The sequence below is a fragment of the Staurois parvus genome, unplaced genomic scaffold (genome assembly GCF_062004578.1).
Source record: "Staurois parvus isolate SC_StPar_1 unplaced genomic scaffold, SC_StPar_1.0 ptg000198l, whole genome shotgun sequence".
Lineage (NCBI taxonomy): Eukaryota > Metazoa > Chordata > Amphibia > Anura > Ranidae > Staurois > Staurois parvus.
In genome coordinates, this window is record NW_028317994.1 from 15,733,555 (window position 1) to 15,794,502 (window position 60,948).

Here is a 60,948-nt window from a genome sequence, read left to right on the forward strand (position 1 = left end):
CCATTTCCTAATTACATTCCGAACAGAGGATATTGACATCTGAAAACGCTTTGCTATCTTCTTATAGCCTTCTCCAGCTTTGTGAGCGTCAACTATTTTCAGTTTCAGTTTTCTAGACAACTGCTTAGAAGAATCCATGGCGCTGATTGTTGGGGCAAGGTCAGATGAGTCTGGGCATTTAAAACCTTTGAGATTGACATCATCTGGTCTTCCCAGACGATGATTGAGAACAATCCATGACACTGGCAGGTCTCAGCTTTGCAAAGGGGGCAGTACAAGATATTAACTCTGCAGGGTGCCCAAACTTTTGCAGACGCCATTTTTTTGTTTTCTGTTATTTTGAAAGTGTAAATGATGGAAATAAAATCTAACTTTTGTTGACATATTATAAGAATGTCTAATCTGTAATTTGATGCCTTTTGGAGATTTTTCCATCTTTCCTTGGCTTCTTTATGCACATTAATACAAATTTTTAGCTGGGGTGCCCAAACTTTCGATCCCCACTGTACCTGTCCCTTGGTCCAGCATTGTCCTCACCACTGCTGGTTTCAGCGGCCGTCTTCTCTCCCAGGTGCCGGCACCTTCAGTGTGGACACCCGGCTGTGACAGCTTGCAGCTTCACAACCGGCACGAGAAGCGCTGCAAATTGTGAATGGCCCCGTAGTCTTCTGGGACCTGTCATGTGTTCCAGCAGACTATGGGGAGGGAAGACATCTCCCGCTACCGATTACCTTAGGCGAACACAGTGGAAGTGGGAGAGGGTACCTGTCAAATTTGGGTACCCGCTCCCCAAAGGTGCCATTCCTTAATGGGGAGCGGAGGACAAAGCATTAAGGAGGAACTTGCCCCTTTGGGTGGAACTCCGCTTTAAGTTTGAGCTTTTTTTGGAGCTTCAGCCTGGGTTCACATATATGCGGTGCGGTAAATTGCATGTGATTCGCACAGGAAACCCACCGCATTCCTGTGCAAATCACATTCGATTTGTGTGTGGTGCAATTAGAACCATACATTTTATATGGCTCTAATCACACAGCACCCGCACCAAAAATGTGCAGGACCCTTTTTTCGGTCCGCACTAGAATCGGATTGCATGGGTATTCACACCTATGCGATCTGATTCTGCACATCTCACAGCATTTTCTGGACCACTTTCAGGGTGTAACTTAACATACACACCCGCAGCGGTTCACATGAACGGGGTCCGATCCTGATGCAGTGCGGAATTCGCACTGAAAACGCTGCAAATTCCGCACCGCATCAGTGTAAACCAGGGCTCAAGCTACAAAATGCTCACGTGTGAATGAAGCCTAATGCTGGCCATACATGGGTCAAAATTTGTCCGATTTTTAAGAATAATTGCTCGATTTTTGCTCTGTTAGTGGGTCAATGGCACCGGCCGATTTTCGTGGTTCCTCCCCTTTTATGGTGATCGAGCACGTTGGAAAATTCATGAAAAACTACTGATTTTCGACTCGATGGTCAAATCGTACGATTGTTTTTCTGAAAAGAATATGCGCATGAGCCATGACCTAAAAGGAACAGACGTTTCGCCTGTTATATGGGGTGAACGTTATGACTTGGTCGGCCGATTTTCGAAATCATTGATGGCACCATCGCATTACCGAGCAAATGACGTTTTCGAACGAAAAATTGTTGGGAATTTGACCCATGTATGGCCTGCATAAGGAGGATGAATCTTGCAGCAGCATTCATAGGTAAGCCAACGAGGAGGGAGGAGTTGTTTTGACATTACATATTGTAACACCATTTTATTCTCTAGGGCCTCTGCTTAAAAATATATCATGTTTGGGGGTCCTATGCAGGGTCGGACTGACAACTCATGGGGCCCCCGGGCAATAGGGGACCATGGGGCCCCTGTGTCCTGGCCCAAACTCAAAAAAGCCTATGAAAAAGGTACCAGGAGTATCTCATGGGGCCCCCTACTGACCCCGGGCCCTCAGGCAGTGCCCGAGTTTCAAAATGGTCAGTCTGCCCCTGGTCCCATGTAATGTTCTAGCAAACAATAAGAAAGCCCTGATTTTTCCATGTAGGAGAGAAGTGTCAGAACCGGCTTGGTCTTGAAGTGGCTCGTTTTGTAGCTCCACATTACAGAGGTGAATGGGTCCTATTGTAGGCTAGCCCCTGTGGTCCCACCACAGCCTGTAGGCACCGGCGGTTATGTATTGTACACACTCCATGTACACCACAGCCAATGAATGAACCCTCTAGTAATATCTTAGTGTGACCCGCTAAGCAACCTGTCATTCGCCGGCAAGGACAACCTGACCATTCTCTGCCTGTCAGCGGCCCCCTCACGGCTTCCGCATTGGCCAGATCAACGGCGGGCGCTGTAGGATTGGCTGGCGGTTGTCATGGTAGGCAGAGGCGGGGCTTGTGTATTCCAGGCATGGAGCGGCAGGCAGGGTCGGGGTTGGCTGTTCGGAGGTCCCGGCACAATGTGGTGGCTTCGGGTCACGGGAACCGGCGGGAGGAGAACAGTGGTAATGAGCGGAAGACGCGGAGCCGGGGGTTGGTGTTCGGAGCGGGGGTGCCTGTCGTGCTCTTCCTCTATGTGCTCGGGATAAGAGGACTGGTGCACCTCTCACTGCGACAACTGGTCACCCCGGGCGCCCGCACCGGGCACTTCAACGGTACCACTGCCAGGTGAGGGGAGCTCCGGGGTCAGTCACCTCTGTGGGGAGTGACAGGGCCAGCCTGTGCATTATGGAGGACTTCCTCTGGGTTTCCTGTAGGCAGGGACGCTTCACATTGATTTCCTGCTAGTCCTGGGCTCCATTCATTACACGGCTGACCTTCCACATATATTCAGCACCGTAAAGCGGCCTGACCGGGGAGGGCTGTGTACACTATGGTAGGATCATGAATGGAGAAGGAAGCAGCTTCACTGTCACCTGGCAGCCCTTTACATAGCATTTTGTATCTCTTTTCAGCTTGTAACAACTTTGTAATAACTGTAACCATTTACCACTGACAGGGTTTCTTTTTTATGTGCACTGGGTGACAACCCTTCACTCGTTTGTAGCCTGATCCAAAAGACAGGTGGATCCAATTTATACTTCATTCACAAGGCTGTAAGAAAACGCATATACGTGTCATTACGGATCGGAACGCAGCTGCATTCGTTTCAATGGAGACATTCACACAGGTGTATAAACATGCGCTGCGTTCAGATCCACAAGGTTTCATTCACACATCTGTAAAACAAAACTGCATATACGTGTGTTTTTTCATTAGGGATCAGGACATAGATGCATTGTTTTCAGTGGAGACATTCACGCAGGCGCATAAACGTACGCTGCATTCAGATCTGTAAGGTTTCATTCACAGGGCTGTAAAAAAAAACGCATATACAAGATTTTTTCATTACGGATCGAAACAAAGCTGCATTCTTTTTAATGGAGACATTCACACAGGTGCGTAAACATACACTGTGTTCAGATCTGTAAGGTTTCATTCACACAGCTTTAAAAAAACGCACATACAAGTGTATTTTTCATTACGTATCAGAACGAAGCTGCATTCTTTTTAGTGGAGCCATTCACACAGGTGCGTAAACATGCGCTGTGTTCGGATCCTTAAGGTTTTGCATGGCCTTAAAAAAACACGTGTGTTTTCATATCGGATCGCAAATGCATTGTTTTCAATGGAGACATTCACACAGGTGCATAAACTTGCACTGCATTCAGATCTGTAAGGTTTCATTCACAGGGCTGTAGAAAAAAACGCATGTACGAGTGTTTTTTTTTCATTACGGATCGGAACGCAGCTGCATTCTTTTCAATGGAGACATTCACACAGGTGCATAAACGTGCGCTGTGTTCAGATCCACAAGGTTTAATTCACACAGCTGTAAAAAAAAAACGCATATACGTGTGTTTTTTCTTTACGGATTGGAACATAGATGCATTGTTTTCAGTGCAGACATTCACACAGGTGCATAAACTTGCGCTGCATTCAGATCTGTAAGGTTTCATTCACAGGGCCGTAGAAAAAACCGCATGTGCGAGTGTTTTTTTTTCATTACGGATCGGAATGCAGCTGCATTCTTTTCAATGGAGACATTCACACAGGTGCATAAACATGCGCTGCGTTCAGATCCACAAGGTTTCATTCACACAGCTTTAAAAAAAACGCATATACGTGTGTGTTTTCATTACGGATCAGAACATAGATGTATTGTTTTCAGTGCAGACATTCACACAGGTGTATAAACTTGCGTTGTGTTCAGATCCACAAGGTTTCATTCAAACAGCTGTAACAAAAACATATACCTGTTTTTGTTCTTTACAGATCAGAACGCAGCTGCATTCCTTTCAATGCAGACATTCACACAGGTGCATGAACGTGCGCTGTGTTCAGATCCACAAGGTTTCATTCACACAGCTTTAAAAAAAATGCATATACAAATGTTTTTTTCATAACGTATAAGAATGCAGCTGCATTCTTTTCAGTGGAGCCATTCACACTGGTGCGTAAACATGCACTGTGTTCAGATCCATAAGGTTTTGCATGGCCATAAAAAAAACGCATATATGTGTGTTGTTTTAATTACGGATCAGATCGCAGATGCATTGTTTTCAATGAAGACATTCACACAGGTGCATAAACATGCGCTGTGTTCAGATTCACAAGGTTTCATTCACACAGCTGTAAAAAAAAAAAACCCGCATATACGTCCGTTTTTTCATTACGGATCGGAACATAGATGCATTGTTTTCAGTGCAGACATTCACACAAGTGCATAAACTTGCGCTGCATTCAGATCTGTAAGGTTTCATTCACATGGCTGTAGAAAAAAACGCATATACGTGTGTGTTTTCATTATGGATTGGAACGCAGCTGCATTCTTTTCAATGGAGACATTCAGACAGGTGCTTAAACATGCGCTGTGTTCAGATTCACAAGGATTCATTCACACAGCTGTAAAAGAAACCCGCATATACAAATGTTTTTTTCATTACGTATAAGTGTTTCTCAACTCCAGTCCTCATGGACCCCCAGCAGGTCATGTTTTCAGGATTTCCCTCAGATGAAACAGCTGTGGTAATTACTAAGGCAGTGAAACTGATCAAATCACCTGTGCAAAATAATGGAAATCCTGAAAACATGACCTGTTGGGGGTCCATGAGGACTGGAGTTGAGAAACACTGACGTATAAGAACGCATCTGCATTCTTTTCAGTGGAGCCATTCACACTGGTGCGTAAGCATGCGCTGTGTTTAGATCCATAAGGTTTTGCATGGCCATAAAAAAAACGCATATATGTGTGTTGTTTTAATTACGGATCGGATCACAGATGCATTGTTTTCAATGAAGACATTGACACAGGTGCATAAACATGCTCTGTGTTCAGATCTGTAAGGTGTCATTCGTACTTTATGTGGGTTTTAATGCTCTATGTGGCTGAATGTAAACATCTTCCTGCACTCCCTGCATGCTTCAAGCACAGTTACCAATGGGTACCTGGAAGCTTTTGATGCATACTTGCAATCGGGAGCTTTTTGCCTATGTGACTGCCAGTCACAGCGGTTACATGATTGAAATGCCTGCTTCTGCCTCCCTGCATTTAGAACCTCTTAAGGACTTGTTCACAGTTGACTCAAAATGATAGCTTTTAACAAACACACATATAGAATGCGTGTTAATAGGTGCGTTTGACTCACATTTAACGCATGCTAAAAACACTTCCCAAACGCCTGTATTTATTTTTGGCGCACTTCACATGCGTTAATGGCATGTGACAACCGTACCACAAACGCCTATAATACACTGTAATGTTATTCACGCGCCACAACTGCACCACAAACTCCTGCCAAGCCTGTTTGCGGAATGTTTTCATAGACTTTAAGGGTAGACGTTCAGTGAGGGTTCACATATATGCGGTGCAGTATATCACATGTGATTCGCACAGGAACCTTCCTGTACAAATCACATGCGATTTGTGTGCGGTGCGATTGGAGCCATACATTTTGTATGGCTCTAATCGCACCGCACCCGCACCAAAAACGTGCAGGACCCTTTTTTGGGTCCGCACTAGAATCGGATCGAATGGGTATTCACACCTATGCGATCCGATTCTGCACATCACACTGCGTTTTGTGGACTGCTTTTGGGGTGTTGTTAACATACACACCCGCAGCAGTTTGCATGAACAGGGTGCGATTCCGATGCTGTGCAGAATTCGCACAGAAACCACTGCAAATTCCACACTGCATCAGTGGGAGCCAGGGCTCAGACTCAACATGAAGCTTCAGTTTTGAAGCGAAGCAACACTAAAGCTTCATGTTTTGATAATGTGAACAGCACTGTGTGCTCTCCATGTTCTCATTTGCATAGGCATTTGAGGAGTGTTAAAAACACCCCTGACATGCCTGCTTTCAATGCCAGTGTGAACTAGGCCTAAAGACCCAAAAGGCTGCAATGGGAAGGGGTTATTTACAGATCTGAACATAGCTGCATTGTTTTCAATGGAGTCATTCACACAGGTGCATAAACCTGAGCTGCTTTCAGATCCATAACAGAGTATCCAAACATTTGTGTCTAGGAAAAGGGACCCTCCGCATATAAATGCCTGTATATGCATTTGTAAATGAGTAAATTAAAGCAGTTGTAAATTTTAGTGATCGTAAAAGCATTTTCAAAGTGTTACTAAAATCAGTCTGTATATGCTGTAAAGCATGCTTGTTATACTCACTGGGGAACCTAAGGGGTTAATCATCTGCATTGTGTAAACAGGATATTTGATCCTGTCTTCTCTGATCCTCCCCTTCTACTGTCCCCAGTCCATCTCCTGATAGAACAGAGCCTTGGGGGCAGGCTGCACATGTGTATTCTTGGGAGGGTGCACGTGATCAGCACAGGGACAATCAGTGCTGTCATGACAGAGGGTCAGGGGTTATGCAGCCTCAAAGGACAATCGGGAGAATGAGAACTCCTCCTACAAGCTTTAACCAGTACTCAGCTGGACACTGATAGAAGTTACAAGACTGTTGCATACTGCTGATGAGATAAGGTATTTAGCAGTTTATATTTACTAAAATAATTGCATTTCCACGTTTTGTGTACTGTGGGAGACCAGATATAGTGAATGCAGGGTCCTGGGTTAAATAACACTTTATTTAGCTAAATATACCCCTTTATTCTTCCCAAGGATACATTTTTAAAAACGCTTGCCTTTAATATATTTTTTGTCTTATAAAGTGCAGGTCCCTTGATCGTTGCTGATTCCTGAGCGATTTATGGACCTACTGGTGGGTGTATAGAGCAGCTCCAGACATTCCTCCTCTCTGCAATGTCAGACATGTCTGCCCCACTCTTTACACAGCTGTGAATCAACAGTGATCACATGACCTGCCAGTGGGTGTGTATAGAGCGGGGAACACATGCCTGACATGTCTGGGAGGCAGCTTCACAAAGTGGAGAGGAGGAGGAGGAGCAGCTGTAGGGCAATGCCAGAGGGATGGACGGGGGGGGGGGGGGAATGTTTTGCCCTGACTCCGAAAAGATACAGGCATGCTGTATGATTACACAGCATGCCTGTATCTAAGTGCGGAATGACACAGGACATAAACTGACCACACTAGAATGGATAGTCTGCCATGTTTAATGTGGTCAGTTTGCTATCAGAAGGACCACAGGCAGGACCAACCAGGTAATGCAGAAGAACAGTGGCACTAATGAAATAGTAATCAAAAACTTTAAAGATACAGTGCCAGGGATTTTTATTTTTAGGTTTACAAACACTTTTAAGTCGAAACAAAGGGGAAAAAAGAAATTGTTATACACACATATTCATCTTTACGCTTTTAAAAGATCAGTAAAATGTTTACTGCCATGTGAGTGAAGCCTAAACAAATGGAAAAATAAATGATCATTATCTGTGCATACACATCTTTACATGTCTAATTGCATCTATACAGAAGTATTTTACTGATCATTACACAGAAACTTTTAGTAATAACAGTAACATTTTTACAACCATGTGAATGAAGACTAGGTTACATTCACATGGGCATAAGGCTTCATTCACATGGCCATTAAAAAAAACCCACACACATAAACATGAGCTGCTTGCAGATCCATAACACGGAATAAATGACTCTGCATCTAAGAACGAGCTTTACATGCATACACATGCATATGCATTTGCGCACACGTAAATTAATGCTAAAAGGGAAATTCATCATAAAAACAAGTTATGTACACATACGCATCTTTACGCGTTTAAACACATCTATACGCAAGTATTTTACTGATTCATATGCAGGAGCTTTTCTCCTGGAAAACACCTGCATTATAACATCAGTACAATTTTTACAACCCTGTGAATGAAGCCTGTTACTGATCTTATTACGCATGGTTTTTTTTTTTCTAGCACAAATGTTCTTGTGTAATGATCAGTAAATACTTGCGTAAAATTGTCCTGTTTTTTTTTTTATTTTTTTTTTCCCCAATACCTGCATCTGGCATAGGTGTATACGTATATCCGCAGACGCAGATATTGGGATTTTGTTTTATGAATCTGCATGTAGTACATATACACACTGAGCCAATCATCTGCAGAGGCATTTTGCTGCCTGGCAGTCGCATATGTACACGCTTGTTGTAAGAAGGGACTGACTGCAGGGTGGGGGAGGACCAAGTCACAGATGATTGGTCCAGTACAGTGTCCGCTTCCTGGTGGGTGCGGTCACATGGGTTTAGACTAGCATCCAAACACGCCTGAGCTCATCCCTATTAGGCCCCATTCATGCTAGAAATAGTGGGAAGTAATTTTTGTGCACATTTTTTACGTATAGGACAGCCCAGTTGTGCCAATGAGGTCCCTGCACCTTTTAGAGAGGCGAGCTACCTGCATTTTTTACTGTTTGTTTTACCACACCTTTTGTCTTGACAAAATGCATATCTGCTAGCCGCGTTTGGGATGCCATAAAGAATTAATGACACTGCAATCGCGTTTTTCACACATCCTGGGAATGTGTGTAGAAACTAGAGTTTTTGCACATGTTGCCAGAGTACGCAGGTGTGAATGGGGTCTTAGGCAGGTTCTCCACATAGTTGTTGGAAGGTCTAATGATGGCCATTAGAGGTGAGCTCAGGCGTCCTCTGAAATTCATCTCTACCTCAACTTTGAACTTGTACTCCTTCTTTTTTTATTTTTTTTTATTTATTTATTTTTTTTTATTGCAATGACCTGCAGGCCGGGTGATTACTGCCTTTGCAGCTCATGTTAACAAGGAAGCAGGATTAGAATGACTCGGCTCATTGGATTCTAAAAAGAGTTTGAGTTTGAGTAGAGAACTGAGTTCAGGGAACACCTGAGCTTAACTCTAGTGGCCATTCACATTTTGATAAATGATCAATTCTTTTTCCGATCAATAGGAATCATCGGTCAGTAGTACAACCTATTCAATTGATTTGCCACCCATGGGGAATTGGATATCAATTGATAGTTGGAAGATAGGATTGCAAGTTATCAATTATATCTCTGATTTCACCATGCAAACCTATAATCTTATTGACAGGACAGGAAGTCTCTCCAAAGTGAGGGGTAATCCACTCTTAATCAGTTGTCAGAAGAAAAAGTGTCCCCAACAAAAGATTTCTCCTCTGTTCAAGTTATTTTAGATTTTTCCTCACTGTCTAAGTGAGCAGGACAATTTTAGAGGGTATAAAAATCTAACAGGAGTTTCCACACTTCCACACTCTATCCAAAACAAAAACAAACATTTTGGCTTAAGATATTACAGTCACCTTTTAGTTTTTCCAACAGACCTGATTGGAAGTTCCATATATGTTTATGGGCAGGTGGATGTTAATAGGTATGCACCTGTTTTCATCCGGCTACTTTCAAATTTGCCCAGGACTGGGGGAAAAATGGAAAAGGTTTACAGACCTAACCAAAGGGGAGATAGTCAGAGGTAATATGATGTATGGGTCAGTGCACATAAGAACGCAGTGTGGGAAACCCGTGTTTTGTGTGGGTTTCCCAAACCCTGTTCAAAAAAATTTCCAGGTGTTCTGCTTTGACCACTAGCCCAACTCCCTATAGCAGAAATAATGCTGTAGGGCTGCACAAAATCACGTATATATGTGTGATTTGCATTTCAGGATAGGGGGCACGTGTGCACCACCCTACCTGCGCTGCCATTGGTGGCTAGGGATGTCAATCACTGGGTCCCAGCCGGCGAGTCCCCACCAACACCCACAATCATTGGGGAAAGCTGAAAGTGGAGAGACCTGTGTGTAAACAACACGTCTGTGTCCTGTTAGTATGGACATGCTGTTTTGTATCTCTCTGCACAGCAGCATGTCTCCAAAGTAAAACGCACACAGTTAACCCGTTGATCACTCCAGATGTTAACCCCTTCCTGCCCAGTGTCATTAGTACAGTGTCAGTGCTTTTTATTAGCATTGATCACTGTATTAGTGTCACTGGGGATGTCAGTGGCAGTTAGTTCCCACCCACTATCAGAATGCCCACCGCAGTCCCGCTATCGCTGGTCACCATCATTACTAGTATCGCAAAAAATGGCCTGCTCTGGAAGGGGGGTAAATCCTCTGGAGGGCAAGTGGTTAAACGTGAACTCTATTCAGATATAAAAAAGCACAAATTAATGCTTTAGTATTTTACTATATTTTTTATTTGAATTTTTAATGCAGCATGAGTGTTTGTTTGGATTGTTGTCAGTTTCTTACAGTCTATTGTACAGTAGAACTCAGAGAGAGGAAGAGATAAGCAGCACAAGCTAACAGTAAAAGAGACAGAGATTTGAGCTCATCAGTCTTCTTTTAGGGCTAATTCACACTGCCTGGTGCTAAAATGCATGTGCATTTCCAGCCATTTTAGTTGCATTTTAACGCGCACTGACGTCTGTTGACATGCATTTTAACGTCAATTGACTTACATTTTTGCATTTTAGCGCAACACAACTCAATGTTATGGTGTGAATAGGACATTTTGGAAATTGTTTTTCAGATGTCCTTCCATTGATTTTCATTTTACAGCTGCACTAAACAATGCATTCTGACAGCAGGGACATCTCCCCACTGTCAGATTACAGTAGCATAGTTTTAGGGATTCCCCCATCCAGATAGTGTGTGTGGATGGGGGAATTGAGTAATTACTTCTCTATGGCCAGCCTTAGGCTGGATTCAGACCTGTGCAACACATGTTAACGCAAGTAACACGATTTCTTGTGGTGTAATAAACTTGATACTTCTATCACACACACATGTACACACTTTACAGCAACAAACAAAATGGAACCATCTGTGCTCTCTGTTGCCTTGATTTATTCTTTAACAAAAAGAAAAAAGTGTACTGCTTAAAAAAAAAAGGAAACTGCAGTTGTTAAAATGCCTGTTGTGGTGTTATTGCAGCCTGTTCAAAATTAATAGACTGCTTCAACGCAGCACATATTAATGCACGGAATACCAACTACTGGTGATTTATCCTCGCTCTCTTGTAGAGCTACAAATGGACAGAAGATACTTCACTCCATAGATTTGATGCACAGATTCATGTACAATTTCCTGCTACCTAATCTTTACTCTGCAGTATGCTGGGTGGAAGGCAATATCCACAGTTTTCTGTAGGACTAACTAATTGAATGTGCACACCGCAGAGTAGGTTGTGAGTAGTGATGAGGAGTAGGCAGTGGAAAGTTATGAGTAGTAGTGCTTGGTGAGTGGAAGGTTGTTAATAGCTCTATGGGGTAGTGCTTAGGGAGCTGAAAACGGACAGAAGGGGGCACCAATCTGAGTGTAGAGGGTTATTGATTTATTAATAACATAGGGTATTAAAACTGCTCACAAACATCAGGAGTAAAGGAGCATAAGGTAATCCTTTGGTAAGCCGTAAGTCCACCAGCGATGAGGGTCCTGATCGTTCAGGATGAACGGGGATGGAGCCATCAGCTGTCAGTAGTGCAGAGAGTTTGAAAATGGCATCGAAGACAGGGACTCGGCAGGTGACCAATGGCAGAGCAGGGAAATGTCAGTTGACGCATTTTGAAGCAGTTTCTTCTTCTTCAGACCTGCTAAGATCCACTATATTTTATTAATTTACTTTCCAGTTTGGTCCCCTCCCAGCGCCGATTTGTTCCTTAGGGAGTTGAAGGCAGCCATTAGTGCTGGGGAGTAATGCTCAGAGAGTAGAAGGTTGCAGGGTAATGCTTGTGAAGTGAAAGGTTGTACCTAGTACTGCAAAATTGTACTTGGGGAGTGGAAAATTGTGAAGTAGTTTCATAATGGAAGGTTGTGGATTAGTACTTAGGTAGTGGAAGATTGCGAAGTAGTGCTTATGGAGCAGAAGGTTGCAAGTAGTGCATAGGAAATGGAAGGTTAATGAGTGGAAGCTTCTTCAGTATTAATGGTACATTCGCACTTGCGAATATACCTGACAATGATTACATGCGAGAACCCCTGCAAGAATTCCCGGTAATTAGCTAACGGGCAGCTCCATTGAAAGCAATGCGAGGCTGCCAGCTTTCAGAGCTAATTGCAGCCACATGCATGTGATTACTCATGTAGTGATCACTTGCAACTGATTGCACAAGCAATCAAATGTGAGTGGATGCAATTATCTGCAGGAATTGGCAGCCTCCTATTGCATTCAATAGGGGCTGCCTCCTACAACTAGCCATCTGGAACCCCCCCCTTGAGGTTCTCGCATGTAATCTTTGGGTATGTTTGCAAGTGTAACTGTACCCTAATGAGCATCAGGAAAATACCTCACACATTATATCCACACAGGTCATGCACTACTGTACCCAAATTAAATGTTTATAATTTTTTCCCCACAAATAGAGATTTCTTTTGGTGGTATGTCCTCACCACTGGTTTTTTTTATTATGTAAATGAAAAAAGGTTTAAACATTTGGAAAAAAATATTTTTTTTTTACTTTCTGCTATAAATTATATGCAAAAAAAAAAATCAAATTTCTTCATCAGTTTAATGCCAAAATATATTCTGCTACATGTCTTTGGTAAAGAAAAATGCCAATAAGTGTATATTAATTTGGTTTGTGTGAGAGTTGTAGCGCCTACAACCTATGGGATATATACTGCAGTTTTTATTTATTTTATACAAGTAATATTGGCGATCTCCAGCTGATAGTGGGATTGTAATAGTGTGGCTGGCAATCTAACACTAGCTGACGCTGGCTGCGGGGTACACTGACTGACTGACATCAGTAGTGACACTCATACAGTGATCAGTGCTAATACTATACACTGTCACTGTACTAATGATATTGGCTGGGAAGGGGTTAACATCTAGGGGTCATCAAGGGGTTAACTCTGTGCCTAACAATGTGTAATGTGTGCTGCTTTTACTAAGTAATCTTGTTGTTTTCTTCCTGCTTTGCTGGGAAAAAAGAAACAGCAATATTGCTTCTCATTGTACAGTCCCAGTATTGTTTATCAACACTTGGCACTGTTCTGTGATTCGCTGAGCCGATCAGCAGATTCCAGCCACCAATCATTGGCTGGGACCCCCTGATCAGCTTGTGTTGTGCCGAATAACAGCACAGCTGAGGCGGCAGATCGTATAGTAGGTACGTGATCCAGCGCAGAGCGACCGCCCTGCCATCATATATTTGACTGGGGCGGTCTGCAAATGGTTAAAGTACAACTAAAGGCAAAACTTGTTTTTTAGTTTTGGACAGTGGAGATGGATTAGAACACTAATAATTTTTATTGTTGTCTGTGCACCCAGAAAAGTAGTAGAGGGAAAATCTTCCATTGGGGACACTAGTTCTGGTGACCTGGGGGTCCCCAAGGAATTCCCTTAATTTGCAGGGATTTCCTCTCACTTCCTATTTGGGCTATGGGACAGAAAGTGAAGGAAAATCTCCCCAATGGGACACAGATGGCAAAAAATAAACTGCCGGGTTATAACCCTCACTCTATTCAAAATTTTAAAAAACAGTTTTGCCCATAATTCTACTTTAACCCGTCACAATGGAAAGGCAGAGATTGATTGCTCAAGAACAGAATGGGAGATGTGAAAGCTGTGGAACCACCCTTTTCTAGATACATAATGTTCTTCCTGTTGTCAGGAAAGTATTAATCCTTTGATTTATATGGCTGAAGGCGCGAACTGTTGTCAAAATACAGATATTTTTGTGGCTATCAACCATTTAAAACGGCTCATTCTCACTCAGGTTGCCCCCCATTCAGCATAATGGTAACAGTAAGCAAGCCAGGAAAAATGAAAGATGATTGGTAAGTGTTTAAACAGACCGTTGGTGAACACCTCACCTACAATGGTAATAGCAGCTGCCTTATGCATACCAAGATAGAGGTTAATTCAGAACAATCAGTATGTGATTAGGGTATCTGCTGGTTACAGCATGGTTGGAGAAATATCAGCTTTAAGCAGGGATTCTAGCAGAGAAAATTGGTCAGTATTGTAATAACAAAAGTGTAATTTCAGCTATATTGATTGATAGAATGCAGACTGCTGTAAAGAAGGACCTGTTTGTGTTGGTGACTGCATACTACTGCACAAGTTCTCAACCAGCAGTACATGAACCTCAGGGGGTACTTCTGTTCCTAAATTAAATTCCATGTAATAGCCTGGAGCTCTAGGAAATAATAAATCATGCATAACGGATATGCAAGTAAAGTAGTTTTGTTTGGTTATCTAAAAGCATAAGGATTTTACTTTTAAAAACAAGGAGGGAATACTTGGAAGTAGCCACAGGCCAGGGGATACATGAAAGACTTGGTGGTACTTGGTAAACCCTGGCTTTAATAAAAGCTATACTTTAATATAGATGATGAACACTGTTCTATTGGGTGCTAATGGATGAAAGTTGTGGCTTGACATGCTAAAAAGAACGTTACTTATCTCTACTTTCCTTTTAATTTCAATTTACATAAAATATTGTAAAACACTTCCTATCGCTGTGTATATACATTGTAACTGGCAATTTACAAAATGATATATATTTGTGTGAGTACTTTATGGATCCTGGATACACACATTATTTATTAATCTGCTCCTGGTTAAAGGAGTTGTGTAGTCATAGCATACACTTTCATTTTGTAACATCAACATTGTAAATCATCACTTTTTGTCTCCTATGTGATGAAATAAAAAAAGTAAAAAAAAAAAAATTTTTTAATTGTAAAACATTAAAGTTGCACCCAAACATATAAAATCCCCTCCCAAAAATGTGAGGCCCACCCCCACATATATGCACATCCGAACATAACTGCACACATCGGGGACGCGTATGTTGATTGCAATACACAGGTTACCTATCGTCCAGAGTGAGAGTAATAGTTCTAGCACCAGCACTCATTAGTAACAGTAAACTGATGACCTACAGTTGCAAGAAAAAGTATGTGAACCCCTTGGGAATACGTGGAGTTTTGCATGAATTGGGCATAAAATGTGCTCTGAACGTCATCTAAGTCACAACAATAGAAGAACACAGTCTGCTGAACATAATACTACACAAACATTAGATGTTGCCATGGTTTAATTGCACATAACATGTAAACATTCACAGTGCAGGGAGGAAAAAGTATGTGAGGTCCTAGCTTAATGACTTCTCCAAGAGCTAATTGGAGCCAGGAGTGAGCCAACCTTGACTCCAATCAGTGTGATGATATTGGATGTGTTGCTGACAGCTGTCCTGCCCTTAAAAAAATCACACCTGTTTTGGGTTTACTGGTTTCAAGAAGCACTGTCTGATGTGAACCATGAATTAATTACTATATGGGGGATGAATTACTATATGGGAGATGAATTACTATATGGGAGATATATTTTCAGTTTTAAAAATGTGGCTCTCAAAATAAATTTCAATCGTGGTTTTGGCGAGATTTGGCTCAGTTGAAAAAAAAGGTTGCCCACCACTGGTCTAGGGTGTCTACTTTTAGAAAATATATCATTTTTTGGGGAGTTTTCAGGACTAAAATTGATTTTTAAACGTGTGCCAAAAATGGCTCTGGCAGCGAAAGGGTCTGTGCCTCAGATCCTTGCTGATTTTTTTGCCTGTAGAGCATATATTACAATCTGTGTCATGCAGAGTGCTTAGGCGGAAACCAGGTAAGACTTAGAACTAGGTAAGTACCTGGGGTGATGTTGCTGTAATGGCACTTCCTACATTCCTGCCAGTGCTACTATGAATTGTAAATTCTAAGGCTAATGGTCGCTTGGTTCAGGGAACAATGGGATATTTAGTGGGAAGGTGGACAGGCCTCTGGATGACTGCTGGACCGTAGTCACCCAACTAGGTTGACTAGGGGTGTATCTGACTTGGAGCAGAAAAATTTTAAGAAACATATGGTATGGTCAGAAATGTAGTGAGCCATGCTAGAGCAGTGCCTTTTAAATAAAAATAGATTGCAGTTTGGATGAGAATTTGGTAGTCAATAGCAACAGACTATGAAACTGGTGGTCAGCTGAGGAAGAAGAGAGAAAATGTTAAAAAACCCAGGACCCTGCATTCACTGAATCTGCTCTCCCACAGTACATGGAAATAAAATTATTTTAGAAAATATATACTGCTAAATAACTTTTCTCTTCAGCAGTATATAGTAGTCTTGTGACTTCTATCAGTGCCCAGCAGCATTCTGCTCTAGGAGGATGCAGGACCCCTGACTTCTATCTGGACAGTGCTGTTTGGCCCTGTACTGATAATATGCCCTCTCCCAAGTAAAAAACCTCTCCAGCAATACACACCGAACTGAGCATGTGCAGAGTGACTCCACGCGATATGTCTTATCAGGAGTTAAGAGGGTGCACTGGAAGAAGGGGGGGATCAGAAAAGACAGGATCAAACAGCCTTTTTACACAATGCGGAAGATTAATTCCTTTGGTTCCACAATGAGCATAACAAGCATGCTTTACTGCATATACAGACTGGTTTTACTGTTTTGGGTTTAGTAACACTTTTTAAGGCTTGTCCAATAATGGATGCCAACAGGGCTTGTTTGGAATTGGAAGGGTGGGAGGAAAAAGTTGAGAATTGAGCAACTGCTGCAGAACAGGTAGGGTCTTGTTCTTTATCTGTCATTGATTGTTTAAACTTAGATATAGTTGAGGTGATCAGCCAATAAGCAGTGTAGTAGACGCTAGTGCTTTTGTTTGGGTGTGTGCATTTTTTAATATAATTAACAGGGACTCTATTAAACACCTGAACAGGTTATGTCTCTGTTGTGGGATCCTGTGTCATCATTGCAGAACCAGTTGTTTTTAAATTGCCCTGTAGAAATTAATCTACTAAATGTAATTCTAGTTGAATTAATCTCTGGAGTAAAACTGGTTACATTTGTATGCATGTAGTGTGATTCATCATTCTCTTCATCAAGCATAAGCACAGATGTTATCAAATCATTCCCTCCCTGTGCAGACTTAGATTTTGTCATTCTTTCATGTAATCCCAGGCAGACTCCAATGAGCTTTTCTTTCTACTTTGTCTTTAAATGATTGAATACAATAGGAATATGAAAATATTTACACTACACATACTGTATATATGATTTCAAACCTGCACTAATAAATTAAAGTTGTCTTTAATCAATACCTTGAATCTGATTTTGTTTTTTGTTTTGTTTTTTTAACAAATGGAGCATACCAAATATATAATGAGATGTTTTTGTGTTTGTTTGTTTTTCTCCCTTTATTTATCTATATCCACCCCTATCTGACATTTTTTGCACATCCTCAGGAAGTTATCAACTATTTCAGCAGTTTTCAAATGTTTATGATCTTGTGGTAAAAGCTAGTGTATTCATGTCATGCTGTTTGCTTTAGGACGTATCTGGAGGAGATCACAGCTATTGATTCTAGGACAGTGGGGAGCCCTGCAAATGAAATCCTTGCAGTCAACTATATATTGGAGAGGATCAAAGACATTCAGAAGCAGAAAAACAAGGTCCACAAGATAACCGTAGATATACAAAGACCTACTGGGTCATTCAGCATCAACTTTCTTGGAGGTTTCACCAGTTACTATGATAACATAACTAATATAGCTGTGAAGTTGGAACCAGCACGGGGAGCACAGCATGCTGTACTTGCAAACTGTCACTTTGATTCAGTTGCCAACACCCCAGGTAAGGAGATCATTGGCTAGTTTGTCTAGAAACCGTAATCATTTCCTTTAAACTCTTTGCTGTTTTCAGTAAAGTTACCTCTAGTCTTTACTAGATAAAGAATAATGACAGGTGAAACAAAGTTATACATGTCAAAGTTCACCACCAGTGACACTTAAGGCAATTCACAGCTTCAACTCTTGCTTGTACAAAGCTTCCCTGTCCTTACTCTGACTATCTAAATAATGAATAATAGATTGGCAGCTGATAAATCCTTTATTGCAGGTTAATGTGTACACACTAAAGTAGCAAGCAAAGTGAACAATGTAAAGTAAATGAAGGAAAATGATTTCCATTTAATTATTGTAAAGAAATATGTACTCAATGACTTCTCAGAAAATCAAGTAGTATCTTTCTGAAATACTTGTCATGAACATTAAGAATGAACATATTAATTGCTGCATGCCTGTTGGCTTTCTGCAGGTGCCAGTGATGATGCTGTAAGCTGTGCAGTACTACTTGAAATCCTAGGATCACTGTCAAGTACGCCACTTTCTTTGAAACATGCAATTATATTCCTGTTCAATGGTGCGGAAGAAAATATTCTACAGGTATCCATCTAGTCCTCCAATCTTTATACTTATAGACACTTAGTAATTAGACTCTAACTTGTGTCTGGAATATGTTAGCAACTCTTAAGACCAACACTGTTAGACGAAAATTCCATCGTGTGCTGAATATTTTCAACTGAAAGCTGTTTTACAGCTTTCAGTATTGGGTATTTCCGTTATACTCCAGCTTCCCTGTCCGAAAACACAAATCCATGGACCCCACCGCTGATCATGCAGGAAATAGACAGCACCAGACTCTGTCTTAAGACAGGAAGTCAACTGCTTTATTTTAACACAAACACAAGATATATACACAGGGCAGGGATATACAACCAGGAACAGGAAACACATCAGCAGGCCATCCCATCAGGGGGAGGGCTGCTGGTAACACCCCCCACCAAACCAAGACACGCAATAGAACAAAGGGATAACCACATGGCAGTAGACAATACAGGAACACCTACATCCCATAATAGTTTGCTGGCCAGCAAGACACACGTGCAAGACATGCAGCGCGTGGCAGTGAACAATGGACATTCCACCCTGTACCCCTAACAGGCACAGGGTGGCTTGCACATAAGAGGAACATGAGGAGATGATACAGGGGTCCCCCCACCCCCAAAAGTTACTCCCATCACACCTCTGTTATACAGTTTGCTTAGTTTTTTACTTTTCAACAGTTTGCATTTCCTAGCCTGCACATTTTTATAATATTTTGTAGGTAATATTGCAGCTTTGAATGGGTTTGGATTGAACATTTCATACTTTACTATATATTATATTACTTACAATGTGATAGAGATCAGTGTTTAAAAAAAGACTAGAAAAACTTAATATAAATAAATCACCAGGACCAGACCTGAGCGCTCTCAAAGAAATTGGTCATGTCATAGCCAGACCATTGCATTAGTTTTTTAAGGACCGCTTACTGACTGGAACTGTTCCAGCTGGTTGGCGAAAAGCAAATGTGAAATCATTATTTAAAAAGGACAAAGATGTATACCTGGAAACCACAGACCAGTCAGTCTAATGCCAACTGTAAACTTTTGAAAGAAATAAGGGACCATATCCAAGAAATTGCTGGTGAGAATAGTGTCATAAGTAGTAACCAACATAGTTGTTTGCCAGACCAACCTTTTAACTTTTTCCTATGAGATGGTAAACTGTAACTTGGATAGAAAGATCGGTGGGGTAGTGTATTTAGATTTTTCTAAGGCTTTGTTTACAGTACCCCCAAAAGCTTAACCACTTGCCCTCCAGAGGATTTACCCCCCTTCCTGACCAGGCCATTGTTTGTGATACGGCGCTGCATTACTTTAACTGGCAATTGCGCGGTCATGCAGTGCTGCACCCAAATTAAATTTATGTCCTTTTTCCCACAAATAGAGCTTTCCTACGGTGGTATTTAATTGCCTGTGCAGTTTTTTTTTTCTCTTTGCATTATAAACAAAAAAAATACCGACAATTTTGAAAAAAAAACTATTATTGACTTTTTGCTATTTAAACATGTCCAGTAAAAAAATGTAAAACAAATTTCAGCATAAATTTATGCCAAAATGTATTCTGCTACATGCCTTTTGCTAAAAAAAAAAAACAATATGTGTAAATTAATTAGTTTATGAGAAAGTTATAGCAGTTACAAGTGGCAGTATATATACTGGAATTTTGAGGTTTTTTTTTTTACTAGTAATGGCGGCGATCAGCAACTTATAGCAGGATTGCAGCGGCATTCTGAAACTGGGGGGAACTGACTTGGTGTCACTAACATCCTCAGTGACACCAATACAATGATCAGTACTAATAAAAAGCACTGACTCTGTACTAATGGCACTGGGCAGGAAGGAGTTAACGTGGGGCAATCAAAGGGTTAACTGTATGCTGTTGTACTATGAGGCTGTGTTTCACTGTAAGCACACTGCTTTGTATGGCTCTGCTATGCAAAGCCATACAAAGCAGTGTGCAGGAGCTGACTGGAGAGATCTGTATCGTTTACATACAGGTCTCTCCCCTGTCAGAAATCCTCGGAGATTGCCAGGTGCCTGCGCGTAAATTACCGGCTGGGACTCGGTGATGGACAGCCTAGGCGGCGAATAGCAGCGCACGGGGCACCCCCTACCTGACACTGCAAAATTATGTGTGTGTATGTGTGTGTGTGTGTGTGTGTATATATATATATATATATATATATATATATATATATATATGATTTTGCGCACCCGTGCCGCCCTGTAGCAGTATTTCTGCTATAGGGTTGTGCGGAAGCGGTTAATTTACAAATTAAGGTCTTTTGGCAAGTTATAAATTGACCACACCTCACATCCAAGATGATTCTGATACCGATTCCCCCCATTTGTTTTGCATTAAAGTTGGTGGCATTGCAACACTGTTCACCAATATGATTTTATGTGGGGTGTAGTGCACCCCACATGTTGAAAGGTGCATGTTTTGCACTGTTTCTAACAAATTATATAATTAGAACCACAAAAATAATGTCTGCTATTAAAACTCCAGTAGCAAATGAATTGATAGTTTTGCTGATCACATATAAATGACAATATCTACATGTATTCGTTCCACACTGATAAGATCCTGGATTAGACAACCAAGTTTTAGAGCTATCCTTTGAACTTAAATAACTAGAGGAGAGTATAGAACCTAGGGTTGGAGCTTTGTGGTCTAGAAAAACTGCATACATTGCTCAGAACAGAGTGAAGTAGTTTGTATTTTATAGTAATTTGGTCATATTCCTTTAAAAAAGTAGTCACAAAGGTAACCCATTGGCTCCCACTCCTTCATTTATGATTGTTTACAGAATCTCTCATTACACAATCATCTGATTATACAATAAATCAGACCTCCGTGTGGCAGATGTGATATCTGAGCCCCATGTATACGTCAAATTAGGTATCCCCTCTGTTTGAGTCTCTTCATGATATTACAGTCTGTATGGAAAGTATCTTTTGTAGAGCAATTTCCAAGTTAAGTGAACTCTTCTATGGCGCTAGATTTAATAGTGTGCTTATGATGACTATTAGCTTAGCAAATATTTTACGGTCCTAGTACGTTCTAGTAATGATCTCACCTGTCAGAGTTTCCCTCTAAGGTATCATCCAAAAAATTGATATCTATTATGCTCATAGGTACATTTTAACCCATTGTCTGCATCAAGTGCAGAAATTGCTGCACGTGGCATCACACAATAAGAGCAGGTCATCAATATACCTGGTATTCCAGTGTATATTGTTGCTAAACAGGTTTTGATGGGTAAAAACACAGGATTCCTCCCACCACTTGATATAGATGTTTGCCATGAACCTGGCAGCTATTTATGTTCCACACAAGTGCAAATAATATTTGTCAAAACAAGAAGTTGTGAGATAACAAAGTGCGAAGAACAGAAATTCTTAAAGCTCCCCAGAGTTGGAACTGTATTTCCTTAAAGTGTTACTAAACCCAGGACCCTGCATTCACTATATGTGGTCTCCCACAGTACACAGAACATGGAAATGCAATTATTTTAAATATAAACTGCTAAATGCCTTTTCTCATCAGCAGTTAGAGCAGTCTTGTGACTTCTATCAGTGTCCAGCCGAGCACTGGTTAAAGCTTGTAGAAAGAGTTTTTTTTTCTAGGAGGATGCAGAACCCCTGACCTCTGGACAGTGCTGATTGGCCCTGTGGTGATCACATGCACTCTCCCAAAAAACAAAAACCTCTTTAGCAATACACACCAAACTGAGCATGTGCAGTGTCTCCACACGATATGTCTTATCTGGAGATAAGAAGGGTGCACTGGAAGACTGGGAGGATCAGAGAAGACAGGACAAACATTATTTTTACATATTGCAGAGGAATAACCCCTTAGGTTTCACAGTGAGTATAACAAGCATGCTTTACAGCATATGCAGACTGATTTCACTGTTGTGGGTTTAGTAACACTTTAAATAATGGTGGCTCAGCATAAATCTGATAACTGACAAAAGTGTACCCGTATTGTTAAGGTATCCTGGAATCTTATTACTAGTGGCTGTAGATCGATCCACTCTTCTAACGCTCAGGGTGAGCCAATTCCAGTCATTATTGGGTGACCCTGTGCTGAGTCACCCGACTTGTGGATTTTGGGAAGGTGGTGGAAAACCAGGGTAACTGGGTCTTCCACTAACAAAAATGCAGCTGTTTTAGGACTTAGAAACCTGGTACCCAGTTATTTTCCAGAGTGTCTGGGAGCGCACAAACACTGGTTTATATGGAAACACAAGCTTCCAACGAGATGTTAGCATGTGGCCCTGTACCCCCCACACCTCACATTTCTTAGTGAAACTACCCATTGTATGGGTAGGAAAGTTTAAGCTTCCTAATGATGGCTGGTATGTGAGTTTCAGAGCTCTCTCAGTAAATGTGCAAGTATCACTGCATGCCTACACTAACAGAAAACATACATTTGCTTAGATTATACACTATGAATGCAAAATATATGTACTTTGTGTCCTCCTCAGGGTAGCCATGGTTTCATTACACAACACCCATGGGCCAAGCTTGTTCGTGCTTTTATCAATTTGGAGGCTGCTGGTGTTGGTGGAAAGGAGCTGGTATTTCAGACAGGTATGTAATCATCCATGTTTCAGTGAAACTGCTTAGTCTTTAGACCATTTTAATTGTAAATCTGTCTTTATTTAAGTAAAGTATAATCTGAATATTTAAGATATAAGGCAGGTTTGGTTGATTAGCCTATATGTTGATCTGGGTATATGTGCATGACACTAGGTATAACAGAAGGAGTGCACTGTTGAATTTTTACACAACCAAGTAAGAAATATACTGTATGTATGTTAGTCAGAAATGTTTGTCCTACTTCATTTTGTCTTAAAACTATTGAAGATCTTATTAATATAAGAGAAAATTGTTTAATGAACAGTGTGTGTATGTATATATGTGTAAGTGTATGAGTGTGTGTATGTATGTGTGTATGTGTGTATATGTATATATGTATATGTATATGTGTGTGTATATGTATATATATATATATATATATATATATGTATGTATATATATCTACAGTATCTCCCAGAAGTGAGTACACCCCTCACATTTTTGTAAATATTTTATTCTATCTTTTCATGTGACAACACTGAGGAAATGACACTTTACTACAATGTAAAGTAGTGAGTGTACAGCTTGTACAACAAAAATGAGTACACTCCTAAGTGAACATGTCAAAATTGGGCCCAAAGTGTCAATATTTTGTGTGATCACCATTATTTTCCAGCACTGCCTTAACCCTCTTGGGCATGGAGTTCACCAGAGCTTCACAGGTTTCCACTGGAGTCATCTTCCACTCCTCCACGACGATATCACAGAGCTGGTGGATATTAGAGACCTTGCGCTCCTCCACCACCCGTTTGAGGATGCCCCACAGATGTTCAATAGAGTTTTTAGGTCTGGAGACATGCTTGGCCAGTCCATCACCTTTACCTTCAGCTTCTTTAGCAAGGCAGTGGTCATCTTGGAGGTGTGTTTGGGGTCGTTATCATGTTGGAATACTGCCCTGCCGCCCAGTCTCTGAAGAGAGGGGATCATGCTCTGCTTCAGCATGATTCCCTCAATGAACTGTAGCTCCCCAGTGCCGGCAGCACTCATGCAGCCCCAGACCATGACACTTCCACCACCATGCTTGACTGTAGGCAAAACACACTTGTCTTTGTACTCCTCACCTGGTTTCCACCACATGCTTGACACCATCTGAACCAAATAAGTTTATCTTGGTCTCATCATACCACAGGACATGGTTCCAGTAATCCTTATCCTGTGCATCATCTGTAGAAGACACTTCCTTCTGGGAAGACAGCCATGCAGACCAATTTGATACAGTGTGTAGCGTATGGTCTGAGCACTGACAGGCTGACACCCTCCCCACCCCTTCAACCTCTGCAGAAATGCTGGCAGCACTCATACGTCTATTTCCCAAAGACAGCCTCTGGATATGACTCTGAGCAAGTGCACTCATCTCCTTTGGTTGACCATAGCGAGGCCTGTTCTGAGTGGAACCTGTCCTGTTAAACCACTGTATGGTCTTTGCCACCGTGCTGCAACTCAATTTCAGGGTCTTGGCAATCTTCTTATAGCCTAGGCCATCTTTATGTAGAGCAGCAATTCTTTTTTTCATATCCTCAGAGAGTTCCTTGTCATGAGGTGCCATGTTGAACTTCCAGTGACCATGAGGGTGTGAGAGCGATAACACCAAATTTAACACACCTGCTCCCCATTCACACTTAAGACCTTTTAACACTGACAGGTCACATGACACTGGAAAGGGAAAATGGCTAATTGGGCCCAATTTGGACATGTTCACTTAGGGGTGTACTCACTTTTGTTTTCAGCGGCTTAGACATTAATGGCTGTGCGTTGTTATTTTGAGGGGACAGCAAATTTACACTGTTAGACAAGCTGTACACTCACTACGTCACATTGTAGCAAAGTGTCATTTATTCAGTGTTGTCGCATGAAAAGATATAATAAAATATTGAAAAAAATGTGAGGAGTGTAATTACTTTTGTGTGTATGTATATGTGTGTATAGTTGTGTTCAAAATAATAGCAGTGTGTTGAAAAAAGTAAATCAAAAATCAAAATCCTTCTAATAGCTTTTATTTCCATACACACAAATGCATTGGGAACACTACACATTCTATTCCAAATCAAAACATGAAGAAAAATGTATCACATTTTTGTTGTTCCTCTACAAAAATTGAAGAAAAGTGAATATTAGATTGTTCAAAAAAATAGCAGTGTTTGTATTCTTCTTTACAAACTCAAACATTCACTATATAAACTGAAAAATGTTTGAAGATTTTGCTTTCCTTTGAATCACTTAATGAATATTTAGTTGTATAAGCACTGTTTCTGAGAACTGCTGTACATCTGTGTTGTATGGAGTCAACCAATTTCTGGCACCTGTGAACAGGTATTCCAGCCCAGGATGATTGGACTACATTTCACAGTTCTTCTATATTTCTTGGTTTTGCCTCAGAAACTGCATTTTTGATGTCACCCCACAAGCTTTCTATTGGATTAAGATCCGGGGATTGGGCTGGCCACTCCATAACGTCAATCTTGTTGGTCTGGAACCAAGATGTTGCACGTTTACTGGTGTGTATTCTGATGTATTCAAACTGATCCATGATCCCTGGTATGCGATAAATAGGCCCAACACCGTAGTTTGAGAAACATCCCCATATCATGATGCTTGCGCAACCATGCTTCACTGTCTTCACAGTATACTGTGGCTTGAATTCAGTGTTTGGGGGTCGTCTGACAAACTGTCTCCGGCCACTAGACCCAAAAAGAACAATCTTACTTTCATCAGTCCACAAAATGTTGCGCCATTTCTCTTTAGGCCAGTCAATGTGCTCTTTGGCAAATTGTAACCTCTTCAGCACATGCCTTTTTTTCAACAGTGGGACTTTGCGGGGGCTTCTTGCAGATAGCTTGGCTTCACATAGGCGTCTTCTAATTGTAACAGTACTCACAGGTAACTTTAGACCTTCTTTGATCTTCCTGGAGCTGATTGTTGGCTGAGTCCTTGCCATTTTGGCTATTCTTCTATCCATTCGAATGGTAGTTTTTAGCTTTCTTCCACGTCTTTCAGGTTTTGGTTGCCATTTTAAAGCATTTGCCATCATTTTAGCTGAGCAGCCTATCATTTTCTGCACTTCTTTATATGTTTTCCCCTCTCCAACCAACTTTTTAATCAAGGTACGCTGTTCTTCTTAACAATGTCTGGAACGACCCATTTTCCTCAGAATTTCAGAGAGAAATGCACTGTAACCAGCATGTACAACATTTGCTGCCTTCCTTAAATAAGGGCAATAATTGCCACCTGTTTTTCAAAGAATGAATGACCTCACTAATAGAACTCCACACTGCTATTATTTTGAACATGCCCCTTTCAATTAGTGATTCAATTACACAGAATCAGCAGCATGCATGTCATGACTGTTGGGTCTGTTGGATTTCTATTACTCTACTACACCTGCTAGTAAATTATTTGCCATGTAGAAATATCATTTCTACCAAAAACAGTGATTGATCAGGTTAGTGATGTCTGACTATTATTTTGAACACAACTGCATCCAGAAAGTATTTGCAGATCTTAACTTTTGCCACATTTTGTTATGTTACAGCCTTATTCCAATTCCAACTTATTGTGAAAGAAGTTCGTTTTGAAATCTTTGCAATTTATTAAAAATAAAAAACAATCCACATGTACAGCCTTTGCTCAATACTTTGTTGAAGCACCTTTTAGCCTCAAGTCATTCTGAGTATGATGCTACAAGCTTGACACACCTATTCTTGGGAAATTTCTCCCATTCTTTGCAGTACCTCTCAAGCTCCATCAGGTTGGATGGGGAGTGTCGGTGCACAGCCATTTTCAGATCTCTCCAGAGATGTTCAATTGGGTTCAAGTCTGGGCTCTGGCTGGGCCACTCCAGGACAATCGCAGAGTTGGCCCGTAGCCACTCCTTTGTTATATGGGTTGTGTGCTTAGGGTCGTTGTCCTGTTGAAAGATGAACCATCGCCCCAGTCTAAGGTCCAGAGAGCTCTGGAACAGGTTTTCATCAAGGATGTCTCTGTACATTGCTGCATTCATCTTTCCTTCGATCCTGAATAGTCTCCCAGTTCCTGCCGCTGAAAACATCCCCACAGCATGATGCTTCCACCACCATGCTTCACCATCGATTAAAGTGTTACTAGACCCAGGACCCTGCATTCACTATATCCAGTCTCCCACAGTACACAGAACATGGAAGTGCAATTATTTTAGTAATTATAAACTGCTAAATACTTTCTCATCAGCAGTTAGAGCAGTCTTGTGACTTCTATCTGTGTCCAGCTCGCCACTAGCTAAAGCTTGTAGGAGGAGTTTCCTTTCTGCTCTAGGAGGATGGAAATCCCTTGACCACTGTTTGGACAGTGCTGATTGGCCCTGTGCTAATCACATGCACTTTTCCAAGAAAAAAATAAAACCTTTCTAGCAATACACACCAAACTGAGCATGTGTATGCCTACGGTTCAGTCTGGAGATAAAAGGTGGTCACTTGAAAAAGGGGAGGAACAGAGAAGAAAGGATCGATCAGCCTTTTTACACAGTGCAGAGGATTAACCCCTTAGGTTCCACAGTGAGTATAACAAGCATGATTTACTGCATATACAGACTGATTTTACTGTTGTAGGTTTAGTAACACTTTAAACCAAAAATGTTATATTTTGCAGCTTACCAGTCATTATATGTGGTGGCTATACCAGTTTTCTTTTCTTTGGCTTTTTGCCCTCTGTTTTCTCCTGGTGATCTAGCCAGTAACACTCCTCCTGTACTGGTGAGACACAACACTAAATGAGCACAGGAGGCACAGCAGAGAGCAGCATTGTCAATCTGGGGTAGTGGAATGTTAAATGTAGATGCAGATTAATTGCAGATTTATATACACTAAACAAATTGAAACCAAACTCCACCTCACACTTTATAATCAGTTACAGCAAACAGTTTGTTTTTCCTTTTTGGAAAGGTTTTGCATTAATAAATAAAAGCTGATGATTATTTTCACCCCTGTCAGTGTTAAGTGATTTCTCTCATCCATGTAAACTATTCTGCTGGAGAGTTTGTGCTTTAGGCCACGTTCACACTAGTGTTGTGTGCAGGCGGCAGAGAGGTGTTTGGGAAGCGTTTTTACCGCTTCCCAAACGCCTCTGACAATTCTGCACATTGCAGCACATGGTGCTGTTCTAACGGGAGCGTTAGCGTCGTGGCAAAACGGACGCCTCTGGTTGAGTCAGGAGGCGTTGAAGCCTCCTATTCTAGTCTATGGTGCCGCTCCGCAAATGCCCAGCCGGCATTTGAGGCGCGGTTGCGATGCAGTTGGGGGGTGTTTGTGGAGCAGTAACACCATTTATACTTCATTATAGCTGTTTGCGGAGCGTTTTAACGCTCGACAAACTCTAGCAACCGCCGCTAAACCGCGTTTGCGGAACGTTTGCCGAGAGTTAAAAACCGCTCCGCAAACGCCGGACCAATGCTTACCAAACGCTATAGGGGCGTTGGTAAAACAGTCAAGTGTGAACGAGCCCTTAAATTAACAGAAGAGTTGCTGGGTGTATCACCAGATGAAAGTAGAAGAGAGCCTAAAAAAGGAAGCAAATGCAGTTATCACGTGTAAGAATTGGTAAGCTGCAATATAATAAATGTTTGTTTTTGGGTTTAATACCATCTCAAATACCGGAGTATGGATATTATTCTTAGTAACTGGCTTATCTATAGTTGTGTGTTCTTTTTATAATGGTTTTGACAGGCCCTGAAAACCCATGGCTTGTACAAGCATATGCAGAGGCTGCTGTCCACCCTTTTGCTTCAGTGGTGGCCCAAGAGATATTCCAGAGTGGTGTTATCCCTTCAGATACAGATTTCCGCATTTACAGAGACTTTGGCCATATTCCAGGTTTGTCTTAATATTATAGCTAATAATATTTTCTGTACCTTCTATACTTTTTCTGGATTATGAACTTTTTTATTTACAAATTTTCTTACCCCTTCTCCTTTTTTTTTTTTTTTTTATTTTGTTTATAATATATTTTCCAGATCTCTCTGTTGTGAAATAGACCTTTGTTTTATATTGGTGTGACTGAAGGACAGCCTAGGTGCATTTTGTCTTGCATGTTTGTTTTGTTGTCAGATGTACTGAGAGGGATGAAGGGAATCTTGGAAGGTTGCTTCGTTCTTTATCTTAAATGGGGAGTAACGAGCCAAACTGTGTGTGTGTGCGTGTGTGTGTGTGTGTGTGTAAAACACACACCTACACCTTTTAATCAGGGTATAGCATCAAGTCAGTTAAACTACTGGGATGTTGATCTGGTCAGTTAAGTAGCAGAGGGGGTTGTCATTCAGTTTTAGCTGCTTTGGTGTCCATGAAATTAACAGGTGCACTAGATGGGCAACAGTGAGATGACCCCCAAAACAGGAATGGTATTACAGGTGGGGGGGGCCACTAAAAAAAACATTTTTGACTGTTTTTTTCACTAGTTTTGCATTTGGTTAGGGTCAGTGTCACTACTGGTAGCATGAGGCAATTCTTGGACCCTACAGAGGTTGCACAGGCAGTCCAACTCCTCCAGGATGGCACATCAATATGTGCCATTGCCAGAAGGTTTGTTGTGTCTCCCAGCACAGTCTCAAGAGCATGGAGGAGATTCCAGGAGACAGGCAGTTAAGAGCTTGACAGGGCCCTAGCAGGTCCTTAACCCATCAGCAGGACCGGTATCTGCTCCTTTCTGCAAGGAGGAACAGGATGAGCACTGCCAGAGCCCTACAAAATGACCTCCAGCAGACCACTGGTGTGAATGTCTCTGACCAAACAGACTTCATGAGGGTGGCCTGAGGGCCCGACGTCCTCTAGTGGGCCCTGTGCTCACTGCGCGGCACCATAGAGCTTGATTGGCATTTGTAATTGAACACCAGAAATGGCAGGTCTGTCACTGGAACCCTGTGCTTTTTACAGATGAGAGCAGGTTCACCCTAAGCACATGTGACAGATGTGACAACGTCTGGAGAAGCCGTGGAGAATATTATGCTGCCTGCAGCATCGTTCAGCATGACCATTTTGGTGGTGGGTCAGTGATGGTTTAGGGAGACATATCCATGGAGGGACACACGGACCTCTACAGACTGGACAATGGCACCCTGACTGCCATTAGGTATTGGGATGAAATCGTTGGACTCATTGTCAGACTCTACACTGGTGCAGTGGTTCTTTGGTTCCTCCTGGGGCATTACAATGCATGGCCTCATGTGGCGAGAGTATGCAGGCAGTTCCTGGAGGATGAAGGAATTGACACCATTGAATGGCCCCCACGCTTGCATGACCTAAATCCAATAAAACACCTCTGGGATATTCTGTTTTGGTCCATCAGACACCGCCAGGTTGCACCTCAGACTGTCCAGGAGCTCAGTGGTACAGATCTGGGACGAAGTTCCCCAGGACACCATCTGTTGTCTCATTAGGAGCATGCCCCGACGTTGTCAGGCATGCATACAAGCATGTGGGGGCATACAAACTGAGTGCCAATTTGAGTTGCACGTATAGAAAATAATCACCCCCCTTTAAAATCACATTTTTTGCTTTGCAGCCTGAAATGAAGACAGACGCAGTTTTGTTTTATCCAGCTGTATTTACTCAGTGCAATTGTCAACATCCAAGTGTGAATATAACACCAACATGTCAGGAAAAAAATAAAAAACAGAATAACGGAGTTGGAAAAAGGATCCCCCTCCCTTCTAAAACTTGTAAACTAAACCAGGTATAGCTAACCACCTTCTCAATGGCACACACAGCCATTTGACGTTCAGCTGTGGTCTTCTTGATTAGCTCAACATGAAAAGAGCTCTCCTGTAGCATTTCAAATGCATAGCATTTTCAAATCTTGAGCAGTTCTGCAAAGAAGAGTTGGCAAATTTTGCAAAGTTAGTAGAGACATATCCCAACAGACTAAAGTTGTAATTAAAGGAAAAGGTGGTTCAACAAAGTACTGACACAAGGGGTGATCCTTTTTACAACTCCGTGTTTCTGTTTTTGACGTTTTGTTTTGTTTGACATGTTGGTGTTTCTATCTTTCACTTGGATGTTGTAAGTTGCACTGAATAAATCCAGCTGGATAAAACAAAAACAGTGTCTGTCTTCATTTCAGACTGCAAAACAACAATGTGATTATTTTAAGGGGGGAGGGGTGGCAATTCTTTTCTATACCCACTTTATGTATATGCGTGTGTGTGTGTATATTTGTGTCCATCTAGATTTTAACTTTAGGTTACCCACATTTAACTGCTGTGACGGTTTTTAAAAGCTTGTCCACATAAATGCTTGTTTCTTGTATTCTTGTGCACAATGTTGTATGTATGGATTTGTAACGTGATTCTGCAATTTGATGGTGACCCTCATTGTGTTTTATGAAGTTTGCCCTGTTGAGAAGTGGATGAATATGAATGTACACAGCCAACACATTTAAATTCCAATGACTAGGATGTTCTTGTTTTTGGTATGTCTGAAAGGTGTACAGCATGCTTAAGTTGTCTCGTTTTTAATTTGCTTAGCATTAACAAATCAAATTTTAACTGCCCTGAGATGTTTTTTTGCTGTGTTTACCTATTTTTGAACCACAGTAATCCCTGTTGTTATTTAGGTATTGACCTGGCCTTCATTGAGAATGGTTACATTTACCATACAAAATATGACACCGCAGATAGAATTCACACAGACTCCATCCAAAGAGCAGGTTGGTATTAATCTTTGTCTAAATTATTGCTGCAAATGAGACATAATGGAATGGCAGAAAAACACTGTTCCTTCTGTGCAAGAAAAAAAAAATTCAATACAAGCTATATCGGCTGACTAGGAAATCCTTGACAAGGGAAACTCTATGCATATATCTTAAAGTGGAGCTCCACCCTAAAGGGGAAGTTCCGCTTTAAGGACTGCTTCCCTGCTCCCTATTAAGGATTGGCACCTTTATGGAGCGGGGGGGGGGGGGGGTGCTCCCACTTCTAGGCGATCGGAAACGGAAGGTGTCCTCCCTCTTTTGGGACACGTGACAACAGGTCCCAGAAGACTACAGGACCATTCACGAAGCGCAACGCTACTCAAGCATGCGCAGTGGGTACCTGGCTGTTAAGCCGCAAGCTATCACAGCCTGGTGCCCACACTGAAGATGCCGGCCTCCTGGAATACAGGATGGCCGGTGAAACGAGCTGCGGGGGACACACTGCGGGACCGAGAGACAGGTAAGTGGCTGTTTTTTAAAAGTCAGCAGCTACAGTTTTTTTGTAACATCTTTTTGGCACTGAAGACTGCAGGGCTGGCTAACTTGCTAGAGGAGAAGAGCACAAGGAACATTTTCATAGTACATTGATGTTTCCTGTGCTTCCATCTGCTAGGGGACATAGGTACCTGACATAGGTACCTGCATAGCTGTATCAAAAAATGGTGTTGTCAGGGGCATAAGGGAAGCTGTAGGTGCAGCCAAAGTGCAACCGAGACAGTTGGTGCAACAGTGGACTGTGAATGTAGCAGAGTTTGACTGTGGATTCAGGTGCAACATAGCCTTTGGGTACAAAGGACGTACAGCAGAGACTTTGCATAAAATATTACTATATGAAGAAATAAGCATAGAAAGCAAACTCGAAAGAGTCTCATACATTTATCATTTTCCATACTGTACACATTGTATGTATTCTATTTTAATGTAAATATTTTTTCACCCAGGTGACAATATAATGGGGGTATTGAAATACTTGGCATCTTCACATCTTCTTGCTGACGCCTCAGAATATCGTCATGGGAACTTGGTTTTCTTTGATGTGTGCGGCTTCTTTGTTCTGTGCTATCCAGCTCGCATTGGTACCATCGTAAATTACATCATTGGCACAGTTACTTTGTTTTATTTAAGCAAAAACACCATTAAATACAAGAGAGCAGGTAAGCTATTGTATGTATCAGTAATGGTTAAAAACCTCAAAGTAGAATCCCAGCTTACACCTAACGAGCCTTAAAACTGCCCCCCTCCTAAAGCCTGTTCAGCTCACTGAAGGTCTTCCTGATCTCTCGTCGTCTTCCAGTGATGTTCTTCTGCTCTTGAAGCTCGCGTGCCACTCCAAAAACCTCAAACGACTCATTGCAGCATGTCCGTAAACTTACCAAATCATGTCAAACGTTTCTGTGGCAGATTTGCCCAGTTTCATGCAGAATTTCACATTTGCTTTTTGTTCTAACTTGCTGTCCGTGAGGAAATGGCAGACTTGGTAATGTACGTGGTCAGAATAGCAGCAGTTGCAAAACTCCTGATGTACACAGGACTATGTCTTTTGGTACACTGACTTATGAAGGTCAGTGCTCCCTGTGACTGTGCATGCAGCCTTGTGCTGCCATCTGTTGGTGTGTTACAAAACTAATCTCAAAACTTTTTGATACCATTTCGTACTTTGCTATTTTCAGACTGCTCCAGTCCAGTCACATGGTCTCCCCTGTATCAGCCAGCAGCAGCTGCAAGGCAGAGGAGAGAGTGCTCCGACAATGGCTAGTAAAGCCTGGTCAGAGACATCACCCATAGGCTTCAGTGGCCTATCCATAATTGGCGCTCTCTCCTGTCTTTTGAAACTGTGCTGGCTGACACAAGGGAGCCGGATCAGATGACCGAACCAGAGAAGCCTGAAAATTAGGTAAGTATTTACATCTTTGTTACGCTAGTTAGTTAGCATAGGTGTTAGGAGGGGACAGTTTAAAGTCTGCTTGGGTAGAAACTGATATTCCACTTTAATAACATTGTAATTTTATTTTCATATCCGCTGTTTGGATCGTCTGTATTTATTAGGGTGAGCTGTAAAATTTACAGTGTCTTTATGGTAGAAATTTAGAGCCACACTTAAGCTCGCCATACACTGATCAAAATTTTGATCAGTCTCTGGCCTTCCTTGCTTTTGAGAAGCCGATCAAACAGCAAAGGAGAAGCTGTAAAACTTTTTTTTCAATCAGTGACTGCAGTTGCTAATCGGTGCAGTTTGACAGCAGCGATGCCAATGTCAAAACACAACTTCCTGGTGGGGGGATTCCTCTGTCCACCGCATGTGCGATAGAGTAATCTATTGTTTTTCTTCATTCAGCACTCTGGCTGAACAAAAATAACCATCTATGGCCAGCATTTGTTGAAAGATTTCTTGCTGATGCAGTTCAGCTTTATAAAATACTCAGGAACATCTAAAACAATGTTTAGGATACTCTGTGTTTTTACATGCAGTACAATTACTGTTCTTAATAAGATTTCCATGCCTCAATTCAGAATGAAATCAATGCATTTCTTTCAGTGCTTAGTTTCCAGGTGCCTCTTTTTGAGTTTAGACTTGCATATTAAGTATAATATATTATAGAAGCTGTTTATTGCTTTATTATTACATGTGGCATGCAACTGAACAACAGTAAAGATATTGCTATAAGCACAAAACAGTAATCATGATGCCCTACAATTCAGATGGTCAAATCTGGGTGGTTTATACCAGACAAAGTAGCAGGCAACAGAAGAGGAGAGGAGAAAAAGAGGGGTGGGAAAGGAATGCAGCTGTTTTTAAACTATTTCTGCAATCGATAATGTAGGTGTATTTTATTGTGATTATATTTATTCTGTGCAGGTATGAACTATGCTCGTGATCTCATGGTTGGACTATTCATCACAGTGACAAGCTGGATCTCGGCTCTAGTAACTGTTCTTATCATGGCCGTGCTGGTTACTTTGAGTGGTGGTGCCCTCTCATGGTATACACATTTCTATGTGTCTGTGGCTCTGTATGGTGCTGCGGCTCTAGCTAAGCTCCTATTAATGCACTCACTGGCTAAACAGTTCTATTTTGCTGTAAGTGTTCTCATATATTTGTTTTTTGTTTTATATATTCATATTTCATAGATTTCACGCACATTATAGGGAACTACAAAAAAAATAATGCCTTTAAAGTGGATCTAAACCAACAATTGACATTTTGACTATCCCTTGTCCCTACTTGCCGTTTTTTCTTTTTAGATAAGTGAAAGTGGGAAGCATGATATTGTGCACAGCTTCTCATGGCCGCTTCATTACCACACAGAGGAGTGTATGTAGCAGAATTTACTGTTCCCACAGGATCTGGCCTTACTAGGTTTTAAAGCCAGTACACAATGTTGACTGTCCACATTGCTTATCCAATGTATTGCCTTTTTTTTCTGTGGCATTGCAAACATATTAAATGTACTCTCATGTCATTCTTGAATTTTATCTTTTGTCTAAGATCTTCTCACTCTTGATGAAAGAGACCAAATTGACCAAAGAACTACCATGGGTGATCAACATCCATTAATAGCCAAATGGTTTCTGCAGTGTCTAGCAATTATCAGTTTTGATGTGGCTTAAACTCTGTCACTTTGCCCATTCAGAGTCTGTTGAAAGTCCATCTCCCTACCGACCTATACTCCCCCTTCAGCTTAATATCCTGTCCTTTAGAAGTACCTGGTGCTTCTTGGTAGAAGGAAGCATTTTACTTACTCCAAGGATACCTTGCTGCATTTCCCCTATTCAAGCTCTACACTGGATTGTGTCAGAGCTTAGACAGTTGTGTTGACCTCACCCCTTTTTGGGCCTGGCAGTTCTGCATCCTGGGAGGAGGTCACTCCCAATTACTGGCTGTGGAATCAAAGGGGATTTTGCTACAGAGGGAGTATATGTTGTGTTCTAGTGACCCTGAATGGGCAAAGGTTAGTGCCTCTTTTCAAGGTCAAAGCCATACATTGTTTTCTAAGTTAGAATTAGAGAATCCTCTCTAGTTTTATAAAGTCCTATTTCCAGTTGCTTTTTGCAGTATTTAGACAGGACAGTAGATGGAACCTCTTAGCTCAAGTGAAAGTTGCTGGTGTAGGAACCTCACTCTTTACTTTGCTGCTATAGTAGACTGGCCTCCTTCTTATGCCAATTTCCTGAACAATATGGCAGAATATTTAGTATGCTAGATGTTGTACTAAGATTTGACTTCCATTTGACGCAGATCTGTATTTTCTTCTTTGGTTCTCCAGAACACAAACAAACAGTACCTTGGAGACCTCTTCTTTGATGTGTCCTTGCTTTCATGGGGCATACCCATGGTGCTCTTTACTAATAAAGGCTTGTGCTCTGCTTATTTCTTCGCCATGTGGGTGATTTTTCCGTTGATCACAAAAGTGTTTCTTCGGCAAGAATTTATTTATCAAGGTATGTTTGTTTTAAGGTATGGTTAGTAATATATGACAATGTAGCAGCTAAAGTAACTTAGGTATAACTTTTTTGAATAATTTCCATGCTAATGTTCCTGTCATGCGTCTGGCTGCCCCGATAATTAAATATCTTGTAGTCTGGGGGCAATACAAGCAGTTGTATGAGAATTGCATACTGACACTGCTATGTTGGGCTGCCTCATATTCATTAATGTGGTGGTCAGAAATCCATCGATTGCAGTCTACCTGTCAATTGCGGACAAGTGACAGGTAGGTTGCGTCCTTTCCTTGTCAACCCCTGGACCCAAGACAGGAGGGGCAGTGGGAGTGGCATTTGCTGAAATCGATCCCCTATATTTTCCACCTGCAGCAGCTGGAAGCCAGCTTCTCCCTCCTGCTGGCATTCAGCTGCTCCAAGAGGAAAATACAGGGAACCAGTACTATTAAATGCCACCCCTCCTTTCCAGGTTTCCCTTCCTTCTGCTGACCTGTCCACTGTGTGCTCCCCTGCAGTGCTGCCAACTCCTCTCCTCTCTTGCCAACTGCGGCGGGGGATTGTTTCAGGATGGAGAGGGGGATTAGGGCCGGTAAATATGTAATTTAATGACCCCAGCCTTTTCTCAATGAACACAGTGAGTGATTGATACCGATCACCCACTATGTTCATTCATAACTGGAGAATTGTAAACAGTGTTTACTATGCTTCAGTTTGTGAATGAACAGGGAACTGCTCAGTACAGACTGCTTCCCATTAATTTACTCTCCAGTGCAGCTGAGGCTGCAGAGAAGAAGACTGTCCTCAGTCCCTTATGTGTCTTAAAAGTGAGTAATCAGGGGTCTGTTTAGACCCCTGATATATCACCAAAGCCCCCAACAAGGCTGCTAGAAAACTGTAAAAAAAAAAAAAAAATTGCTAAAAATAATTAAAAGATAAAATAATAATTTAAAAAAAAAACTAACACTGCCATACTGACACTGTCCACACACCTTCCATTGCTCTATTGACACTGTCCACACACCGTCCACTGCCCTGCTGACACTCCACTTTTAAGGTAGGCTTATATTTTACAGTGACATTTGTTTTTTTGGTCTGCAGCTTAAAGCTGATGCCCAAACACTGGTTTAGTATGCAGGCAGTAGCATTCCAGGCTGTGGTTTAGTGTGAATGGTTCCTTAGAGTGAGAATCCACAAATGGATATAGTTCAGTGAGAGCACCAAAACAGCAGTCCAAGAGTTAGATCGAAGAGTTGAGCCCAGGGTCTAAAAATAGATCGCACAGTTGAGCCCAGAATCTAAAAATAGATTGGAAAGTTGAGCCCAGGACTTAAAAATAGATCAAACAGTTGAGCTAAGGATTTAAAAATAGATTGAACAGTTGAGCCCAGGATCTAAAAATAATATGAACAGTTGAAACCAGGATTTAAAAATAGATAAAACAGTTGAACCCAGGTTCGGAAAACACAATGAACAGTTGAGCCCAAGATTTAAAAATGGATCGAATGGTTGAGCCCAGGATCTAAAAATAGATCAGACAGTCGAGTCCAGGATCCTTACTGTTTAAGGGCGCCAACCCCCAGCGAACTTTGATTCCTTTCATGTTGTTCAGGCAGCTCTCCACCTCTCAAAGGTTTCCTACCGCTGCATTACTGTAGGTACACCTTAAAGTAGAATCAAGGGCAAACATTTTTAGTGTGTGAATAGAGTAAATGAGGGGTATAATCCCTGTCAGAATTTTTTTTTGTCATTTGTGTCCCATTGGGGGGATTTCAATTCACTTTCTGTCCCATAGCCAAAACCAGAAACAAAAAAAAGAGATCCCTTCAAACTGAGGCAATCCCTTGTCACCAAGGTCACCAAAACTAGTGTCCCCATTAGAAGATTTATTCTCTATTCCTGTTCTGGTGACAGTTATGATGATAATTATAAACATGACAAATAAGAGGGTTAATCCCCTTATTTGTTCTAATCCCTCACTACTGTATCCAAAAAAAAAAAAAAAAAAAGATTTTAGGGACACCTTTTAAGTAAAAATGGTAATATTAGAATGTTTTCAAATCAACATAGACTTTTCTGTATTGCATGGATTTTAACAGGGTTCAATCCCAGTTAAACTGGTTTAGTCTTTGCATGTGTTTTTTGTTTTTTTTTTGTTTATTTTTTTGTTTTTTAGTTGCTATTCTATTGACATTTGCTGTAGAGCAGAGTATAATGTAGAACAGGGTTTCTCAAACTTTTTCAGTCAAGGCACCCTTTAAAATGATGCACAATCTTAAGGCACCCCTTAAAATATTGCACAATCTTAAGGCTCCCCATTCTAAAACGAAAAAAAAAAAACTAATCGTTTTACATAACGTAGCAACATCCACACACGTAGGACACCCAATGATAGAGGTAATTTATTTTTACAAATCAAATACACCCTTGCACACCGGTACTGACTAGTGATCCAATGTTTCTCTTCTCCCTCAGTTTCTCTCCCTCACACAGCTAATGTGACCCCAGTGCTGATGGACAGGAGCAGAGGAGAGGCAAACAAGGAAAGTGCAGTACTGTGCAGATGCTGAACATCCTTCTTATCAACCAGTGATGCCATTGGTTGTTAGGATTCCGGTGGCTAGAAAGTTGTAATGCTGCACAATGGAAACCGGTGACTTTGTGTAACTAAAAGGCAGGCTTGATCCACCCGCTGACTTGTATATACATTTTGTGCAATTTTTAGGCATTTTGCACCCCTGAAGAAACCTAAAGACACCCTGGTTGAAAAAGGCTGCTGTAGAGTTCGCAGTATGTTTCTGTAAAATATCAACTAGAGTGCGTGCAATGCAGAAATGCTATGCCCTCTAGAGATTTTGTGGGGAGTATACAGTTGTTGGTTTTTTTTTCATTTTTCTACAGTCCATATAACTGTGCACACTGCTATATACCATAATAAATTTATAGCAAACTTTGCATTGAAAACAGTGGTTCTTGATTTGCATATATTAAGCCTTCCAAATGCACAGTAAAATTTTGCTTCTTGTTTTTTGTTCTCATAGGTTCATCCTATAAATACATTGCCATATACCTGTTGGGATTATTTTATCCTTGTCTACACACCATGTATCATGTGTGGGCAGTGTTTGAGATGTTCACGCCTATCCTTGGACGCAGCGGTACAGAAATCCCACCTGATGTGGTGATGGCCACTTTATTGGTTGTTTGTACAGTTATTCTTTTATCTTACTTTGTAAGTACATATATTAGTTACTTCAAACACAGGGTGTGTATTCCAGTAGTAGGATAAACTCTGTTGTCACTGTAGAATTCTGTAAGGCTTATGACAGTACTAGCAATGCAGTCTTGATATTTCTTTCAATCATACATTCCATTTATTCCTCAAGATAATGTACTTGATTTGCAGTGTCCTTTTTTTTTTTTTTTGGTGTGGCCACACACTTTAAATCATTAAATTAGCTGGGCTGAAAACTGTGAGTAGTGGGGTTGGTAATGTAAATTCTTACACATCTTATTCTAAAAATACATTTAATTACCAGATTTCACACTTTTTCCTGCAAAGGAATCAGTCAGTGCTTACTATAATGAACTACTGTGTCAAGCTTATGCAGTAAAAGCTTTCCTCATAACAGTCTCACATACTTGTAAGTCACACTTTATTTACATGGGCCAATCTAATTTGTGCATGCAGCAGTAATCCAGTCTCTTTAAAAACCCGTGGAACTCAACCATTCAGCAAAATAAGTGTGGCTATAACCACTTCCGATGCACATATATGTCGTCACCCACAGGAATCATTTTTGCAGCATACGTGAAATTAAGATACCAGATTAACTAGCCCATGTAGGTGCACTTTAGCAACATGGTGATAAGAAATGTTCTGGAAATAATTACCTGGCAGTTATTAAATATACAAGACAAAATATTGTAGTATCCCTGAGTAAGATTCTTTAATAGTATGTCTCTCCATTGAATGTTTAGTAAACCCAACAGGTGTGTACTATTATTACAAAAGCAGTTAGTAAACATACATACATGATTTACTTTACATTTTCCTCCTTGTCTTAGATCAAGTTTATTTATCTAGTGAAGAGCACCAAAAAGTTAATGATGTGTTTGGCATTTGTGTCTGGTATGATGTTCGTCCTTGTTTGTAGTGGCCTGTTCTTTCCATATAGTGGCAGTATGGATAGTCCCAAGCCAAAGAGGATCTTCCTGCAGGTAATCCTTTTCTACTGTATGTTGTATGCACTGCAGAATAATTAAAGGATTCTCCCTTGCAGTGTGTGATGTGTTAGCAGGGGAAAATCCAATAGATACATTTGTTATTCTATATCTGATTGCTGTGTGCTAGACTTTCTTTTTATTTGCCTGTTTCTTTTATTTTAGTTTCTCTATTATGCATTGTAGGCATGTCACAAACCTCTGCTATATAGGAGTATTCTTGAAGCAAAAACAAAATGGCCAGTGCTGCTCATTTTCAAAAAATAGTCATGCTTCTTCTCTACATTGCATTATCCTTGTTTTATTCATCTGCTGTCTCTGTCGCAGCACAGCTACAATACACCCTATCCAATGGTTAAAGTGTACTTAACCCTTATCAATTTACTTGCCTTATTTGTTGTGCTCCCTTTTGTTCTGTTAAATATGCCATCAAAAGTGTTTACTTATATCTGTGCAGTTTTGCCTGTTGACTTTTCCAGAAATGCTGTGAACTGTTAATTTCCTGTGCTTTCTGTCTGTGTACAAGTTGGGGTTACCAAGATGAGTAAGGAAGGAGATGAAGGGAGTTCAATGTTTTGTTTTTTTTTGTTTGTTTCTTTACTTTTCCCTTGTTCTTTTATTCTTCCTTTTCTTTTTTTTTTAATTTTCTTTTTATATGTTTTTATTTTAAGAATGAGGGGTTCAGTAGACCTGGAATTTCGGCTTGTCCACCTGAGAGAAAAAAAATGCCCAAACAATGATCCACATCCTTATAGAAATGAGTTAGTATAGACATAACCTTAAATGGCAAGCTTCACGGCAGACTAAATGACAATAAATAGAGTAGATTGAATAGGACTGGAGAAAGGAAAGTGTTTTTGCATTGGAGTGAGTTTAGAGACATTTGAGAATCAATAAGAAAGAGAGAGGAAGTAGGGGGATGGGAGAGAGAAGAACAGCGACATGGTGTCATTATGGAAAGGGTCTTGTAGGGACGCTTCAAATAGGAGTATCAAAGCCGATTCAAGGGTCCCACACTCACTGGTAAGTTTTGAGTTTGGTATTCCTTTTAACTGTGAGGCTTTCTATAGGTTTCACCTCCCAAATATGAGAATGCAGGTCAAGTGTGGTCAGCCCATGCAACCCCACCAGTGAGAGACAGTTAAACACCATGTGGCCATTAATATATTCAGGATCAACCTTCTAGCATTTTTGAATGCATGGAATGGTAGGAGACCAAGCAGGTACAGTATGTGGGTTGTTTAACTGTAGGAGAGTTTCCACTTCCTGCCAAAAGGAGTGCATCTTGGGGCAAGTCCAGTATGGAACAGTGTCCCTTAGTGGCCCAGACACCTCTAACAGCAGTCTGAAATGTTAGCGTTAAGGGTATGGAGAAATGCAGTAATGTGGTAGCAATGAGAAAAGGTTTTAAATTGTTTCACTTTTATAGACTGTGCAAATTGACATTTTGTGTGCAGCCTCCAAAATTCTGCCCCAATCCTCTGTCCTAAAGTCTATTTAGGATGCATTTCCATTTTGTCATATATGTAGTACACTATGGGTGTGTCAGTATTTGGTGCCGTCAAACCCTTGTAAATGAGTCCTTGACATGTCTCTGCAATGCAGAGTTTTTCAAAGGGTGTGGGGAAAGAGAAGGTCGCTAGGTGCAATAACTTGCACAAAATGTTTTATTTGAAGGTAAATAAAAAGCAGTCTAGATGGTAGTTCATGCCACTCTTGTAGAGTAGCAAAAGGAAGAAGAATTTTTGGTCCATACAAGGTATTATCAGTTTGCAAAAGAGATTTAAGTTTTCCACAGCAATACTTTGTCCAGTATAGCTGGAGTATAGAGAAAAGAGAGCAGAGGAGTTGTGGAAAAAATGTAAATTGGATGTGCGTAGTACAAATTCCCTTTGTAAATTTAATTGCAGCAAGAGTTATAATAGATGGGGGCTAACAACAATTTTTTTCATCTCGGAAAAAGATTGTAAGAGTACAAAGTAAACCAGAGTATTACGGTCAAAGGTGAGATGCGCAGTCGTAGTATATAATATCAGGGAATGCAAACTCCCCCTGGTGTTTTAAGGGACATAAGAACAATCTTAGCAACTCTGATGTGTATATTTTTGCCAAATAAATTATAGATCTGTTGCAGCAAATTTAAGGTGAGACAGGCATTCTCACTGGAAGTGTTTAGAAATAATAAAGTAATATTGGATAGTTATGGATGCAGTTCCGCTGATCCAAAATATGTGCTGTGAGGTCCAACGATGTAGGATTTACTTCATTTCATGGAAAAGACTTGAATAATTGGCCTCATAAAAGTTTTGATGGGAAAGTATCAAATTTATGCCTAGAATTTCCAAAAATTCCAGGAGTACTGATAGGGGGAGAAAAATGATTCAAGAGTCTGGGAGCTTAAAATTGATAGGCAGGGCTTCAGATTTAGAGTAATTAAACTTATAGCCTGATAGGGACACAAATGCTTTAAAGCAGGCATGTAAGCTCAGGAGGTAGTTAGAGGTTTTGTAAGTGTTGGAGTATGTCCTCTACAAATAACAAAGGTTTAATGGGACGATCATGGATGGAGACCCCAGATATGTGTTTTCTGTAATCCATCCGAAATGAAGTAGGCAAGATATTGACAACACATGTTTAAGAATTCAGAGCTGTGTTTTCAATTGAAAGCAGAAGGTAGGAGCATTCTATATTTCTGGCACATCAGCAGTTATTTTTCTGTACTTGCAGCATGTTTAAAGGGGTAAAACATGGGAAAATGTACATGTATTCCAAAGATGTATTCAATATGTTTTTTTTCATCTCTACCATGTTCCTTTCTCTGTTAAGCATACAACACGGACTTTTCACAATTTGAATGGGGAAGTGGTTAAGACAGATTCTGGTATATGGATAAATGGCTTTGACTACAGTGGATTATTTCACGTAACTCCTCACATACCTGAATTAAACGACACCGTCAGAGCCCCTTGTGAAGATGCTCCATTCTGCGGATACCCCTGGTTTTTTCCTGTTCATTTTTTGCTCAGGTTAGTGGCATAATATATATATTCTTGTCATCTGCAGGACTGTCTCAAAGCAGTAAAAAAGTAGCAGTATAATAAACTTCAATAATGGAACAAATTAAACTAAAATCTTGCCATACACATGGCAACTTAAGTGACTGAACTTTTATGTTACAAGTGCAAAGCAATTGAAGACCTAAAATAATGGTCTCTAACAAACCCAAGGAATATAATTGCTTATAATTTAGTGGAAAAGTCCAAACAACTGAATTTTGGTGGTTGATTGAGCCCATGGGCAGTAGAATGCTTTATTTCAGTAATTATTTGGTGGTGGTATTTGTGATTCCAGTGGTCTCGAAGTGGTTTGAAATTTTCTAAAAATCAGCACATATGGCCATCTTAACTGAACTTTTTCTGTTACAAGCACTTTTCTGATCCAGCAGTGCCTGGAAAATTGCAGTTAATATATTTTTTATTATTCATTCAAGGTGCTCAGAAAACTTTAGCATTGGTACTATGTTTAATTATTTTAAGAGTTAGGGAGCCACTCCTGCCATTTTCTTTCTTTAGTTATATCTAAACCCAAAAATAAAAATGTAACATATACTGCAGTTTCCCAATGCTTTGACTACATTATAGTTTTCTTTGTTTCAGGCTTTTTTACCCTTTATTTTCACTTGATCCTGTGAAAAACATATTTCCTGTCCCTTCATGTCTACACTTCTTTCTCCACTGTAGCTATGAAGGGAGCTATGGTTGTCACACAAGCTGTACTTAACAATGTCTGCCATTGTTTATCTCCATTACCTGGGCATGATAGGATTAGTACTTTACACCAATAATTTAGTATTGTCTTACGCTTCCACGTCAGCTCACAGAAATTGACAAGGACACAGCATTTCTTGCAAGATTAAGAGGTATTTTCTGCACTTGCTGAAAAAGTTCTTAGCTGAAAAACGAAAACTAAATGGAGTCACCATACCTTAGGCCTTGTTCCCACCTATGTGTTTTTGGTGTGAACCATTTAACATAGCTTCCTAAGGGACACGTGCACATCTATGCTTTTTTCAGCTGCTCTGTTTTTGGAAAGGGTCAGGGACTTTTTTTATACACAAAATGGTGCGGTTTTGGTTCAGTGGACATGCTACAGAAAGGCATGTAGTGCGATTTGGATGCATTTTGCGTTTTGCATTTTTTTAATCTGCCCAGCAACAAATCGGCCAAAAATAAAGTATAAAAAAAGCATAAAAAAAGTGTGATAAAAGCATCAAAACACGTGCAAAAAGTACTGCAGAAATGGATTAAAGAGCAAACTGCATAGTTGTGAACCAAGTCTTAGCTCTGGTAATCTGCAGTATATGGGTTTGTTTCACCCAGCTATCTAGCTACTGCTTGATGAGCTTGTGTTTTTATTGCAAATTTTGATTGTGTTTGTGAGGTAGTAATATTTTACCCTGTATTTTACAAGTACTCCTCTTACAGTTCTAGGAACTGCATTTAATAGGTATTATTACAAATAATTGTTCCATTTAATTTTTATTTTTTTTTTGCTTTCTGTACACACAGTGAACATTTGTAGAAAAGAGTGCTGCACTAGGGTGATGTTTCAATAAAAGAAACTCAATCAAAATGTGCAATAAACACGAGATTATCAAGCATGTGAACCCACCTAACATAGTTATATATAATTACTTCATAGAACCCTTCAGTAGCTCTGCCTACCTGTACCTGTATATATTTTTTTCTGATCTGCCAGTATCACTGCCGAGGGCTGCAACTCTCACAATAATGTGTTAGAGATCTCGGCTCTTAATAGAAGCTTGAAGTCTGCTTGATTTAAGCTATATAAAAAACCTGCAATGCCCATCAGCAAGGCATGTAATATGAAACTTTAATCACTGGAGAAAGGGGATACTGTTTTTTTTTTTTTTCCTTTCTTTGGTTTGTTAATTGAAAAGCTTCAACACCCAACAGCAGAGTATAAAGTATAGTAACTGGAGACAAGAGACTACAGTTATGATTTTGCATCCATTTCCTGTGCCCACCCACCCCTTCTTTCATGGGCTAGTATTGCCTTTCCTACTGTCATCCTGATTTACATTTTCTTTTCTGTAAGGGATCATGGGACTAAATTAGCAAGAAAGAAACTGCAGATAACTATATGGCCATACAGTGTTATGAAGGGCAGCCTGGTCCATGTTAGTTGGTGAAAGGTGCTGTTGGTGCATGTTGTTGGTGAAAGGTGTTGGGAGCACCGAGTGAATAAACAAGCTGTCTGTTGAAGGTGGACACAGGGGACCTTCTGGTCTATATTTTCTTTATTCAGTTGTTAATCTTCTGAAGCCAGTAGAATGAAGACTGAAGATTACGTTATCACACCTACAGTTGTGCTGAAACATTTGCATACCCTGTCAGAAATCTTGACATTTTGCATTGATATTGAAAATATGACTGATCATGCCAAAAAAGTGGTCTTTTATTTAAGGACAGTGGTAATTTGAAGCCATTTATTAAAAAGAAAAACCCACAGGTAATCTCAGATGAAATACAGGCTCCTTTGGTAAAAGACTGTGTGGTTGTTTTAAGGAGCACAATATGATCATACCTAAACAAAAATGAGCTGCATGGTTGAGTTGCCAGAAAGAAGCCTTTACTATGCCAGTGCCACAAAAGAACCTGGTTACAATATGCCTGACAACACCTTGACATGCTTCACAGCTTCTGGCACAATAATCTGGATTGACAAGACCAAAATAGAGCTTTATGGTCACAGCCATAAGCGCTATGTTTGGAAAGGGGTCAACAAGTCCTATAGTGAAAAGAATAACATCCCAACTGTGAAGCTTAGTGGTGGCTCACTGACTTGTGAAAAATGATGGTAAGATGAATGCAGCATGTTATCATAAAATACTGGCATACAATTTGCATTCTTTTGCACAAAAGCTGCACACAGGACGCTCTTGGATTTTCCAGTGCAAGACCCTAAGCACAAGTTGATCCTTCGGTGGTTACAGCAGAAAAAGGTTAAGGTTCTGAAATGGTCATCAGTCTCCTTACCTTGATATCAGCGAACCACTCTGGGGAGATTTCAAACGTGAGGTTCATGCAAGACAACCAAAGACTTTGCATGACCTGGAAGCATTTTGTCAGGAAGAATGGGCAGTTTTACCACCCCCTGACTGCCCACCCAAATTGTAAAATAACAGATAAGGTGATAAAACACCTCCTCACTGCCTGTCATGTGCTCTGAAAAGGACTGTGACTGGAAGGAGAGATCCTGAGATCTGTAAAGCAGGGATTTCTGCAGATCCTGATCTGGACTGAAGAACAGGTGCATGGCTCCTGGGGTTTGCAGTCTGCAGGAGCTAACACAGGAAGAACTTGGCCAGGTATCAGAGTGGCGGCAGAGCATCGGGATGTCTCCTAGGCTACACTTTTGCAGCAGAAGTTTGACTCCCCTCTGTACCCATTAGCTCCTCAGGCTCTTTGCCTCCATTTCTTGCAACTCTACACACAGATATCTGGCAGCTTGCCTCTGAGCCTTTCAGTTTTCTCAGGGAGATAGTTGATAGGCTCACAGGTGAATGCTGACAGTGAAGGCATTGAGGGACAGCAAAGGGACCAATGTGGTCCTGGGGCTGCAATTTGCCAAGGTCTGCCTTCTGGGATAGAAATGTTTGTTTTTTTTTCCTTTAGATTGTGCTTAAGGCATGTAACGCTGTAAGGTACATTCTTCTACTTTGGAATGAAGGAAGATCAGTTTTCTTCATGACTGGGACAAACCTAGTGAAGAATGACTGTCTTATAGATTTTACTCCACAAAATCTTTTTCCTGGACCTTAGGCTACGTTTACACTAGCCTTATTTGCAAGCGGCAGACAGGTGTTTGGGAAGCGTTTTTAATTTATCCATACCCTTTAAGGGTATAAGTGGACTACATTTCAATAGCTTGTAATGTATCAAATCACTGAGGACTTGACTTGAATATTGTTTTAGATACACTGTTTTGTGACTGTTTGCTTGCTTTACTCAAGATGCACCTTTTACTTTTTTATAACAGGAAAAACTGGTATCTCCCAGCACCCCCTCCTCCTGTCTCTGAGAACATAGAGTTTAAACTTGTATCCAGGGAGGAGATGCCATGGGGTTCTACTCGAATGAACTTTGAGGTTAAAGGTTAGTAAATTTCTCCATATATTTTTCTGTGGAAAAGTATATATTTTACTGTAAAATGACTTTATGTAAACTGTGCATTGATCTTAGAGTGCAATAAAAGGCATTATCAGAAGAATGGCTGAGCTTTACTGTGAACAAGAATCTTAACTTCCTCTGTGTCTCTGCAGTGAACTATTTTTACACTCCACCCAATCTTCTACTGAACCCTGTTCACAATGGTTTGCTCAAATGGATTACTGAGCCCTGTGGATGAATTCTTGCAACTTTGTTTTGCCCAAAAAAAAAAAGAAAGATGTGCATTTATTATTTTCATACTCTGCTGCCTGTAAAGCATTGCACCTGTGATCAGCAAACCACCTGCTAGGAAACTGCAGACTCTAAGAACACTGTCTTGCCCAAACTTTGGCCGTAAGCCACATAGGTTTGATTTGTAGCCTTTTAAACTTGTTGTCCATGGGAATATATTTTGCAGTGTGTTCACATACAGTCTTTTTGAAGAACTCCCATTTCTGTGTTTTCATTGATGCCAATATTCCCTACCAGTCTAAGTCTTGTAGAGCATGTCTCAGCCTTGGAGAATTAGCTCTCTTAAAATTGAATGTTTTTATTTTTCCCGTATGTGCTTGCTGTTTACAGCTAACAATAAATGAAATCATGTTATAGTCATTGCTACCCAGATGTTCTTTTATATGGACATTCGTAATAAGCTCTGCATGGTTTGAGATTACCAGGTCCAGCAGAGCATCATTCCTAGTTGGGGCTTCTATAAACCATACCATAAAATTGTCTTGTAGTAGGTGTTTTTGCCCTTTTAACTGTTCCTGCAGTACCATTACTCCAGTCAATTTCCGGATAGTTATCCATTATTATCACTGTCCCAGCCCTTGCAGCCCTTTCGATTTGTGCATGGAGCGGAGTCTCCACCTCCTCATTAACACTGGGAGGCCTATAACAAACTCCAATGATTACCTTTTTATAGTACGCACCGCCATGTGCAGTTCCACCTGTAATGCTTCAGCCTCATCACACTCTCCATCAACTAGGTCCTCTTTCACACTCACTCTGAGATCTCTTCTCACATAGAGGCAGACACCACCACCTTTCCTATTTCCCTTGTCTCTCTGAAAGAGAACATATCCAGGAATATTAATGGCCCAGTCATGTGAAGAATGAAGCCAAGATTCAGCAATACCAATTAAATCATAGTTCTCTTCATGCACCAAAGCTTCCAACTCACCTATTTTGCTTGGCAGACATCTGGCATTGGTGAACAAACACTTTAATCCATTGACACCTTGTGTACACGTATTTTGCATATTTTATATTTTCATACAAATGGTACCAATTCCACTGGTTGTTTGTAACATGGGAACCTTCTTATCATCTGCCATAGCCCTCTCCCCATCTTTCCCCATTCCACCCATCAATAAGTACTGGCCCTGTTTGATCTAACTACCCCATTATAATCCAATTTTCCATCCCCCCTCGATCCTAGTTTAAATACTCCTCCTACCTTCCCATAAACCTCTCCTCCAGCACAGCAGACCCCCTTCCATTTAGGTGCAGACCATCTCTAGCATATAGGATGTGCTCCAATGAAAAGCCAGCCCAGTGCTCTAGAAACTCAAATCCTTCCCTCTTACACCAGGTCTTTAGCCATGCATTGAGTTCTCTAGTCTTGCCCCTCTCTTTCCTGAGTTGCGCATGGCACAGGTAATATTTCAGAGAATATCACCTTAGAGGTCCTTCCCTTCAACTTGCAGCCTGGTTATTTAAATTGATTCTTAAGGAGCCGCCACCTTCCATGTATTCTGTTATTGGTTCCAACGTGAACCAAGACAGCTGTGTCATGCCCAGCCCCTCCCAGTCATTTAGCAACTCGGTCCACCACATGCCGAACCCTGGCACCAGGGAGACTGCAAACCATTCGGTTGAGGTGATCCTGGTGACAAATTATCAGTCCTTCTGATTATAGAATCCCCTACTACCACTAGCTGTCTAGACTTTCCTGCACTACCCTCACCACCCCTCTCAGATGGTCTGCCCTCCCGGCTGTTAGGGATAGCAGTGACATCCAGGGCTGCCACCCCCACATCTTCACCCAACTTGGCAAATCTGTTTGGGTGCATAAACACAGGCCGGCCTTCCTTTTCTGTGAGCCCCTACCACTCCCTTTCATTACAGTAACCCATCTTCCTAACTGATAATCCTGATTAGCCCCTCCGCTGTCCACATAAATTCCATCAGCTGCCTCCTCAGAGAGCAGAAGACCCCATTCAAGGTTGTCGGTTCTGCCCAGTGTTGAAACCTGCTTCTCCAGATCTCTAATGCGAGTTTCCAGAAGGCCAACCCACTCCCATCTGTCACAGCGGTATCCATCCTGGAGCTGTTGTTCCATTGTTGCATACATGCTGCACACTGTGCACTGCACAAAACCTTCAGCCCTGCTAACACACATTATCCCAGTTACAATATTATTAGAAAATATCAGTTGTCACTTACAGGTTAGTAGTCTCCTGTTATAATCTACTGTTTCCAATTCCAGTTTTTTAACTCAATTTATCAAATGTCCACTTGGTCAAAGATCCAGCAAGCAAAATACAGGCAAGCTCAAGAATGAGTAAGCTCAGTGTGAGCGCTTCAGCAATTTATATATGTATCACCTGTGACAAATTAACCCTTCCCCTTAATTAGCAGACTGAAGGAAGAAAATAAAATGCTATTTAAAAAGTGACAAGAAAAAGTGATTTAAAAAAGTAAAAGCTTTTAGCAAGACCCAAAGAAGAAAATAAAACAACTACAATAACCAGCAGTCAAAAGTAAAACTTTTTCACTCTCCACTCAAATTTCCCACTCTTTTTAGCTATCAGCCAGCAAAAAAAAAATGCCATTTTGTTTGTTTACTGTCCATTTTGTCAATTGATAAAAAATAAACTATGACTGTAATCTGCCTAAGACTTTTGCACAGTACTGTATATCGTACATGGAAACATTGTAGTGGAAAGAGCAGTAACTTATCAAAAACAGAACACTGCAATGTTTTCTCATCTTTTTTTTTTTTCACCCTAGGACCAAGTCACATGACAATATATGTGCGCTCACATGACCATTTTGTGCTGTCTAGCTGGTCTCTGGGTGATGGGTTACCAGTGCCAAGCAATGGCGGAGACTACTTTGTATATTACTCTCATGGCCTGCAGGCTCCAGTATGGAAATTTTGGATTGAACTGAAGGTGAGCACAAGGAACAACCCTTGAAGGGTCAACATTTCCAAAAGACACTGGCACTGTGGCACTGTCCTTTTGTAATGTAGAAATAAGCTTTTGTGGTGTTAAACAGAAAAGCAAAAGTCTGTGTTCAGCATTGCATCTTTAAGGGAACCAGTCTGGACTGGGCTTAAGTAAGAATCTGAATATTTATTAATTAGAATTGAGCAGATTATCAACAAAATATTTATATTTGCCTGTGTGTTTAGCTTTATGTAACTTGTCTGAGCTTAACTCTAAGCTCTGCATATCAGGTGTATTAGGTCACCTGATAGATTGTTGCTGTCCACTAGTTTCAAGCTCACACATAGACTATATTGCCAAAAGTATTGGGCCAGCCCTCCAAATCATTGGATTCAGCTGTTCCAATCATCTCTATGGCCACAGGTGTATAAAAGCAAACACCTAGGCATGCAGACTACTTCTACAAACATTTGTGAAAGAACGGGTTGCTCTCAGGAGCTCAATGAATTCAAGTATGGAACTGTGATAGGTTGCCACCTGTGCAATAAGTCCATACGTGAAATCTCCCTGCTACTAAATATCCCACGGTCAACTGTTAGTGGTATTATAACAAAGTTGAAGCAACTGGGAACAACAGCGACTCAGCCACAAAGTGGTAAGCCATGTAAAATGACAGAGCAGGGTCAGCACATGCTGAGGCACACAGTGCGCAGACGTCGCCAACTGTCTTCAGAGTCAATAGCTAAAGACCTCCAAACTTGGTGTGGCCTTCAGATTAGCACAACAACAGTGCATAGAAAACTTCATGGAATGGGGTTCTATGGCCGAGCAGCTACATCCAAGCCTTACATCACCAAGCGCAATGCAAAGCATCAGATGCAGTGCTGTAAAGCATGCTGCCACTGGACTTTAGAGCAGTGGAGACGTGTTCTCTGGAGTGACGAATCATGCTTCTCTGTCTAGCAATCTGATGGGCGTGTCTGGGTTTGGGGGTTGCCAGGAGAACAGTACTTGCCTGACTGTATTGTGCCAAGTGTAAAGTTTGGTGGAGGGGGGATTATGGTGTGGGGTTGTTTTTCAGGGGTTGGGTTTGGCCCCCTAGTTCCAATGAAGGGAACTCTTAAGGCGTCAGCATACCAAGACATTTTGGACAATTTCAAGCTCCCAACTTTTTGGGATGGCCCTTCCTGTTCCAACATGACTAAATACCAGTGCACAAAGCAAGGTTCATAAAGACATGGATGAGCAAGTTTGTGCAGGCCAGTCAAGTTCCTCCACCCCAGAGTCCTGATCTCAACCTAATAAAACACCTTTGGGATGAATTCAAACTGAGACTGTGAGCCAGGCCTTCTCATCTGACACAAGTGCCTGACCTCACAAATGCGCCTCTGGAAGAATGGTCAAACATTTCTATAGACACACTCCTAAACCTTGTGGACAGCCTTCCCAGAAGAGTTGAAGATGTTATAGCTACAAGGGGTGGGCCAACTCAATATTGAACCTTACAGAATAAGACTGGGATACCATTAAATTTAATGTTCATGTAAAGGCAGATGTCCCAATACTTTTGGCAATATAGTGTATGTTATCAGCATGACAATAAGTATTGTCAGGGTCAGACAATCTAAACCAGGGGTCTCCAAAATGTTTAACGAAGAGTCAGTTCACAGTTTGGAAGCTGGACTGAACTGAAGTAAAATAATGCCCCAGCAAGTAATAAAGTCCCAGGTGTTGGAGGTCAGTAGGAGTAATAAATGCTCTAGCATCAGTGAGAGTGCAAAATAACACTCCTTTCAGCAGGAGTAAAAAAATTCCCTAGGTTCATTAGAAATGATAAATTCCCAGGAATCAGATTTCAGTGGAGTGATAAATGCCCTTGCATTAGAGGTAGTAATAAATTTCCTCACATAACTGGTCAGTAAGAGTAATAAATGCCCCGGTGTCAGTGGTCAGTAGGAGTAATAAACGCCCCAACATCCAGTGATCAGTGGTCATGATCAGGGGCACTTCCCTTGAAGACTCCATGTACCATTCCTTGTAGTGACGTCACGGCTGGGACTATGCAGGCAGCATTGAGCAGGAGATCTCTTCATCCTATTCTGCCTGTGTTAAACTGCCAGGTGCTAGAATGCTTTTGCTTACTTGGCACCCACTGCTACTTAGTGGTCCCCTACTCTCAGCTTGCAATGAGAAAGCACTACATGCAGGATGTTCTCATTGCAGGGTTTAGTGTACTAGTTTACAAAAACCACTGATCTAAATGAAACTAAACAAGGGAGCAAATAGTGTATATTTTTTTAGGTAAGCCTGCACTCTTATTATAAATTGACCCAATATTTAGGTTCTTACATAAGAAATGGTATTTATTGGTTCAAAGGAATATGGCAATTGCCCCATCAACCACTCAATTCGTTTTTGATTCTTTAACCTGCACTTTGGAAATGCTTGTTTTTGAGAGTGGTCTGACATACAACTACTTTACCTTTTCTCATGTTTCCCCTCACTTCTCTTACCATACAAACAAGAACGTTCACTGGATGATGGTGAGCTCCTATGTAAATATGCAGATTTTTAAAGCAGGTCACCATGATCTGATAAATAATCCTGTTTGCGTGGTGAAAGGAGAGATGAATAAACAAGAGACAAATTAGCTGCCTGTTCTTATTTTTGAGACTGGTTTGAAAATAGATTGCAAACACTAAAAAATTCTCCAGAAAAGAGATTTTGAGGAATGCATCAACTATTCAGAACAAATTAGTTATATGCGTTGATGTTAAAAAGCACCTCATTGTTTTGTCACAGCTTCTTTAAAAGGATAAGTTAACCTTTTAGTAAAAAATAATAAATGTACTTTTTTTTTTCAGGTAAAAAAATGTGCATTTATTATTTTTGTCTGCAGGAACCTGTAGAGCATTGTGCCGGCAATGAGCAGATTCCATGCAGGTCTCCTGCAGATCTGTCAGTATAGAGCTTTTTTAAAAATTTGACAGCTAGCAAAGGGGGAGAAGATCCCCCGCTAGTTGTCAAAGCAGGGAGCGGGAGGCGGTCTGATCGGAACATGTTACACCCTGAATATGGTAACTGAGTGACAAAATCTGTGCTTAGACCTGGAACATGTATAATATGTATCTGTGTATTTCAGGGTTCAGATGATAATTCTGATGGGATGGTTACAGTTGCTGCAGCATCTCACTATTTCTTTGGATCCAATCAGCATTCTCCTCAGCTTGATGCTCTTCTTCAAAAATTCCCAGATTGGAGCTTCCCATCTAGCTGGGTCAGCACATATGAGCTGTTTGTCTATTGATGTCTTTCATCATCATCAACATAGTATGGTATGTGCATGTACAGTGACCACTGTGACCAGAGGGAGGAATTATGGGAAAAGATCAGAATGAAGAAAAGTGGTCCATGGCAGTCCTTTGATCTGCTGCTTAATCCATGGTGATGGTCTAGGGTGATTGGATTATAAAGACCATTTTTTGGGACAGAAAATTATGCAAAAATGATCTTGGAATGAATCCTGTGTGTATCGAAGTATTCAGACATCAGGCACAAAGACTAATAGTGATCCATGGAGTCTTATGAGTTTTCACACTGGACATCCCTGTTTACAAAATGTTAATGTGGTCTTCATTATTGTTACTTTTACTGCCTCTAGTATAATGTTTATTGTATTTATGGGATATCGGTCAAAGCAGTGTAAAATAGATTTTTTACATCAGGTATATAAACATAAGCTGACTGCCTAAAGATCTTTCCATAAATTTGTATACATTATATTCTGAGTGGGCATTAGTTATGGCTATGGAGGAGGGAGAGCACAAATGCCAATGCATCCCCAGCTTCACCTTTATATCAAGGAAACCTTACCAATCTACCAAAATAATCTGTCTTGTCTGTATATACCTGAGTATCGTGGTCTGCTCTGGCCAAAATCGTATGTTTGTGTATTTAAGGTAAGCACTGATGCCTAGAGTAAAGTCAGTGAAAGGTCTGTTTCAAACAATATTCCATCTTTTCACAGTACTAGGTCTGGAGGAACGACCCCAAGCACAGCACTATTGTTTTGATGATAAACAGATCTCCAAGTGTTCTGATAGATCTACCCATCTATAGCAGCCCTGAATACAGTACATTTCAGGAGCAATTTATTCTCAAGGTAGACTCCCTTACCAAATCAAAATGAGAACTACGTATGTAGATGACTGACCCCCTCCCCCATATCAGTTCTAAGCTTTCTGAAACCATTAGGCTTTTGTATTAACAAATGCAGCTGTTGTTTAAAATCTGGTTGATTAAAACTGCATTTTAATCCTACCATCTTGTATTTACAACATGATGACTATAGGGCAGTATTTCTCAACGTTTTTTCAGGCAAGGCATTCTTTAAAAGTATGTCCTCCTTTGAGGCACCCCATTCTAAAATGCAGAAAACTAAACAAATTGTTTTACTTACACAGCAACATCCACACATGTAGGACACCTCATATTAGAGGTATTTTATTCTTTCATAGCAAATCGACCTTTGCCCACAGGTACTGACTAGTATTACAATGTTTCTCCTCTTCAGTTTCTTATCCTCATTCAGCCAGTGCTGATGGAGAGGGGCAGGAAAGGGCAAACAAGGATGCTGTCATCCTCATTAGTTGTTAGGAGGATGGAAAGGTTGGAACAATGTACAATGAGAAGCTGTGGCCTTTGTGTAATTAAAAGGCAGGCTTTGTCCAATAATGGTATACAAGCCAGCAAGTGAATAGTTATTAGTCATTTTGCTAAGGCACACCTGAAGAAACCTGAAGGCACCTCAGGGTGCCTGGGCACCCTGGTTGAAAAAGACTGCTATAGGGTGCAGCAGTGTATATCTTGGAAATCATACAGTTTAGTGTACAGTATGGTAATACAATCCAAAAAGCCTGAAATATGTGTCCAATGCAGGATAACACTGCTTGTACTACTGTGTGTGTGGGGTTTTTTTCTTCCCCCTCTGAAAGGATCTTAGCTGGCCGCATAGCAGTAATTTGGTTTTATACTTCAAATGTGTTTTTTCCTTTTGATAAAAGCAGAGTGGTGTAAACGGTCCATAACCCCCAGGAAATCTATCTGTGACAATTCTGTATAACCAGTCCCCAAAACTATCCAAAGGAGCAAGTGCAATCCTTTTTATTTTTTTTTTAGGAGAAGGTAATACTCAAGTGCAGTATATTCCAACAAATGTCTATATACCTAATACTGTGCTCAAAGGTGGAATAAATCTGTCAAGTTGACTGCTGAAAATGGTCACCAAAAGTACATCTCTCATTAACAACAGCCTGGTTGTTATTGGAACTGAGACAATTGAAAGGGCTAACATTCACATTTTAGTGATTACCAGAACCGTGGATTCCAGAAGAGATTCACAGTCGTGTATACTTGTGTAACTGGAATGCTATCTGACAGGCTGCTGGCCAACTGGTTGGAATCATTCTAAAGTTTGTGACCCAGATCAAGAATGACGATTGGTAAGACTGGACAAATGTCAGAATTCCTTATCTGAATACTTATCAATTATTGCCCCAATAATATTAGAGTGAAAGTTCAGTAGTGGGAGCCTCCATGGGTTTGATAAGTACCGGTAGTTAGCAGGTGATCGCTTTTCAAATCCTCATGCTATGTCTTGTTGAATAATTATCCTATTAGTGTTTTATGAAAGCAGCTTGAGTCTATTCCTTTATCACATTAATGAATCTGCATTGCACTGGTTTGCACACACCAAAACAAGTCCTATGTGAAGCAGGCACATGAAAGTATTTTGAGTGCTCCCATCATGTAGACAGGTATGCACTAAACCATATATTAGAATGTGTTTGACGACACAGATTTTACATAACCCAACATTATTCTAATTAGATGGAATGTGAGCAGAAATTCTCCAGATTGCTTTTATTTCAGTGCCTGATTTATGGTACTCCTTTATGTACAATATCATATTTCCTTCTGTGTACCGTAGCTGATTTTTTTTTTTTTTATTCTTTAACTGATATTTATACTTAAATCTTACCTTTTTATATTTTTTTACAATGTTTTTTTGTTAACCCTCCCCAAAGAAATCTCAGTGTACACTGATCTGATACAAGGTTTGTCTACATGCAGGCTCATTCAGCAAGGTGAGAGAAAAATGTAAAGTGCAGTAACCCCTGGTGACCAATCAGCATTCACTCATTGGTTTTCTGCACAGTGAAACCTGAAATGTTGGTTAGTTGAGTAGGCATCCACACTGCACTTAGGCTTTGCTGTTTGTATTGCTTACATAAGGCCATTAATAATTTCTCTTCGAACTGTGAGCCGGTTGTACTACTTTTAGCATATGTCTGTTTCTTTAGTACAATTTTATCTGTCTTCTGGGAAACTCTTTATTCTTTGTCACCTATATTGGGTGTATGCCAGGCAAGTTTCCCATTACTCCTCAAGACATATCACATGGAGCTGGCTTAGCTCGGCTGTAGCCACAGAGTTAAAAGTGAATTATGTGTTCTGTGAATCTAAGGCCTTATTCACATGGGCTTTGAACTGTAGAAGAGCAGGAGGTACAGCACACCATTGCAGAAACATTGTTGCCACCTTTAAATACATGCTAAGTAATGTGCTAGCATCACAACTCCAGGTAATTATTTCTTCTCCCAAAAACCAAAATAGTTCTTCTGACAGTGCCATCTTTGTTCAGGCAGCCAGGGTCACTGTCTACCTAGTGGACTGAGATGCTGTCTCAGAGCAGACACAATCATGTATAATTTGGTGCATGTGTGACTCTTGGTTGTATTTAAAGTGGAAGTAAGCTCCTATTGGACACTTGTACCTACAGGTGAGCTTATAATAACCGCTTACCTGTCGGTACAAGGAATATCTCCTAAACATGCACATTTAGGAGATATTCAGTGCCCTTGCAGCTGATGCTGTTACTGGCACATGCGCTCTGAAGGAATGGCATACCTGTGACGTGGCCTAAACTCCCATGTGCATGAGCGACATTATCATGGATCAGCCAATCAAGCGACCAGAGCCTGCAAACCTAGAAGGAAGATGTAAACTCTGTTAGCGGTGACAGCATGCCACTGGAGGGCTCCATTTTAAGGTAAGTCTTTCATAATGTGCTGTTATGTGATGCCTACTAGCACATTGTGACATTACCTTGCAGGGGAAATTTTTTTGGGCGATTTACAAATGTTTCGACATAGATCAGCCCCTGCTACAGATCCTAAGTGCAGTTCTGTCAGTTTAAACAAGCTACCAGCAGCCTTCACCACTACGTGAAGTTTATTGGAAGCCTGCTAGCAGCTTGTTTAACCACTTGCCTACTGGGCGCTTATCGCCCCTTTGTGCCCAGGCCAATTTTCAGCTGTTGGACTTTGAATGACAATTGCGTGGTCATGCGACACTGTACCTATATGAAATTTTTATAATTTTTTTCCACACAAATAGAGCTTTCTTTTGGTGGTATTTACTAGCTGCTGGGTGTTTTATTTTTTGCCTATAAACAAAAAAAAGCAAAAAATTTGAAAAAAGGTTTTTCATTGTTTCTATTATAACATTTTGCAAACAGGTAATTTTTCTCCTTTGGTGATGAGGCTGCAGGGATAGGCGTCACTGATTATCAGCACTGATGAGGTGGCACGGATAGGCAGTACTGATGAGCTGGCACTGATGGGCAGCACTACTAGGCACTGGTGGGTGGCACTGATTCAGTGCCCTGATGATCGCTGCCGATCCTTCCTCTGACAATTGCCGGTTATCGGCAGTACTTTCCTTACATTTACCTGTGATCTGCTGTGTCATTGGCTACAGCTGATCACGTGGTACAAGGCCAGTGTGATTGGCCTTTTACCACATCACGTGATCAGCTGTGTCATGGAGATTTCCAGGGGCGCGGTAGGGCTCGTTCTGGGAGGACATCATAGAACTGGACAACCGCGCTGTAACCGTCATTTGGCTATAGCGCGGTTGGCAAGTGGTACTGGGCACTATTTAGTAACTGCTTCCTGTCCACCTTATAGCAGAAATACTGCTACAGGGTGGCATGGGTGTGCAAAATCACGTGTATATGTACATGATTTTGCGTTTCAGGGTAGGGGGCGCACGCCCTACCTGCTCTGCCATTTGTGGCTGTCAATCACTGGGTCCTGGAAGGTAATTACTCGCCGGCACCCGGTGATTTCTGAAGATCTCTGACGGGGAAGACTGTCTTGTTTACTAACAGTTCTCCGTGTCAACTCGGGCACACTGCTTTGGATGACTGTGCACAGCACAGCCATCCAGAGCAGTGTGATTACAGTGAAGCACACTGACACAGCCCACTAGTAAAACACTCCCAGCACATAGTTATCTTTGTGATCGCTTCTCATGTTTACCCCTTCCTGGCCAGTGTCAATGCTTTTTTTGCACTGATCACTGTAGTGGTGTCACTGGGGATGTCAGTGCCACCAAGTCAGTTCCCCGCAATGTCGGAATGTCTGCCGTAGCCCTGCTAGTCACTGATTGCCGCCATTACTAGTAAAAACTAAAATTCCAGTATCTGCCATTTGTAAACGCTATAACTTTCACTTAAACCAATTAATTTACACGTATTGGGTGCATGACCGCAAAATTGTTAAAGTAACGCAGTGCTATAATGTAAAAAATGGCCTTGGTGGGAGGGGGGTGTGGAAGGTAAATCCTCAGGAGGGCAAGTGGTTAAGATCTGTTTAAAGTGTATTAAAAGCAATAATAATACTAAAAAAAAACAAAAACAAACAAACATGTCTATACTTAGCTGCGGTGTAGAGTAGGTTTGCACAGCGTCGACCCCGATTATCCTCTTCTTGGGTCTCCTGCTGGCTCTTCTGGCTCCCTTCTGCCCCCACAGCAAGTAGCTTGCTATGGGGGCACCCAAGCAAATTCTCTCCTGAGCTGCTGCTCTGCATATCTGTTCACACACAGGGCCGTGGGTTGGCCTCACCTGTTGAATAAACAAAAGGCTGATTCATGCTATACGGGCTGAAGCGCCTTACAACTCAGCTGTGTAAAAGAGGCCTAAAGGTTTCAAGGAAGCTGCTTGAAACCTGCTAAAAAGTTCACAACTACTTTGCAAATACTTGTCCTACACATTGAGCTAAAGCCCATGCGGAGAAGGCATTTGTGGGCAGGAATTGTGAACAAGGCCTTAAATTACAGTAAACACTCTAACATTCATCGTCTTCTGAGGTCATGTGCTGCAAATGTTGGTGGTCTATACCTGTTCACACTGTAATCCAAATCATTTGTGTTATGTCAAATACTTCAAATGTGTAGCCAGCATTACAACTGTGTGAAGTAAAAGGAAACTGCCCAGGTTTCATTTAGTGCTGTATTGTTGGTCCACTGGAGTACTCTGTCCCAAATAAAGTTTTTATTTCATATTAAAGCAATGTGTCATTTTTGTGTATATAATGCATGAACAAAAGTTACAGTCAAGATACATGTCAAAACACAGTTTCTGCCTATACTGATTGCTTTTGACATGTTTTCACTAAAGGTATAAAGTTTATGTATCCTTTTACCATATGCTCAGCTTGATGTGCCAACACTTCATGAGACTGAAATTGAGTTCTGCAGTCACTTTTGCAGCAGTTGCTTTCTTATTCCGGGTCGCAATGTCCTTTCGTCTCTTTCAGGCAGTTGACCATATTGACCACACTTATGCTTATCAGATGCTGGTTTCCCAGAAACTGCATATACCACCATAAGCTTTGATTCTGTACCACAGCAAATACATTGGAAACTTCAGTCACAAGAGGCACCAGCTAAGCAGGCACCAACAATTTGTCCTCTTTGAAGC

General features: G+C 41.0%; 1 protein-coding gene across 1 annotated transcript; it reads left to right on the forward strand.

Moving 5' to 3' along the window:
- Positions 1-2,394: 2,394 nt before the first annotated feature.
- ERMP1 (endoplasmic reticulum metallopeptidase 1) lies at positions 2,395-60,534 on the forward strand. The gene is made up of 15 exons (XM_089678137.1): positions 2,395-2,664; positions 17,798-18,099; positions 18,562-18,689; positions 23,185-23,290; positions 29,032-29,178; positions 31,913-32,005; positions 32,992-33,204; positions 34,908-35,128; positions 36,316-36,490; positions 39,529-39,719; positions 40,556-40,708; positions 43,538-43,737; positions 47,774-47,889; positions 50,959-51,122; positions 54,262-60,534. The coding sequence occupies exons 1-15, from the start codon at positions 2,408-2,410 to the stop codon at positions 54,424-54,426; spliced, it is 2,631 nt and encodes an 876-aa protein (XP_089534263.1). The 5' UTR covers positions 2,395-2,407; the 3' UTR covers positions 54,427-60,534.
- Positions 60,535-60,948: the final 414 nt, after the last annotated feature.

What these genes read in the sequence shown, in the direction of transcription:
- ERMP1 (XM_089678137.1), top strand. Translation starts at nt 2,408, where the DNA reads ATGGAGCGGCAGGCAGGGTCGGGGTTGGCTGTTCGGAGGTCCCGGCAC. An exon ending in AGACTCCATCCAAAGAGCAG is followed by an intron (nt 32,006 to 32,991) that starts GTTGGTATTAAT and finishes TTTTTCACCCAG; the next exon opens with GTGACAATATAATGGGGGTA. An exon ending in TTATTCTTTTATCTTACTTT is followed by an intron (nt 39,720 to 40,555) that starts GTAAGTACATAT and finishes TCCTTGTCTTAG; the next exon opens with ATCAAGTTTATTTATCTAGT.